Source organism: Seriola dumerili, unplaced genomic scaffold (genome assembly GCF_002260705.1).
Source record: "Seriola dumerili isolate Sdu_G_001 unplaced genomic scaffold, Sdu_1.0 BDQW01000219.1, whole genome shotgun sequence".
Taxonomy (NCBI): domain Eukaryota; kingdom Metazoa; phylum Chordata; class Actinopteri; order Carangiformes; family Carangidae; genus Seriola; species Seriola dumerili.
The window spans coordinates 220,038-292,126 of NW_019174474.1; the positions used below are offsets into that span (position 1 = coordinate 220,038).

General features: G+C 39.3%; 4 protein-coding genes across 4 annotated transcripts; 1 reads left to right on the forward strand and 3 right to left on the reverse strand.

The window, feature by feature from the left end:
- Positions 1–12,823: 12,823 nt before the first annotated feature.
- On the reverse strand, positions 12,824–13,937 carry cunh15orf61 (chromosome unknown C15orf61 homolog). The gene is made up of 2 exons (XM_022754689.1): positions 13,223–13,937; positions 12,824–13,122 (listed from the first exon to the last, which is right to left on the reverse strand). Exons 1-2 carry the CDS (start codon positions 13,563–13,565, stop codon positions 12,995–12,997), a joined length of 471 nt encoding a protein of 156 aa, XP_022610410.1. The 5' UTR covers positions 13,566–13,937; the 3' UTR covers positions 12,824–12,994.
- Positions 13,938–15,384: 1,447 nt separating this feature from the next.
- On the reverse strand, positions 15,385–37,079 carry iqch (IQ motif containing H). The gene is made up of 19 exons (XM_022754613.1): positions 36,960–37,079; positions 36,500–36,622; positions 36,298–36,399; positions 34,813–34,932; positions 32,631–32,769; positions 31,619–31,815; positions 30,991–31,536; positions 29,273–29,339; positions 28,270–28,353; positions 28,002–28,183; positions 26,785–27,057; positions 26,430–26,618; positions 21,699–21,819; positions 21,169–21,455; positions 17,934–18,092; positions 16,533–16,655; positions 16,317–16,378; positions 15,745–15,853; positions 15,385–15,521 (listed from the first exon to the last, which is right to left on the reverse strand). The coding sequence occupies exons 1-19, from the start codon at positions 37,008–37,010 to the stop codon at positions 15,438–15,440; spliced, it is 3,018 nt and encodes a 1,005-aa protein (XP_022610334.1). The 5' UTR covers positions 37,011–37,079; the 3' UTR covers positions 15,385–15,437.
- Positions 37,080–37,582: 503 nt separating this feature from the next.
- aagab (alpha and gamma adaptin binding protein) lies at positions 37,583–40,689 on the forward strand. Its single transcript, XM_022754293.1, has 10 exons — positions 37,583–37,742; positions 38,008–38,198; positions 38,290–38,386; positions 38,489–38,578; positions 38,676–38,759; positions 38,860–38,939; positions 39,126–39,222; positions 39,321–39,425; positions 39,612–39,661; positions 40,123–40,689. The coding sequence occupies exons 1-10, from the start codon at positions 37,649–37,651 to the stop codon at positions 40,198–40,200; spliced, it is 966 nt and encodes a 321-aa protein (XP_022610014.1). The 5' UTR covers positions 37,583–37,648; the 3' UTR covers positions 40,201–40,689.
- A 122-nt stretch (positions 40,690–40,811) lies between these two features.
- Positions 40,812–52,602, reverse strand: smad3 (SMAD family member 3). The gene is made up of 9 exons (XM_022754292.1): positions 52,178–52,602; positions 47,800–47,993; positions 47,552–47,686; positions 47,161–47,235; positions 47,013–47,063; positions 45,089–45,301; positions 44,831–44,968; positions 44,540–44,684; positions 40,812–42,758 (listed from the first exon to the last, which is right to left on the reverse strand). The coding sequence occupies exons 1-9, from the start codon at positions 52,378–52,380 to the stop codon at positions 42,635–42,637; spliced, it is 1,278 nt and encodes a 425-aa protein (XP_022610013.1). The 5' UTR covers positions 52,381–52,602; the 3' UTR covers positions 40,812–42,634.
- Between the last annotated feature and the right edge of the window lie 19,487 nt (positions 52,603–72,089).

Sequence of the window (72,089 nt, forward strand, 5' to 3'; positions counted from 1 at the left end):
TCAAAGAAAAGCAGGGGCGTATTTAGCGTTTATAACCCAATCCTGTAATTGTTTATAACCGGCAATGTAAGATGCTTTTTTCCGGCTGCACAAACCAGTTGTTATGTAATGGTACATGCAGTATTATTTTGTCTGTATATTTCACACAGTCCACACATTTTGAATTGTCATCATGTCTTCAAACAGGATAAATCAGCAGCCACACAATGCCACAGATGTTGTGCTAATTGGGCATGTGTAGCTAGGTGTCGAGGGTCGGATCGTATGCATTTGCAATAAGTATCACTATTGTTGTGATGGTCTGAACTTAAGACTATATTATATCCTGTAGAAATGAACTACAATGCTGGTAAAAATTAAAGGAAATTATTTCACTATAAAAAAGTCATCACATAAAGCTTTAAGTAAAATGTTGAATACAGGACTATTACATTAACTGGAGTAATAGTCCATTAAGGTATATATGTTTTTTCTGGTGTGTGAGTGTTTGAGGTGATGGTGTGACACGTGGACACGACTACAACATGATGGCCTCAGTAAAGCCATTTTGATTTTCTAGAGTGAGAGGCTATAAAATATAATTACAACATGTTTTACTATTAACTTCAAGACGGAGTCGCAACAGCCAAAGCAATTTCATGCTGCCTGTAAAAACAGTATTCAACAAGAGGGAAAGGCAGAGTCATGGTTGAGTGGCAGAGGAGCGTGAGCGAGGTGTTGATAGCCCTCTACGGGTTAACCATAGACCAAAACAGACACACGCACTGTATACCTTAACTAGACAAATCTATTTCAGACACATATTAGATAAATATTTATATACCATAAACTGTATCAATAAATCCCTTGGGGAGGGGAGGCTATTCCACAACATGTCAATAACTGATTTCAGCAGCAGATAATCATTTTTCTCTCAATGGTGGAGCTTGATATGACGTCGATACATGCTGTCAGAGTTCATTTTGGCTGTAGCAGTTAGAAAGAGTGTCACTGAGGGGATATGGCACCCCTCTATTCAGCCCTATTGATTGGGAGGCAGTGTGTTAGTGGGGGGAGAAGAACTGGCTGTCATGTCTTATGTCTTATGTTGTGCACTGTATTAAGCTGGAGGGAGACTATGGGCCATGTGGAACGTCTACAGCTCCATTTGACCGCAGTGTTACAGAGGACACAGGGGACTCGGGCCTTTTAATTGTCTCATTGAGACCTGGCTGCATACAAGTAGCCATGATACACAGGAGGGGGAGAGCAGAGGAGGGTTCATGGGTCTGAAATGGCAATTGCACAACAGTACTCTGATACGATGAACATATACAATCAGTCAGGATAAAGATCTCACCCTTGGCGGCGTGAAAGGGGGAAGTGAGCAGCGCTCAGGAAAAATCAATACGGAACCGCTCATTTTGGAGGGACATGTGTGTCACAGTCAATAGGAGTTAATAGGCTGGGTTGTTCAGTGAAGACAGGCGGCTTGGGAGAGCAGCCCACTCTGACAGCTTAATACATACTGAATGGCAAGCTGGTTGCATGTAACAGTCACTATGGACACATCAAGTGTGGAATGGAACCTGATGGGCGCAGGCAAAAGTTAATTATAGAATGGAGCTGAAGGTCTTACACACAGAAGCACAGAATTACCCATCCAGTAATCAGAACAGACGCATGCAGCTGACCCACAGTACAGACATACACACCACACACTTATTCTATATCATTGACTATGACTGTAATATGCACCATGGAGGAAAGTTTGTTTAAAGCTGCCATTATGATTGATGTTTCAAACCAGTCATTTGTTCATTTTTTAAAACTCTGTTTAGATTTTATTGTCATTTAGTCACAAAGGTTTTCCTGTGCATTTGTACTTAAAGGGACGATCATGGAGAGTCAAAAAACAAATACAATTAATTAGCCGAGTTTAAGAAAAAATAATCAACTGAGCATTTTTTGTGAAAAAAAGATACCAAACTCCATTAGTTATCATTATATCAAAATCACATTAAATTGACCAAATGTGTAAAAACTTCATAGAACATTTCACCTGATATTTTTCAATTTAAAGCTAAAATTGGCAAGAGAGATTCAAATGGCAAAACAAAAGCTATTAATGTGACTTCATTTAGATTTTTATTTAAAGCTTTGGAAATGCTTTATTAATTGGATTATTGCAATTTTAATCATCATACTTTATCATGATGTTTACTTTGAGATCTGCCATTCATAAAAGCTTTTGAATTAAAGTATTTACCTTTTCTAACCACTGTGATGAATTTATACTGTATTATGAGGCATTTCGGAAACAGTTGTAACACTTGCGGTTGTGATGACAGCTTGTCTTACATTGTATTTTTTATGAAGACCTATTTGATGGAAATATGGCAGCTATGAAATGGCCTACAACTACAAACAAATCTGATATTATTACCAGGACAAAAAACAAATAAAAAAAAATCTAAAATACCCACTGCATCTGTATTGTGACATTTCAGACATTTTTCTGTTTATCCAAGTAGCTTCTTCATTTCGAACCTGCATCATAAAGTCTGGATGACTGAGATGACTCCACATGAACAAGTCACTGTGTAGTAGGGACAAAGGCAAGAGATAACTGCTAAATACTAACGTGTGCTCACCTGAGGGCTTTTCCACATCATGTGTAGATCTCTTCCCTGCTCTAATTAATCAGCGTTGTACCAACAGGCTCGTCACAGGTTAATTGGCTCAGAGGACGGGTGAGGGACCTTGTGGCAAAACAAACAGAAACACATTTTCCAGAGTTTTGAAACATATTTCGCCCTTAGTTGAACAAGATCCAGATCAGCCAAACACAGGGAAATGGCTAATAATAACTTAATTAATTGGGGTCTGCAGGTCACACTGTTTGGTTCCATAAAGAAGGATCTTCCTCTTAATTAGTACCCATTAAGACCTAATTTGGATTATTATCATCTCTTAATTTTATCCATCTAATTAATAATTAATTACAATTTCAGTATACAGTGGAGTTCAAATTATCTTTACATTTTATTTTACAAATGACAGGAAAGCTGCATGTCATGGATTAATTCAGAGAAACATTCAGAAGCGAGTCCAAACTAGTACTATTCTGTTGAGCTCCTAGTAAATACTGGCTCTTAGAAGAGTCATTGCGAGAACACACAGGGTTTAGGATTAAAAATGCAGAAAAATCAAATTCAGTTTGACGCTTGTAGCAATGTTTAGGAGTCAGGGAAGGAAAGGTGAAGCAGGCAGACTGTACCGAGGAAGAGTGAGAAGAGAAGTAAAAGGGTCCTGGCTCCAATTGACATTTCAATAAGTGGAACAGAGCGTTAGCAATCCATTCCCAACTTTTCTGAAACAATTATTGAGATGGTACCTCCAGGCGATGTATGTTCCTGGTCCCCGGAGTCCTGCTGGCTGAAACAGTAATTGACTAAATTGTAGAACACATCGGGGCCATTTACAAATTTGCCAAAAATGAATCGTTTAAAATGAAATGAGGGTGACTCTCAAATTAGCAAGGAGTATGATTGAGATGTGGCTCTGGGAATTAAGAAACATGATTTAGAGCTCTGCAGAAAGGAGCATCTGTGAATAGTCCAGTGTTACTCACCACCCTGCTCTGACTCGTATTTAAATATCACTGTGGTTTAACAGATGTTCAGGAAAACGCTACAATTCATATTTAAATGTTCAATGTGTGATAGATAGATAGATAGATAGATAGATAGACAGATAGATAGATAGATAGATAGATGGCTGACTTCTTAAATGTATATATATTAATAAACTCAAACTTCTGTTTTTTCGTGCATATGTTTTACATATTTTCGAGTTTGTCGAGCTGCTACCAAAGTGTAATGTAGTCTTAAACTCACAACATCGAATGCATGATTGGCTGGACATTAAAGTGAAAAACAAAGCAAAACAAATAAAAACTGCTGAGCTGTAACACTAAACTAAAAAACTGAAAAAATGTTCAGTACACTGTTTTGTAAGAGGAGCTGACTTCAGGCTTGAGTGGAGTCATTTGAGCCCATGAAACAGTTCCTTAGCTAAAAATAATCATTTTTTCTAAGAGCAGTGTGATAAATCATACAACACAAATCTCATTGGTTTAAACATATTGTGCTGCAAAGTGTTTGGGAAAGTGATCTTAGCTACATTTTACAAGGTGTACTCATTTCAGAAAAACACCAGCAAATTACTCTGACTGTTAAGGGCCTGACAGTTTTGATTGATTGTTGTGCAGACACTGTGTTGATTGTTGCCTGTTGTGCCATTCCTGTGGCTCCCAGCAGCCACTGCTTTCATCTCACCCGGGCTAAACTCTTCCAACCAGTGATGAGTAATTACTAAGTTCATTAGCCACGCTAGTGGCCTAGAGATTTATTAAAACAAGATTTGCCATCAACCCTCTCCACTGCTTTTGAATATCTTAACTGACTTCATTTGGCACTTAAATGTGCAATTATTACCTTCTCTGTTAAGGACTTTACAGGTGAAACAGCCAAAATAACAAATTTGGCAAAATGGGCTCACAGTTAAGGTTAAATTGAAAATATTACAATACAATTACTAAATAAACTGTAAACTCTTTGGAAACTAGTTTTCACGCTTGTATTGTACTTCCCTGTGAAACATGAGCTGGCATTCAAATGTTCTGGTCAGCTCAGGATCTGATTGTAATATACAGTATATATATTTATATACTGTGATATAAATGTTATTATATTGTCTCAGGTAATTTACCCCCAGTTGTAACATGGACCTACTGATAATTTGTAGAGCTGCAACAAAATATTACTTTTATAATTGATTAATCTGTTGAACTGTTTGTTACCTCTGACAAGGAGGTGATGTTTACGCCTATGTCTGTTTGTTTGTTTTTTTATCAGCAGGATTATGCAAAATGTACTGTACTGATTTGCACCAAATTTGGTGGAAGGATGAAGCATGGGCCGGGGAAGAACCCATTCACTTTTGGTGTGGATCCAGCTGAAGGGGCAGATCCAGGAAATTTCTTGGATTTTTATCAAATTACGAGTTAAAGCAATTCAATTTTTTTTGTCAATTAGTCAGTAAATATTGATGTTAAAAAAATAGACATATTTATGGTGTTGAGATCTATGAGTTTGTACAATGTGGTGCAGATTCAGACAATCACGATCTGATAGAATAAAATGCTGAATCCGCATTTAGGAACACTTATATCAGAATTTCATTCAACCTGCAACAAATAAAATTACACAAAAACAATTCATACAGCTGTACATCTGTATGAATTGTATATTGCTGACATCTCAGACTAATTTCTTGTTCCTAATATTTTTCTACTATAAATGTCTGTGTCTGCTATACATGTATAGGATTGTTTGGCCTTGGCATGGGTATGCAATCATGTAGTCTATGAAAAGTACAACAAAAAGTTGAGAGAGCATAAAATCTTTAAATGTATAGAAAGTCAAGTACAATCAGATCAGAGAAGAAAGTTTTGTTAGGAATTTGGGTACAGTCAGTTTGACAGTAAAAACATTCATGAAGACCTTAACATATATGGACTACAGTCAGTCATGTACTGCTGACAAAACTGAAGATTTGTGGTTTCTCTGACTTCAGAACATTTGTGGAAAACACAAAATAAAACTGAGGAGAACAATATGGTTGTCAGGACATTTGTTTTGACATAAAATAAGTAAAAACTTCATTTCAACCCTAATTTGACTCCAAGTTCAGGTTTCTTTCTCCCAAAAAGATGGGGGAGGGGCGTCCAGGATCCCACCATCAGCACCACCTCTTTTCAAACCATGCATACCAAAAAAGAAAAAGAAAAAACAACAAAACAGAAGATTTGCTGAATACTAGAATGACTGAAAAGCAAATAACATCCCAGTAAAGACAAAATCGTCAAAGAGCCACAAGCTATCTTAGTGCAATGTCCAAGTAATTTTTCTTTAATAGGAAAATTGTTACTTATTGATCTGCAGTTTGTAAAGCCTTCCAGCAATGCTCCAATCACCACAGCTGTCAAAACCATGGAAATACACTCTGTTCCTCTGTGATTTGATGGCACAGTGATTCCCATTACTGGCACATTTCCAATGTTAATTACCGTCAACATAACATCATCTCCTTCAAAAGAGTCTCGCACAGGCCACTAGTGTCCCACCAGAGGACAGCGGGGGGCAAGAGTGATAGGGCAAGTGTGGAGATATCGTGCTTTGCCTGTCTAGAGCTTGTGTTGAATCTGTGCACCACTGAGTCTGGCCATTAGGCAGCATGATGGGCTTTTCTTTTCCAGACCATTTCCCTTGGTCAAAATAGCATAAAAACACCATTTTGGTTCAATAGCAAAGACTTCAACTGAATAATCACAAGGGTGAAACTGTAACTATTACAGAGGCACCTCTGGGATAACCATACATAACAGGGGTGTCAAAAACACTGTAGGTTTTCTGGAGGGCAAAGTGTTTAAAGTGTACGCTGTTGGCTCTTGCTCCAACATCTGCTTTTAATTACTCAATTAGCGCAATCATTTAGTCTCCTTGACATTCATCCAAATGGCAAATCATAGCCGGAAGTTGTTCAGTTTAAACAGAGCGTTAAGAAGAGTCATGAAAAATGCATACACAATAATGTATATGGATACTTAACTAATTGAACCAATTAAAGGGAGGGAAGTGGTTTGAGTGAGAACAGCGCCGACATCGCCCTCCGGGAAGAAGCTTTGACACCTCTGATCTACAGCCTCCCCTCTCCCTATTCACAGACCTGGGCCTGAGGTCATATTTCAGCAGACAAAAGGTTTTTGATTTCAGTCAAGCAGCAACAATGAACCGAAGATCTAAAAGCCTTGCAGATTGAAGGTGCATCAGATGAGCCTTTATAGTATTAAGTAATAGCATATCCAGATTCCTAAGAAGAATTACATGGTATTGAGAAAGCTGAATGTGACCTCAGACATGGTAGAAAAACACTTGCAGGATTTCTTAATGTACACTGAGTTAAATATCTGCCTTCATCTCTATGGGATCTGATTGCTACCACTGTGGTGAGATCCCAAAACTCATTACTTTGATTAAAGTATAAACCTTTGTTTGTTAGTACTTCCAGGACTTTTGTTTGTGCTTTAAGTAACAAAAAGCGACCTCTCTGAGATGTGAGTATTTGGATATTTCAGCAGAAACATACCAACAGATCAACCTCAGGGTTAAATGAATATCTGCTCGGTTTAAGACGAGCTAGCCTTCCTCCCTCCAAAGTTAAACCAATGCAATCCCCCCACCACAAAAAAGAATGATTGTACCCCTGCGGTGGTGATTTCCTGCATGCTATGGATGCATAAATAAACATAGGCATAAATACACAGAGGACACTGACTGAGACTAGCTGGCCAAGTGGGGCAGCTGTTATTAAAAGGGCTATTTATCACTGTCACCCCTCTCAGGTTCCATCCCTCTCTGCCCTCCAGCGATGTCACTAGGCCGCACAGGAACAATGTGGCTCATCCAACCAAACCTACCCCCTCTATCATATATACACAAACACATGCAAACACACACATGGTCACAGATACATGTACACAAACTAAATATGTACAGCTTTACCAGCTTGCATATGTATGTTTGCATGCAGAAACTGGAATTGACTCTTCCTTTGATGACTTGGCTGAAACAAACACAAAAACAAGAAGCTCGCTTCTTTCGATTTCTGTCAAATATCTACAACACAGCTAGACTGCACACACCGTTCATTTTCCGCTCTGTTACTTTATTGATTGTAGCCACAATTATCCACTTTTCTGAAACACTGCATTAAGTGAATTCCCCCTTTGTTGGACAATAAGTACAGAAGGTTGGCTAAGTCATGCTATTCCTCAGCCTAAGGGGACAGACTACTTCTCCTGTACCCTCATCATCATTAGCAAGCCCAGATAAAAACACACCTCAATTAGTCCACCTCTACTGGGGGAGGCACGTCAAGTAAGGCAGTCGCTTCCAAATGACCCGTGCCATAACTTCACTTACAGCAGGTAATGACATGTCCAAACAGAAGGCCAAAGATTACATTATCGAACACTCACCCACTGGTTAATGGATTCAGCATTCGAAGAGAGCCTTTAATTAAATTAAACCCCTAAATTTTCAGTCGGTGGCTTGTAGTAAAAGTTGGAAAATACAATGTGTACAAAAGTCTCTCAGGTAGACTTGGACATAGATATGCAGTGAGCGAGGGGGGTTAGGGGGGATGTTCTACAAGCATTTTACTTTCACACTGGCTAAAATGCATAATAATAATGATTAAGTTACATTAGAAAATAGATTGCGTCTTCAAATGTCCTGTTTTGTCCCACCAAACGTCCAAAACCAAAAGGTATTCTATGATGCTGCTGTTTGAGGAGCTGGAACCAGAGGGGTTGTAGCGTATTTTTACTATTTAGTGATAAATGGCTGAAATGATGAATCAATTTTAACATATATGCCGATATCGATTAACATATATTTGGGATTTCTCGTCTACATCTGCTGTGCACCAACCAGCTTTTGAATTCAGAACCTCCTTTTCTTTCATCCAAATACAAGCAGTCTTCACCATCTGTAAACCCCTTCACACACAGCAATCCAGTCACAATTAATGAAGTGCTTACTTAACCAATTTAAATCCTTAATTCCGATTAATTCAACATAATAGCCACCTTCTCTGCCTGAATTAACAACACTCTGGCAGAAACCTACAAATCTCTGCAGGCCAGAAAGAGTCAACCCAGCAAATTCCATATTCTTTGATAAATATGTAACAGTATGTATATCACTGTTAAAATGCATAACCCTCGTGTAAGACCCCTATCAAGTCTGCTTTACACCTGTATTACATTTCCCCCTCAATCAGCAGCTTTTCTGAGACACCGACCTCCCACGAGGAGCAGAAACCATTACAAGGGACTGCAGCTCATTTGCAGAAAGATTGGAGATCACACTGCATCAAAAAGTATGTGAGGCATTTCTGAGAACAAAATTGATTTATTCCATTTCTGTGTTTGTATGCAGCATCAGTATTAGTGTATTTAATGTAAATCTCCAGTCTAGTATTGAGTTGCTGTGTAGGCAGCTGCTCATTGTGCAAGTACGAAGCAAGGAAATCAAATAACACAAGGGGCCTGTTCTGGTGCAAAATTTGGGTACATGCAGTATTTTTTTATATATAAGATATTTTGCCATACAGTATATGCAATGTAACCAATTATATCAATCAAACAAAACCATGCATTATGCCCCGTTTCGGATCCACTGATGCTGCTTGTTTAAGCTAGAAAGACATTAGGCAGTTCTTTGGTGAAAGAAAAGGCATAAACAAATAAATAAATGTTTCTGAGTATTTCAATTTTGACTTAGGAAAAACAGATCAAGCAGTGCCTGTGGCTAGAGGAGCCTGACTGCATGCTGGTGGGGGGTAAAAGACAGCCTGGGGGGTGTGGAGGGCGTCTGTTTTTTAATGAGCTGAAACTTTAAATACTGCATAATATATAATAAAAATGGATAGTTCATTTAACTCTCCCGATAAGTCATGGAAAAACTATTAAAATCCATTACTCTCTTAATGTCAACAGAGTAAGCATTAAGTATGAATGAAGTGAACTTGATACCACATCATCAACGAGAAAGAAAAACAAAGCAATAATCAACTTGAACTGGAAGAAAAAAGGGATGTGGGCATGAAGTTAAGTGCACAAGCTTAAGGGCGTCAACTAAACACAGAATAAGCATTGACAATGATATATTCAACTATATAAATTTAGATCTACTCTGAGAATACAAAATTAGCATTTTTATCACGCTTTTAATGTGAAGTAAAGTATAAGAGACCTTGTCGAAATTGTCCAGCATTTCTACTCATTGCAACTTAGTCCTAATGTGAGTTGGGAGTGGTCTTGCCAGAAGAGATGACTGACAGACATTTCAGCCACCCACTGACAGTAGCTTTGGCAACATGATTGGCACAGCAGGCATACTCTTTCAATACTTCCCCTCCCCCTACATATATACAAGATGTCATTAAGATAAAGAAGGAAAAGGGGATGTAAAGAAATGAGTTACAATGCCCCTTGTCATCCCTTGGGTGAAGAAAAACACCCTAATAGATTTTTAATGGCCTCAGAACGTTATCTCCCACCAAAAGAAAAATATTTCAAGTGTCATTGACAAGAGGTCAGCAATTATCAACTACTGACAACATCTTCTAGCAATTACAAAACAAAATGTTTGATGCACCTCACACTGCTTCTTTAACTTATTTGAGTATTTGTTGAGTATTACTCTTTCGGAGCTGATCAAAGTGTGCATATGTCTGCAGCTGGAGATGTTTCTATATTCAAAAAGTAATGAGCTACATGTTTCAGATGTCACATTATAATTCAAAAAAAAAATGCCATTTCACAAAGATGGCTGTGACAATGTTGACATTGCTGACACCTTTGCATTAAGATGCAATTCCAGCGTGATCCTTAAAGTGATCTGACTGATGGCTCTCGTACCCCCGCTGCTCGCGGAGCAAGCACAGAGACGGCGCTGGTGGCCGATCCAGAGGCTTAATAACGATAACCTCACCAGCATTAGCTGCAGGGGTTGTTCACACAATAATTGTTTCTGCCAAGCCATATATCTATATGACAGAGAAAAAACTGGTGTGACTTTCCTGGTTAATAATTGATTTAACAATAGTCTGCATCGACTGTTTCAAGGATATCAACATGGTTTATACTATGTATACTAAGAAACTGAGAACTTATTAGCTAATTAGAAGATAATTACAAGTCTCTGCAAGTTGATTAGCAATTTCACTGTTGAACATTAACAATTTACAGCAACACTACACTCAATTTCAGCACTTGTTTTGCTTTACTTACCTAAATTCTTAACAGTACAAGTATTTAAAGATTTCACCTTGACAAAACTTATTACCAGCTCCAGCATGCAATTAAACTCGACAAACAGGCATTAATTCTTTGTTCATTACCACGTTAAATGTGTTGGGTAATTTACACCCTTCAATACAGGACTAGACTATCACACCTATTAAAAGGCATCAATCTCACATCAAATGCAGATATATTTAGGTGATTTACAGAAGTTTATTGCCGCCCAGATAACCCTAGACCTGCACTGGTGGTGAGAGAGGTTTGATGTGTAATGCTAAGCCTTTGCCCGGGCTGAAGGGGTGCCCTCCCCTGCAGTTTAGAGTGCCTCAAAGGTGAAGCCCTGAAAACAAATACAATGTACTCGCCCGCTCCACAGTTTAGATTTCACTGATTCGCATCATCCTGTAATAGCCACACACAAAGCTACAGTCAGCTGCAACCCCATGCAATTGTGTCTGGCTGTACGGTGGTATCAATGCATCTCGTGGGTCAAAGGGTCAATGAGTAATTAAGACATGGTTGCCTGAGCATTCCCCATGCACACTTTCAGTCCTGATGAAAGGTTGGAAATGAAAGGAGGAGGATTTAAGTGCAGCCTGATACTATGGATCAGATTTCCATAAGTGTGTCTAAATGTTCCTTGTTCAAAGCAATTAGTATGATTACGAGATAGTGTGGTGTCATCACACTGTTTAAGGGGATTTTGCGCATGAATTCTGCATGAGGTTTAGAAATTTTGAAGATACGCCAAAGGTTACATTGCTTACAATAAAAACATATGTAAGACTGTTCTTTTTGAAGGGCTGTGCAACTTACTGTACATGCGGGGACCTTTAATATGTGTTACATATCTGAATTGGGAATTAGAGACATTTTTGGATGGGGGGGTGTGAGGTGATGATGATAGTGTAAGTGTTAAGCCTACAAATATCCCATCTCCCATTTTAAGACTACAAGAACATTTAATAATTTTAGATAGTCTTTTATATTAAATTATCCATCCAAATTTAAATGTTCCTGCATAGGACGTGCAAATACGACTCATGAAGAAGCTGTATATCATGAACGGTATGTAGTCAGAGCTTTCAAGTGCAGAAAGGTCAAAAGGTGCATTGATTTACATGTACAACAAGAAATTATTCGTTCAGTTTCATTGTTGCTAAGAACCAAGAGGCCAAGGCCAGAAAATTGAGGTCGCTGATAAATGCTATTAGTAGGAGATGCTGAGGGGTGAAGAAATCAATATGGCAGTTTGTCAACCCGTCTCTCGGAGGGAGCAGGACTCTGCAGCAGAGGTAAGTGTGCCCTGTCAGCAAAGCACATTACCAGAAATCAAAGGCCAGAGAAGGCCTGAAGGAAGGGATGCAGATGTCTCTATACAAAGGCCACACTTTTGTAATTAAAACCTATTTTATCAGACCTGTCTTGTCACTGTTTTTTCCTCTAACACTATTGACTATCTGTTGCATGGAGAGTGATCACTAATTTACCTTTAAGTAAATGAGCTGTGGTTATTTAGATTCCTGTAATTGTTGCACAGAATGAAGCAAAAGACATAAATTATATATTATATTAAGCATTGGCATTGCAAGAAATAATGTCTGTTTTTCAAGAGTTGATCTTGACAATCTTAAGTTGAAGTGGCATAAAAACCAATGCAGTCTCCTGCACTGTCACTCTGCATACTATTTTATATTTGTTGCAAAAATGAACTTACAATTAACTGTGTAAAAACAGACTTTTACTGCAGGCTGTAAATGAAACAGAGGAAAAGACACTGTGTCAAACAGTCTATTCTTTGAGAAATCCTAAACTTTCCATTAAATTTTAATGGAAAGTTAGCTTTCTGAATAAACACTGCCAGTATTGTATGTCAGTGCAATAACAGGCATAAATGACTCCTCCATTGCAACTTTAAATCTTTAATAATTAAACACAAATGACCCTGTGCTGTCACACAATAGAAGCACTAGTGACACAGGATGGGACTTTTGTCAACAGAACATCACCTGGGGGACATGTTGTAAATACAGCAGCTACTTAGCTAATACTCTCTTGAAGATGCATTCAAAATAGTGTTTAATACTGTGCGCCTTCATCTTCTTTGTAGGCAAAATAGACTGTGACAGGTCCAACACTTGTCTGCACTGTTTCTGCAGCTCCCACAACCATCCAGCAACCAATGCCATAGGCCAAACAAGGGATGCCTGCAATACAAAGTACAGGGTGATTATGTAGTGTCTGCAGTGTTAAAATTTAATTATAATCAGTATCTCATAGGAGTGAGTATTAAATGTATTTACTGACCTAGATTAATCACTTTTAGCATGGTGAAAAACTTGTCCTCAAAGTCCAGGTTTTGTGGAGGTGCTTTGGTACAGTGATATTTTATAAAAGGGAAACAGCCTGTTCTCAATATTTGGTAGTTGGATCCCTGAACTCTCCAATTAAAGTTGGACAATCCAAACTGGTCATTGTGGACCGAGCTGTAGCGGACACAGTATGAGGTCCAAGGCGGGAGTTTACGCTGCAGCAGGTGACAGGTCAGCACCTCTGAGGCAGGTGGCCGCGGGCCAGTCCGGCCAAATGTGCTCGGAAACAGGGCGATCTTCAGAAAGATGCTGTGTATCTTCCTCAAAAACTCCTTCATGACTTGTGCACCAAAGCAGAGCGGTTCTTTGCTCCCTGTATTTTATCACCTGCTCTGCATGCAAATGCCTCTCCGGCAAGCCATAGATGAAATATACCGGAACCTTAAACCTGCTTATGTACAACACGCCATTAAAAGCAGTGAAAAGAGGAGCACGACGCTGCACACTAGACAAAGTACATAAACTAACGTGAGCTAAAGTTAGCAAACAGGACCGCCCTTCTTTGCGAGCTTAACACACATTTCTGAACACAAAGCTACACGTCCGGATACACATGTTGAATACACACGCACAATTCATCTTAACCAGCTAAGAGACCTGTGAAAGGAGTAGCTCTCCTCTGCAGTAGCTCTGTAGTGCTTCTTGCTCTGACCTGGTACTCCAGCTAAAGTCATCCGGTTGGAAACGCAGCGCTGCACACTTGTTCCTCCTTCAACAGAACTAACCACTACCACCAGCAACTATATGTACTCACCTGTTCACCGACCGGATATTCTTCCTGTGTCTCGTGGAGACTGTTCAAACTGTAGTATACTCAAGACCAGGCCATCCTATAAAACCACAATAAGTACAAATTAGCTTCCATCGTTAACATTTTTTAAGTTATTCACAAGTTAACTTTCTCACAAAAACATGTTGCTGATACAAATATTCTTCGTTTTCACGTTGCTGTGTGAAAATTCCCTCCGGTTTTGTCATTATTTAAAGACACATTAGATAAACTCCTTTATCAGACACTAACTCAAATTACTACAAATAATCCCTCTTTCAAAACTTTTCTCATGCACAGAACGCAGCTGTAATAAGTGTGAACACCTCCTCAACACATCCTCCTTTAAGTACAAAGTACTTAAGATGTGTAGATCACTGTCTTAAACATTTAGGTCAAATTGTGAATAAATGCAGAAACATATAAAATCAAAATCTATATACATACTTGGCGATGCAAAATAACAAATAACATTAAGTAATCACCGTGAGAAATGTCTCATTCAGGTTCATGTCCCTCTCTGGATGTAGGGTTGCAGGAAGAACCAGTGAAGCTTTTAGTTTTCCAAGCCAACTCAACTCTGCAAACCTCATCAGACCCTTGAAGTAAAATGTTGCAAATGTTATACTGGATGTGTACATTTATTATAAAATATTCATATGCAATATTTGCAGTAGTGACTAATATGTGCTACTATTTGTAATGCAAGTAATCAGACAACAATAAAAAATCACAATGACTTTTCACCAGGCTAAAACTCTAAAAAGTTAGCATTTGACTGCATTTTCAACAAATAGACCACTGCATTTCCAAAAACATTTTATTTTACATTTCCCACTACAAGCTATAATAGAGTAGTAAAGAAATAAATATAGTCAACTTACAAAAGAAGTCCTTCGAAAATCAGATTATAGCCAGCATCAATCACTTTCCCAACTGACCAAAGTAAGGTATGGCCACGGGTTTACAGCGGCAATGTATTATGGAACTTCTCAGCATGTCTAGTATCTATGTAGTATTTATCTATGCACAAAGTCAAGATACTCTACAGTGCAAAATGAAACAGCCTTTTATGCAGTTAAGCATGGACACTTGAACAGACAAGCTGACCCATTCCCTTGTGTGGAATAGTGAATAGTTTACTGTATTTGTTTTCCAGTATTAAGGGACAGTTTATTCAGACTGTTGAAACTAGAAACGAGAAAAAAAGAAAAAGATTCTGACGATGCTTTTCAGGTATTTATTTGGCAATCTGTGTTTGCTCAACATTGATTTATCTCCAGGGTTCACATATTCACAGCGTATTGTGACATTAAAGCTGACAAAGACACGGTGACTTAACTTGGCAAGAACAAGGCAAGCTTATCGGTGAAGCAGCTGTCTAAGCAGCAGGTTTATCCTTCACCGCTCGCAGCTTGTTCTGAACAGTCATCTGCAGTACATCGTCTATGTCCTTGATCAGCTCCTCCAAAAAACAAAAGAAAAAACAGGTGAATTTAAATAACTACTACTACTTTTAATACTACTACTCACAATTACTCCATGTGAGTACAATCTTTCATGCTATTATAATATATTTCTAAAAATTAACTGGTTACACTTTCTTTAGAAAAGGCATTGCTGCTTCACTGAACATGCAAGTTTCATGATATAGATGAGGAGAGATCATTAAGTCATTAACATGGTACCTTGAAATTGGTTTCTCCTTGCATTTTAGAGGATGATATTTCCTGATGAATGACTGACAGATTCCGAGCAAAGGTCACCAGAGCTCCCTGGAGATCCTCAGAGACTGTTCTATTAACAACAGCCCAAACAAACGAGTTTACTAATGATCCCCATGTTGCCAGCTAAGAAACAATCACCTTGTTCATCTGATGGTGGTGGTTAAATGAAACTTTCAGCAGACAACATCTTCAGTCTTTAGGGGGATGAGCACAGCTTGATTTAACTGTTACAGCACTGTGTAAGCTAAAGGATTTGTGTGATAAATATGTTAAATAAGCCTCTGCTTAACAACTTGCAGAGTTTGTAACAACATTTACAAAGACAGAGGTGGCATCTTAATCCTCTGAAAGAATTGTCTTTACTCTCAGTCCGGAGAAGTCTTTTATCCACCCAATCCTCTACTGTTTTCTCATGCGCTGGGTGTATTTGAACATAGAAAACAAACCTTAATGTGCTCAGAACTTTTTCTCCTGGAGATAAAGTTCATCAATAAGAGTATGTATATGAATTTGATGCAATACGAAATACTTACATCATTCCAATGTTGCATCGCTCACTGTTGTCGTAAAGAGCAAAGGTGGTGCCCTGCTTCCTCTGCAAATTAAGAGGCACAAACACACAGTCAAAAGAAGAATGCTCATCATCAAATAGTGTAAAAATAAATCAATGATTCAGTATACTGTTGCAAAAAAGGAACAAGATTTAAGAATGACAAAAACATGAACAGGTTAATTGTGACAGTTTTTACCTTCATGTTAAATCTTATGCCATGAGCCTTGCACATCTTAAAGAACACATTATGGTACAACATGGAAAGGTTAGAGTGAAACAAGCGGCTCCCAATAACTGCATAACGATTAACCACAGGAGGCTGTAAAAAGGTAAGAAAACAAGAAAGAGACACCATGCCATGAATCCGTCTGTTAATCTAAAATCGGACAAAATCCTTTTATGCTCTATTACATTTGGGGCTTAAGTATAAGAGATGGTGGTGTGTGTAAAATGAGTAGAGTAGAGATGGCTGAACCCCATACACATGTCCTTAGGGTCACTGTTGAGTTTGGGGAGTGAGTATGATTAGTGAACATGAGTGTGGGGCACATGTAGTAAACTGTTGAGCCTTTTTTTAATTAACTGCACGGAGGAACAATTAACAAAACACGCCAAAACACAAGATGTGCTCAATTATACAACACCAATCAAAGAAATGACAGTTTCTGAACTGCAAATGTTTGCATTATATTGTAGACAAAAGCAATACAGAATGCACAATAGGCTACTCAGCACACAATACATATCACCGTAATAGAGGGGTTCTGTGTATGTGAGTGTCATAAGTAACGCTAGAGAGGTTGATTACTTAAAAGTGGCAGGGCTCAAGAGGATAAAAATGTTCCTGGTTCTCTGGCACCTTTGGGAGACAAAATGCGCAGGCCTAAGCCCGTGAGCTCAGGAGATAGCCCATAACTCGCTGTGACGGCTGTGTGTTTGCAGTTGTCAAACACAGGACCCTCACACAACAATAAAAGTGTCCAACAGGGATTTAATTGTGTTTGTAATATGCAGGCCCCTAATGATGGCCACTGCTAAAGCCATTAACCACTGCAGTGGCTCAACTGCTGTACTGAAGCACCAGGCCACTAACTAAATGAATGTTTGATAAAATAATACAAGTCGCAGATTAACAAGCGTAAACTCAGGCATACTGCTAATAAAAGAAGCCTATTGTTTAAGGCCTGGCACCAGGTTGATGAGGTGTTCAAGCATGCATACACATGCATAATGAAAATGGTATGAATTATTAATGTGTTGATTATTTAGGCTCATCTATCAAAATGATAATGAATTCAGCACCTAAACACCAATTGAGCTCAGTGCATAATTACAGTATTTAGTTGTATTTAACAAAAATGAGGAGCAAAACTTGATCTAGCTCCAAGATTACATTGGTGCTATAATAATATTCTCTAAAGTATCAGCTTACTTTAGTGGTTTCCTTTTTGTTGACGACAGAAATTAACAACATAATTTCGAGAGAGAAAAAAACACTGCAAACAACTTCAAATATACTATTTAAAATCGAACGTCTGATCTTTAAGAAAAATTTTACATGATCAAAACATTCATCATAAGAAATATAAAATTGTACTTTGGCTGCAGTCTGGTGTTCACAGCATTTTTCTCTGCTTGGCATTGGCACTTCTAAACAGCCTGTGCGGCAATTCAGCGTTCCTTTAGTCATCATCAGAAGCATCTGGGTCATGGCCAGCTGGTCACTGTATGTGAGGTCCAGATCAATAGCCCACACCTGTAAACAAGACATCATGAACTCTGTGTCACAGCAGAGAAAAATAGACACTATAAACTTAATAATTGCAATTTAATCACAAAAATGGAACAAATGGAAAGTATTTCACCCACCAATCCTTATAAAGAGAAGGGTCAGTACCTTTTAATCCTTACAATGTTATCCATGTTGAGAGGCAGGGGAAAGGAAAACACGGTTAATGGTGTGTGCTCGACAGATTTAAGTAATTCAGTTGTGGAGTGACACGTGCACAAAGTAGATTCTTCTCTGCGTACTTGGATTCAGTCTGCCCTGGGCTAGTTTGTTTAGCTCAGGTCTGATGAGAAGCGAAGTTCAGATATGTATGGTAAATGGCGTCATTATAAGTATATTAAGGGGTCAGGTATGGTCGTAGCCTTCTGCTTAAACAGGGCTAATTTTCCCAATAATAACCTAATAGCTATGCCCTCTCTTCAAAAGTGGCAAATAAATCACTAGTGAAGGAGTTGTTAATAACTAAGTGGCAGTCGGCTGCCTCCTTTTGCTGTTCCTATTTGTCAAAGTAAACGCTCCTGCCACTGAATGCAAATCGCTGCCTGTCTCAACCCTGCAGTCTCTGTAACCTGAGCACTTTATCTCCACTAACACATGGACATCTGACTATAAACAGTAATTGTCTTTTATATTTTTTTTGTATTCAATTAAAATATATGGTGAAACATAGGTCATAGCCAAAAAATTATTCTGTTCATTATTGATTAATCTCATAATTATTTTCTCGATTAATCATTTTTTTAAGGAAATGTAAGAAAACACTGAAAAAGGACCCATCACATTTTCCAAAGTGATGAGTGAAGTCCAAAGATATTCAGTTTACAGAGATAAAAGACAAAAAATTGTTGCATATTGCAACATTTGTTTGAAAAATAATCAAAATGATGAATCATTCAGTCATAATTTTTCTTCATGATTAGTTTTTTGTCAATTGAATCATACATTAATAGCTCAAAAGCTCAGTTCAAAACATGTATGTATGTATGTATTTGTAATCTGGACCAGATTTGTAAATTGCAGGAGTAAATATTGTAATTTCAACATTTTTAATAAGCTTTAAAAATGCATACAAGCTACTGTATACAAGAATGCCATAAAAGAGAGTATAATCACATGAAATGTTATGAACTATACACATCAAGACAATCAAAACAACTGCAATCAGTGAACATTCATGATGAGCAACAGTTTAGCACTCAGTCTACTACACTCAGTCAGTAGCTACCACTGGATAGATGCAAGTCTCTATGCATCAGATACCTGGGCCTGAGTGATGGACACACTCCTCCGAGCCATTCACTAGACTCACTAAAAATCATACTCCGATGTCCTATTGTCGCTCTTAACAAAGCAGTGGGAAATGTAAGCCTGGATTGCACCTGTTTTCTATTGCCTTGAATTTTCATTAAAAACCCTGATGCTGCAGCTGGGGCCCCACCATTCCACAATGTGAGGAAAGACTGCAAGGGCAAACATATGTGACCCACTTCTTCCCATCAAATAAAGTAGGCAGCTTTTAGCAACAGGTTTGAATCTAAATTGATGTTTAAATCCAGACAGGTTTGCCCATGTGGCTCTCTTCTGTCTGAGCTGTGTGTGTGGGGAGATGGTTAAGAATCTGTCTTTAATGTTCCTGCCTCTATTGAAGCACACGCTGTTTATAGTCGATTCTTAATTATGCTGTCAGTGAATCACATTCAATTTCAGGTCAACATTGAGACTGAAAATTAATTTTAAGGCTGTCATTATATCATTCTAAACAGTCAAGGAAAAGGGTAGCTTCTGTCCCTATTATATATGTGAAATAGAACATTTTCTGATTTGAGTGTCACAGGTTTGTCCCTGGAAGGAAAATCTTATTCGACTAAATGAAATCCTCAAACGTAAATTTTTTATTTTATTTTTTTAATGTGAAACAAATGTAACACGGTGAACTACATAGTCCAAATGAAGACTGTTCTGCTAACAAGAATATATTTGGCTGGATTTAAAATCTTAAAGTAAACAAAAATGCCAATGTATTAAACAAAAAAAGTTAATTATAAAATATTTAAAGTTTTAAGACACAAATTGTATTGTCTGAACACTGCTTTGCTCTCACTGTGTTAACATCTAATCCATAAGATACTACCCTCTAGTGGCAAATGTGCCTTTAGCTACTGTCTACCTCTTTTTCTTTTATTGGGAATCCATTATGAATGCAAACATTAATAAAGCTTCAACAATGAAGAGGGAAAAAACAAATATTAGAGATTTATTGAAATGTCCTGAATAAAACAAATGGTTTAATTCTATTTGGTGGGCTTTTTATGAAAGAAAAAAATGTGAACACTTTTTGTGCCTTTTTTCATATCCTTTGTAAAACTGTAAAGTTGCTCCAGTGCTTTCTCCACTGTTTTATAGGATTAGTATTTTATTCACTATATTGTAAACAAAGCATTTCATTTTACAGCTCTGGATCAATAGGCAGTCAATGCAGCCACGTGTTAGGAGCCAAGCTTAAACCATCATAAACCAGTCCATTTCCAATATCATAAATCAAAAAGGTTTCAACAAAAAGTAATCCTGACAAATGAGATATGGCTTTGTTTTGCTATAACAACGAGACAAATTTCAGCAGAACACTGCAGGTAACCAGGCAGGGGTTAAACACTGACAGGGCATCCCTGTGAAGCTGCCAAATCACTTTAGAATGACCTATTGTCTGAAAGATAGGTGCCTCTGAATTTCTCGGCATTGTAAGGTTAAAGGGCAAACCTTAAATGGTGGAATCAGTGTATCGACACAATAAGACCTGACAGTTTATTAGATGGCCTTGTCACACATTTGGTCCCTGTGCCCACTGTTTGCCTTGCCTGTTTTCCAGATCCCTGGGGAGCAGTATGGGAGGCACCTATCTGCTTATATGGATCCCTGATCCAACCTAAAAATTGATCTCTTTCACCAATATGGTGAAATAGGGAGCTTTGACACCATGTATTGCAACAGCCCAGGTCATATTTCTCCTGAGCTAAGGCCTTGTTTTGCCCTAGCTGTGTCTCACCTTCTGCTCCATGGTGTTGTGGTTCAAAAAGGTAGCCAGGTCCACAGAGACATAACCTACGATCAGGCGCTGCAGACAGGCCTGGCCCACTCGCATGCCGATGGAGTGCAAGGTCTCTGGGTGTACAGAGGTCTGAGGAACAGTGGAGCCTACAGCTTCCAGCTGACAGGAGCTGTGAAGCTGGTCTCCACAGGACAGCATGGTCACCTCACCCCCAGGCTCCAGCAGCAGATCTATTGTCAGACAGGTGACACTGTCTGAAGGGGGGTAGGCCTCCACCACTCCACCTGGACATACATTGAGTGCAGAGGAACAGTACAAACCACAATATGCTACACATCATACAGCATCTGAAACTCTCCTAACAGCTGTTTATCAACTGACAAATGTAACATAAAAATTATTCAATTTGTCAATTCACATAGGCAACATCTGGGAACTAGGAAGGAAATAGGAAATGATTGTTAGCATATTCAAACAGCTATATTAGTAGGTGAACAGCATTCACTGCCTGACAATAGGTATCTGACCTTGCCTGAGGAAGGTCTTCAGGAAGCAGGCCCAGTTGGGATAGCAGGAGGTTTTAGCAGGCCGGGCGTAACGGGCCAGCCACTCTGGGATTTCATCTAAATATCTGAGCTGTACAGATTCCTGCAGAAAGAAAATGAAGTTGAATACATTGCAAATCTACTGAAAATGAGTTGGTGACAGATCTGAGGACATCATGAATGTTTGTTGATTCAAACACAAGTCAATAATGAATCCTGACTACTTTATTTTGTTCCATTATCAAAGCTTTCTAGGTGTTGACTACATTATTGGAAATGCCCTTGTGTTATGCGGATGACTCCAGTGACGGCTTGTTATCCTTGAGACCTTTGGTGGCTGCTTCAATTTCTGTGCGAGTGTCTGATGGATACTGCGGGAGGGTCTATCTGTGAGTGACAGCCTATTATCAGAAGGCCTCAGGAGTCTAATGGCTTTAACTTACAGCCACAGAGACAGCACCTGCCCTCAATAACAACTCTCTCCACTGGGCAGCTGATGAATACCTAAGCTAACCCCATCTATCTGGGGATCAATCAGGGCTTGACTGGGATCGATATTGCTCTCGTTTCTGTAACTAGGAAATGCCATAATGGTTTCACCACTTAATTACGCTGTTAATTTCAAACTTTTGTTTTAGGTGTCTCTTAAACAGTTTGGCAACTCAAGTACACTCTTTTCCTCTTTCCAATGCTTTTAGGTTTAGCTTTATTGATAGCTATCCAATATATTTTAAGGTACAACCTTTCAGATTTGGTCAGGAATAGAACAACACTGTCTTTGACTTATTTCCATCATTGTCCCTGGTGTTTTCAAGCTTTGAATATTTCAGTTAGCTGCTTATGTTGACTGTATGGTCCAAGTGCTGAGTTTTGTTTTAAACACAGGGTTCAGTATGTAATAATGTCTTTATGTGACTATTAGAGAGGAATTTCATTTGGACATATACAATAAAATATGTGAAAACGGTCTGAGAGTTGACTAAAGTCTGAATGGAAATAATATCTTTGTTCTTTCATGGTTCCATCCAGAGCCTTACTTTGTATGAGTATATGCTGTCTGGCTTCACTGGAGACAGGACTGGAGATTATGCTGTTGATATTCCAGTCATGTAACAGCCATCATCATATTCAAGTACTGAAAGAGGCGAGGTCAAATGCTACACAGTGATTCCCCCTATACAAACCATAAAGCACACAATGGTGCGGCAAAAAGTGTAAGGGAACGGTTGTCATTTTCAACGGCAGAGCAAGCTCACCCCAGGACTTTGCCTATGCAGTTCACAGAAACAGCAGGACAGGAAGAAAAGAAAGAGAGGTATTTTGCAATAAATTATTTGGACTTAAACTGCGTACAGTACCCTGTGATAGGATTCAAGCTTTACTTTGTGTCCACATAAAGCCAAGCAATCTGGTCATAAATAAAATAGATGTTGCCCTGCCTCTGTGATTGCCATTTCATCTCTCCATTACATAGTGAAACAACTGAGAAACTACAGTAAATCTTGAGAATAGAATGATATAATCTGACTAGTCATACGTTTTGTATGAAGATTCCTTTTCTGTGACACTGACCCACCAAAGATTCAACCTCAATTCTACTACAGTTCAAGCCTAATTACATGCATAATATTAAATAAAACATTAAGCTGTCACATTACTCTCATCCCTGGTTTAATTTAACATCTTAGAATAGAGGCAGCAGCATTTCTTCTCTTTAAAAACTGCACAAAAAGCATTTATGACCTTCAATAAAATGAAAGGAACCCCATAACAAACACACTAAAAAGTGCACAACAAAAAAGTGTGAAAACTCTTATGAAGCTAAATTCTGTTTAACTGTGTTAAGGTGTAACATTATATATTTAAACTCCTCCATGCACAGACTGCACAATATTTATACAGAAAACATCTGTATAAAATGTCCCTCTACCTCTTCAGTGGTAGTGATTATCAAATGACCCATTTCGTTGACAAACTTAACCTAAATAAGGTGTTGCTCAAGATTTGTTTGTACACAGCATGACAAAAAGAAATACTCCATCTGTTGACGCTATTAGGTGTAATTTTTACCCTCTTGTGCCTAATGATCCATATGCAAGCTGTGTGAGCGCTTAAGTGTGTGTATGGCCCCCTTCAGGCGTTGCATGGGTGCAGATCTACATGTCTTTAACCTCTCTCCGTGTAAATGCTAAAAGAGGCCTGGGGGCTGAAACATTGTGCTGGAGGCTGTGGGCCTCGCAATATTTAGAGAAGCACTGAGACCTCTGTGGAAGATCCTATAGTGTGGATGTGATCCTCCTTCTTTCACCCTTTTAGGCTTTCTTTTGCATCGCCAGAAGGGATCTGATTGTTGGTATTATTCTGAAAGACCACATGGTACTCTTGTGAGTCAGGCTTCTTCATGCTGAGTCCTTCAGAAGAAGCAATAATTCAAAAAATATGCACTCAGTCTGTGTAGGCTAAGGCCAAGTATATATATACTCTACTCCACTCTCAGGGTGTGGGATATCCCATTGAATTGTTAAACATATTTGTATAATATACACTTTAATCATCACTTATTTGTTATTTTTTGGTAAACAATAATCTTGGTGAATAACTATTAAATTATGAATTAATATTTAAAATGCTTCATTTGATAATTTGTACTTCATTAATAATTAATTAATTTGCTACTATTTCCATAAACATAGCTTTACACATCTATTAACCGAATGCTTAAATGCATGCAAATATTCAGCATTGTGAGTATCTATCCTATTCACTAGCTGTCATGGCTATTGCAATTAGGTCCACTTCTTTTCAGCAAGTGCTACATTAATGAGGGTTATATCTCAAAATATACTGCCATGTTTAAACATCCATCTACAGTTTCTGCTGTGAGGAGATGACAGCGAGGAGATACTCTGATATAAAATATTCATATGTTTGAATCTAATCACCAACATTGCCCTGTAATCTTTCAGCATATAGAGCCAAATTGCTATCTTCAATATAAACTAGTACAACAGCAGAAGGACAATGTAATACATTTAAAGGGTTAATTCATTTTAGGGGAAAACAATGTCATAACAAAAAATCATGCAATGAGGAGCACAGGATGTGGGCTTTGCTTTGATTAAAAGAGCAAGGTGTAGAATAAAGGCCAGTTAAAGTGTTGTGTCCATATGGCCCAGAAGCCCTGAGGCTGTCGGCCTACACTGGGGGCCTCGGCACTCTTCCCTCTCCATGGGACCCCAGCTGGTGAAACAAACCCCATTTACTTTCCTGTGCTGCCTCAGCCACCATTATGGACCTTGGCTGTGGCTCAGCCACTCTCTGCCATAATTAACAGCACCGATGCCACAACAATTACAGCCCCGCATCACACATACACTGTGAATCAAAGAACAAGCTAATAGGAACAAAACAGAGTGAGCCATAAGAAGCTTGAGATGACTGCTGTTCTTTCAAATGGAATAAAAAGTAAAATCGTTGTGCTCCAAGCCCACAATCATTAGCCTGTAATTAGTCTACACAAAGCTCCGAGTTAAATGGCAAAATACGGTAATTAACACATGACAGAAAATCAAAGGCTACTATGTAAGCATATGAGAAATACTAGCCAGGGGCTCAGAAGCTGTGTACAGATTGCATCTGTACTAAATGAGTGGTTTACCAACGATTAAGTACATTTTATTTGTTTTGAACTGGTTTAAGATTAAATCTGAATTTATTTTTTGAGGAAAAAGCAAATATTGATATTTTATAGAATAATTACAATGTAACATGTTTAACCCTACACACAGTATTTGGACAATTATGTTAAATTTACAAATAGCTTAGACCCATCCAGTGAGTGTTATGGACAAAGACAGACAGGTCAATGCTGTAATGCTAGAACAGCAGATCAAAGTATCAACTTCAGCTACAATTAAGTGTTTAGTGTCATTTGTAATATAATTGAAATCAGCTGTAAATCTGTCTGACATTAATCTGCAAAAAAGTTTTAGAAAAATATATACACAAGAAATGCTCTGTTGACCATGTCTGTAATGTGATTTAATTGTCAGTGCCAGGTGAGTTAGGGCATTATCACAATTGGACAGGCTTTGTTCCCCTCCAACACATCGACACTAGTTGATATGTGTCCCCCTGAGAATGGATAATGGCTGTGTGTATAAACAGATATTTTATGTATTGATTTAGTGTTCTGTGGCTCTGGGGACAATGCTCAAAATACTGTTCTTTCGAGACCAGCATTGTGACTATTACGTTAAGACATCCTACTCTAAGCTAAATGATTGCATCTGTCTGACCCCACTGTGACCCATGCTTTTGTTCATTCAGTGACAGAAGTGAATCTGACTCCTTTTTTTCAGCTATCTTAATATCTAGCTGTTACTGTAATGTTATCTGTTAAGTATCCAGTTGTTACCATGTTAACTTTAAATGGCCGTTTTATTATCACACTCATTGGTATGAGTGTGATAATAATAGCAATAAACTTTATTTGTATTGCACTTTTATAAAATGAGCGAGTCATAAAGACATAATAGTAAAAACCATCAATTATGGGAGATGTAATAAGGGAAATAAAAAATACAAACCTAAAATTTAAGCTAATTCAATGAAATATTGTATAAAAATAAGTTTATTAAATGTCCTTTAAGAAGTGGTCCTATAGTTTATGGCAGGGAGGGAATGACATCATTCACAACATCAAATCTTTACCTGAATCCATTTTGTTTTCCATAGCTCAGGACCACAACGATGGTATTCCTGCAGGGCCCAGTTATAGCAGCTAAGATGGCATACATCACAGTATGCTGTACCACGGCCACTGTGTTCAGAGTCTACCTTGAAGAACCAGCGCTGTACGTCAAAGTTTTGGGTCATAAGCTCAGCCAGTGTTTCATGAAGCTAAAACAAAAAAGAGACATTTGAATTACAAACTAAATAATATCATTAACTACAAATAAAAGTTAAGATGAAAATGAAAAAGGGTTCCTCCGTGTTATCATTTACTGATGAAGCACCTCAGGTTGTAATGGAATCTGTCTATGCATTTGTGTTTTTGATCTCTGACCTGATTTAGTGAGTAGATGTCTCCTTGACCAGGGGGTACGTCAACTTCTGCCCCAGTGAAGATCCTCCGTCCTCCAGACTTGGTGCTGTAGAGCTGTGCAATAGCAGGTTCTGGCCCTAGGATTGGCACTCCCAGCTCATCAGCTACTGCCAGGTCATCCACATGGGCCACTCCACCCACAATATAGGCTTGCTTCCCCTGGATCAGGTTCCTGATGCGCTTCAGGGTGTGTGGACTGTACTTTAGGAGGGTAGACAGGCACATGCTACGAGTCTGGAAGAAAAGAGGGGAGAAAGATTACTACTGGAGCTTAGAGTTCTCAGTGTCTCTTCCAAGGGTTGTTTTTTGACCTGATTTATCACTGTGTACACACAATAGATCTATTATTGTAATAGCTAGCAGGGTTTTGACCTCTCCTGTATTCCAGCAGGTTGAATTGATAAAAGCTGCCTGTGGGAAGCCTCCCCTATCCTTCACATCTTTAATGTGTGCTAGCAATGAGCTCCTTGGGAATACAACTAATTACTTCACATCTGTATTTATTTGATCCACATGGAATTATCCCTTCTGTCACTGGCAGAATGCGCTGCCAGCCGTGGGTAGCAGTGATTCATCTCAGCAACACGTCTGGCACAGTTTAACAACAAAACAGCAGGAAAATCAATAGAAAGAGATGAAGAAGACCATGTCATGTTGCACATTCAACCTAGTGCAAACAGATGTAAAAAGGTGAATAGAATGGTTGGATGTAAAACGAAAATATAACAACACCTTGATTTTATTGTATTGAGGTAATTAAAATAGTTCAGAATTTATAAAAATGCAGCAGTTACATGGAATGGGTGGTTAATTAAACCAACTAATATGGAATTTAATTATTTACTCAGCACTAGCTAGAGACCATGAAATAAATGTATTTTAATTAAGTATAACATAATGTAGCTCTAGTGTGTTTACTCTGAAACAACACAGATGTTTAATTTCAGAAGTAGTAAAAGGTAATGAAAAATATTAACAGAGTGTAACTCTCACAGGACAGGTCTATAGTAACAATCTCCTCTAGTACCCTCTAGAGGAGAATTCACAAACTACAGATCCTTGCAGCATCTCTACAGCACAATATAACTGATTTCTCTACAGAAATTTCCTGCTGAAAATATCCATTATCAGGCTTTTTCTTTAGAGTTGCACACAAAATGTGAATGTGATGACCTTACCGCGAAATGATGTACAGCCTCAGGTACAAGGATGACAAAGCGTCTGACACAGGATGAGACCTCAGTAGTTCCAGTCTCAGCCCCGTCTGTGGCTCCATCACACTTCAGGAGGCTGGTGTAATAGTGCAAGATTCCCTCCCCCAGATGCTGGGAGCATATGTAAATCACTTCCACATTTTCATCTGAAAATATACAAAGCGGACTTCACAAATTACATGTTTACAGTGAACCAAACGGAGACAGTGGTGAGGCTATGAAAAGCTCTTACCTCTAATATCACACAGCCTGTTTATTTGGATGTTCTGTAAGATATCGAATCCCCTCAAGTTCAGTCGCTGGCTCTCAGAGTATCCTGTAAGAACAAGGTCTTAAACACTTGCACAAGACATAGAAAGAGAGATTCATATCTTCTATAATTGGCTTGATTCAAAATTTGTAGCTCTGGACAAATACCCTCATATGTGTGTGCTACTAGATTTGGGGGTGGGGTAGTTAAGTCTAATCACAAAGTAGTGCAATTCGATGATTAATTTAGCTTAATAACTAGCAGGTGCAGTGTCTGTTGTGTGCTGGGAGTCCTGTTGCACCATGTCCAGCCACCGCTGAGCTACATCCAGTGATACCTCCAGGATTTTACTCTATGTCTGTCTGGATTTCTGCCTGAGAGAGAATCCTCAACTGAATCAAGGTAATTAAATGATTGGATTCATGCTAATTAACAACAATGGGGTTCAACTTTCTAATTATCCTTGCTCACACAGCACTCTCTGTAGCCACCCCAAGTGCAAATAAAGCATTCCATCTGCTAGTAATTAGGCTTAATAATTTTAGACAATCGCTCAATGATTTACAATGCACATGCCTGATTACAGTCTAAATGTGAATGCCATGGTGAAATTAGAACGAGAACGGATCATAGCTTGCACTCTGTGTCTTGTGCAAAAACATAGCAGCTTCTTCCGCTTTTGTGTGTGTGTGTGTTTTTGTTTTTGCCAAGCAGTAAAATAAGACCTTTGTGCCTCTTACAAATATTCAACATAATGGCTTTTCATTTGCTTAATCTGCAAATTAAATGGCGATTGAGACTAAATTGTTCAGTTCCCTGGCATGGGGACTGTCATCATCCTGTGAGTGCTTTCCTGCAGAGAGTCATTTGAACGAGACAGAGTGCCTCCACCAGGGCCACAGACTGGGGCAGTAGAGTGGCGAGACATGGGACAACTGCTGCTAGATCAGATGTGTGTGTGTGTGCAGCAGGCAGAGAAAGCTACCTAATGAAGGGATGTGGATAATGGTCCTCTTGGAGGACTGGATGTGTTTCCAGTTGGCTGCCAGATGCTGGGGATGGAGAAAAGGAGTGATCAGAGAGGGGACTGCCTGAGCGTGTACACACACATGCACACGCACACGCACACGCACACACACACACACACACACACACACACACACACAAATCATCACATCACTGCATAGCTAAAACGCATCAAGCCAATCTCTCTCTGGGCTAACAGAAGCAAACCAAGCATAAAATACCACCTTAATTAAATTAAGCGTTTACTTTAGAAACATCTTCTCACAATTAATTCAATAGGCAAGGTACATGATGCTACTGCCAGGGGAAGATTAGCAGGCTTAATTAACAGGGTATGAATGTTTATAGAGTGAGAACATACATTTAGTGCATGTATACACACACGGGGATGTTAAAACTAAATGAACTTGTAGACACTAATTAATATTGTGTCAGTGCTCTAAAACATGTTCAGCCCAGATGACAGCACAGACACGACATCTACACTGAATGAGACAAAATTTATAGAGCATTATTCACCTAGAAAAATGTGCTGTAATATTGCTCTCATAGAGCTCTGAGGAGCTAAGTAGAAACAAAATTCTATTCCTTGAAATTAAGATTTTTAAGGTTCTGCTATGGCGGGAAGACGTTAAAACTGTTTGGACATGTTAGGTATAGAAGTTGTGATATCCAGGAAAAAAAACAGTAATGTAGTAAATTTGCCTTCACTGTTTAACAAGGCATAAACCCCAAGAAAATGTCAAATCTAGAATTTAATTTTCTACGCCATTTAAAGCAACATCAAACTGAATTAAATGAACGATACGGTTTATATCTTATCAATACCCCACTAAAACCAACAGCTCCACATGCCCCACTGTACTACAATCTTTACATTATGCTGCTGTATTTACAATAATTGCAGTTGCAAAACAAGAATTTTCCTTTATAGTCAGTTTTCATTTTAAAATCTAATATCACCACAACACATTTTTAACATTAAATATTCAAACTAGCTATAATATTTATATATGTCATTATATACAGTATCAAGTTGCTGTTACATGTACTTTAATAGGCCACCACAATAAATTGGGTATCAGTTTTGACCTTGATCTCTAGCCCTCATAATCACTGTTTATACATTTGTCATCTTTTATTATCCATGTGGCTGCAGTTTTACTTTGTTCATCTGTCTCTCTCCATCTTTCTGCTACTCTGTTAATCTCAAACTGGAAATACTATATAAACACATTTTAGCTAAAGCTAAAGACAATGATTAATGACACAGCATGCATATTGACATGGCATTGCCACTCTTCTGTCCCTTTTTTTAAAGTCATAAAACAATGATGTTTGTGACTGAATGGGAAATATAACTTTACAGTAACAAGCTGAAATGTAGACACATAATAATTTTCTTTTTACCCTAAACTATATATTTTTTTTAACAATAAATAAAGAAAATAAAGATTATGCAGATGGCTTCATTTTGATTAAAAAAACATCTGATGGAATCTTGTACATCCAAATTTAGGATTTGTCATATGTAATTTAATTTAAAAGTCATGAATAAATCGCTGACTCTGAAATTGAGAAAAAGAGAAAGAAAGACAAGCTTTGAAAAGAAGAGGGAGCAATATTAAGTAAGAGAGAGATAGAGAGAAAGCAGCATTTGGATATAAGCAACATCACCTGGGCTCTGCTGCGGTAATTCTCCAGCTGTCTAAACCGCCGGGCCTGCAGGGCCTTCCTGACACGACGCATCTGAGTGTGCATCAACCATGATATGGTGATGGTCCCTGCCGCCCACTTGCGCCGGCAGTGGCGCAGGTAGGCTGTCCGGGCTACATAGCGCCTCCAGCAGGACTGGATGTGGATGGCAGCCGCCTCAATGCCTCCTTCTCCCTTGTAGCGCTGACCTGGGCGTAAGACCAGACCCTGTACCTCCTCCCAGTTTTCAAGCACTGAGAGGAGGTCGATCACTGGAAGTGCCTTTCTCCAACCATTTTCCCATCCATGAGCAAACTCCACTAGCCGTTCCCCACTCACTTTGGCTAGAGGCACCGCAAAATCCCTGAGCAGCTTTTCTAGGGCCTCCAGAGCATATACCACACTGCTCCAGCACAAGCTAAAGCTCTGCTTAAAGTGACAGAAATCAGCTGCCAATGGGTTGATCCTTCCCTTTGTGATGGTAAAGGCATATTTACTGGTGTTTACAGGAACTGGCACAGGTAGGTTCTATAGAACACAGTGAAACTAGTGAGATGCAACCGAGACTTTGAATAAACAGTTAAAAGAATTAAAATATCATTGTTTGTACCTGAGGCCTTTTAGGGATAAAATCGTTGGTGCCTTGCATCAAACTCCCGTGGTCCATGCTCTTGGAGGTTGTGGAGGGAGGCGGTGTCTTGGTGGTCCAGAGTGGTGTGCATTTGGTGCCTGTTTTTTTGCAGGTGGATCCAGGTTCTGTTTTCCATTTCAACTGCTTATGACACCTGGACTTCAAGCCTATCACACCTAAAGTCAAAAACAGACAGGCTCAACTATCAGTGCTCTATCAGTGATTAATCACTAGCAACGATCATCATATCAATAGCTGTCCCTGCTACAACACAGTCAATAAGAGGTTAAAACCAAAAGATAATCAAGACAATGAAAGAAAAGGCAAAAGAGCAAAACTGAAGAGAGATTGCATAATTGCTATTGTTTTAGCAATAAGCACTCGCAAAATACTGGATGTGTAGGTTCAACAGTGGCGGGACTTAAGTTATCAGGTTTCTAGCTTCCAAGTATTTCCAAGGGCAGAGCTTTTCTTCCTGTTTACCAAAACATTAAAGACCATGTCTGCCAGTCAACAATATCATATAAATTTTTCAGTTGAACACATTTTGAAATATTTATCCAAAATATATCCTAAGACATAAAATCAAGTAAAATGTATTATCTTCTATAAAGTCTTTGGAGAGGCACTCACCTATCTTAGAAGAATATGAATCCTCTCTGGGGTGAAGAGAAGCAGCCTTGTGCTGGATCGACAGATGAAGCAAACCTGTATCTGGCACTGAAGGACATAACATCTTCAAAAAAAAAACATCTTTCAAGACATTGTATGTGCCCTTGTTCATAAAAATTTCAGGATAGGTAAGCTAAAAACTTTTTTTTAATAAATCTAATGTAAAAAGATACATTACAATTTGTTTGCCATTGAATATAAAGTGGTGGTCTGATTAAAGTGATACAAACAACAAGCTACCACACACAATCACTGAGCATTTGTCTGGAGTGTGCCAGAGATCAGGGACTAGTGATGAGAAGGTGAAATGTTTGTTTACCTGTCCCTGTGTCTGTCCTCGTGTCTGTCCCCGTGTCTGTCCCTGTGTCCTCTTCAGGTATTGCCAGGCTGTGACGACCCTTTGGTCCAAAGGCTTGAAATCTCACAGTAGGGCCAGTGATAATTCTGTGACGTTTTGCCTGAATCAAACATGTTAACAAGATCAGAGGTTATCCATCTGATATACATAAAATCAGAGGCCTGATACATGATTACAAACAATATATTCCAAACAATATATTTTCTAAATTCATTAAGAATTATAAGAGCTGTTGTACAATGTCCTGTTAAACCACTTCCTGTAGCAATTATTCACAAAGTAGCCAAATCTAAAGACACATCTTAAAATATTACAACTCAGAGCAAATCTGTTCTGGTAACTTATACATTTTAATGCACACTAGTGTCATAATTTTAAAATTGAAAGTAGATTTAATGGCCTAATTTAAGATAACCAGGAAGATGCATTTGGAGTAAACTCAACTTTTCATGGCTATATTCAAATGTCTCATTACTCATAAAACACAAAGTTTGTGCTGTTGATCCTCCAGACTTGTCACCTAATGTCCTTTCCTTTGTTCTCCTCAGACCACTGAGCTCTCTGACAGACCACAGGTAGTAGCCAGGTGTTGGGAGAATCTCCCCTCAAAGGCACACATCTGTTTCACATCGTGTTGGGAAAAGGTCGCAACTTTTGTAAAATTGCTAAAATGCAGAAGCTTATTCCCTGGCACGGGTACGGAGTGGAGAAGAGCTGGCCTGAGTTGCAAGAGGAGGCAGCAGGCAGAGAGCCAGTGGTTAGCAGTTGGGGAAGCTACGGCTGTCTTATTGGCATGCTGGACCAGGTACCCACTTCTGTCCTGAGACAGCTGTAAACCAGTAGCCCATAGCACAGCAATCAGGCGCCTGTTTCTTTAGAAGAATGCTGATGTGCTGCAATCTGCTGCTTTCCGCTTTCTGCAGCCAGTTCTTCCATCTCTTCTATATCAGAGTGACAGTCTTGGCCTCAATTTCTCATGTCACGTATAGATTCCCAAAAACATATTGGAAAAGAAAGTGTGTAAAATATATCTAAAACTAATGCCGACCTTTGCAAAGATTAATTTGTTTTCTGTGACAAGTGTTGGCTGTCATCACTAATCCAAGTGACCTTTATGTCACCATTCCTCTGAGGATGAGACTTGAGGAATCTTTTGATGCAAACCTGTACCATCAGTCTTCACTCAGCATAAACTGTCTATTCTGGGGATTAAGGGAGACAGTATCAAGGAAAGGAACAATGATATCCAATTCATCTTAGCAGTAGCAGAACCTCATGTAATACTTAATCAAATCTTTCCTGAGGCATGTGCTTTATGTTAAAATTAATATCAACAAAGACTCAGGACACAGGAATCAATTTCTCACTGCACAAAGCAAATAACTGGAGGACATTATTCTGATTCTAGTTTAAGACTTCATGCACTGATTGGTGTCTTTTCCAGCAGTAAGACTTAAGTGTGATGAGAAAATCTGCTCCATAACTAAGAAAGCCAATACAACAGATGTAGCCTGTTTCCTCAACAAATAAGCTCAAATTCTCCTGGGTGTTTAGTTTGAGAAAGCCACAGTTAAATGATCTGTCATTCACTCCATGATTGTCATGCAGACTACTCAATCCGACAACAAATTGCAGTACATGATAATGGGAGAAAAAATCCACTTTAACTTCAGTTAAATGATTGGCTCGAGTCAAGTAGCATTTTTAAAGTTGGATTGCAGGACTTTAAAATATAAATGAACGTCCATTACATTCAAGCCCTTGCTGAATGAGTTCACACAATGCTGATTAAGCCAATCAGTGCCAGGTAAACCTATCTGTTTTCTGCAGTATCATGATACAGATGGCCCAAAACCCATGCTGTATTTTGGAAGTACTTTTATACATTTTATTTAATCCTTTATTTAAACAGGTAGTCTCACTGAGATCATGGTCTCTTTTTCAAGAGAGACCTGTGTAAAAGAATAAACATATAAAGCTTTACTATAGACAGACACACAGAAAATGAACTGCTATCTGCAATACTTAATCTAAGGTTGATGTAATTTCTATAGAAAGCATGAATGGCATAAAAAATGAATGCTCCCAATTTACAAGTTTTACAAAAACTAAATGAACCTACATTTCTGGTCAGATTACTCACTGCATTTGTGCTCCTCTTGTGGACATCAGGCAGTGATATTCCACATTTCTGGTACAAAATGGCTCTGTTATTTGGGTGAGCAGGATTACACAGCAAACGCATCACTACTGGTGACTTGTGCTGAATGAGACAGATCAACAAGATCAGTCATCAACAAGATGTACTGTAGAAACAGAATTGTATATAATCACCTAGTTGACAGATCATTAGGTATAACTTGCCTTGCTAAAATTAATACAGTCTATTACAACAGTCCTGCAGTGAAACCTACCTCCACAAAGGTTATAATGTTCAGTTTTTGATGTTGCTGATTGAACTGTATGATAATTTTGGAGGATGTAGTCTATGGTACTGTTGAACTATATTGCATTATACAGAGAAGTGGTACTGTTATTTAGTCCACCCTCATTGGTGTGAATGGAGTGGACAAAATAATAAAAGACCAGTTTGTATAACACAGTACAATTCAACAACATGACAAATTGCAGCATCCAAAATGATCAGAAAGTAGAACCAACACCTCTGTCAAATAGTTACAATAAAAACTGCTCATGGAGCTTCAAGTGTGCAGTTTTTATGATGTAGAATTTATTTAAGGACTGTTTGTTGTGCCTAATAAACTGACAACTGATACGTGTACCTAATAAAATGAGTGTATCTCTGCTAAGCAGTGTTAATGTGTTTTCATTTTTTTCGCGTGCTGCTCTATCACACCTTTTCTACTTTTGTTTGTCTTGTCTTATTTGTCTTCTTTGTGATTTTGTGTTTCTATGTGATCTGACCATTGTTAAGAGATCATTTTTCTTCATGAACATGATCAATACATTATCAAACACCACACACCAAGGAATTAACACTACATTAACTGTAGAATAAACATACTTTGTAGCTTAACCCTGAAATATAAAATAAAACAAACAAGTGTACTAAGAATAAAAATACAAATAAAAAAAAATTAAATTAAATAATCGTAAGAAAATAAAAAGGAGGTGACTAGAGTTCTGGCATTGAACAGATTAATGGTGATCACCTTTCAGCAAACCTGTCTGTTCTAAACTATAATCTGGCTGTAATTTTCTCCATGAAAAAGACCTTTCTTATGCTATCTCTCTTGCATTATTGTGAGGGGCTGTGGCTTCAACTAGTGTCTTGCCTGTTTTAACATGTTATACCACTGAATAGTCGAATTTCTTTTCTTACCTACCTACAGAGTATTCAATTCTGAAGATGAATAGTAAACTACCTTTTCCCTAGGTGAAGCCCCTGGAAGGTCTTCCCTTTGTGGACGCACATCTGGGAAACTCTCCAGAGCAGGTTTCCTGTGTAAAGTCTTTGTTTCAGGCTCACAATATCCATCACCAGACAGTATGCAGTTCTAAACATATTTCTACCATATTTCCACAAGTTCTACCTGTGAACCAGTTAAGGAAAGTTTCCCCACTGCAGGTGGTTATTCAGTAAAAACACATGTAAGCTTCTTCATACGTACCATTTGGGAATCTGCACAGTCTTTTTTTGTAAGTCTTCAATGTTTGGAAGAACCAGCAGCTGCTCAGTCACTGTTTTCAGATAATCCTCAGCATGTTTCTATTTACAATTTAAGAACATAGAAAGGGTCAGCCACCTCTGTCTGATGTCTATTTATTTTCATTGTTATCATTGCTTATTCTGCATCAAACATCCTTACCCTGATGTTGCTCTCTGTCTTGCAAATGGCGTTGCCCAGGGCTTGAATGTCCAGTGTTTTGCCCAGCTCACCGACAGCAATTGTCTCAAGACTACATTTGAGTTGTCTCAAATCCTCTTGAACCTGTAATATACAGTTCTGTGATGTACTGTGGATAACTCCTAAAATCAGCCAACAACCGTAACTTTTAGCTTAATATTTGTTCTGTATATTGGTAATTTAACTAAATTTTGCTAAATTTTGCTAAATTTCTAGAGTCTAGAGGCTTAAAAATAAAGAGAGATGTTAACAATTTATATAAAATTTAACCATTTTCTTTAATTAATTAAGCACTGTGGTCATAATTTACCGAACATCATCTTGAGCAAACAAAAAAAAAACTAGCTAGTCAGAATAATTAGCAAGCGTCAAGTATTATGTCGGAAAGTTAGAATTGTTGGCTGAAGTTAGACAACATTACCTTAACTAACACTTCTCCCAACTTATCTTCGTTTTTACGCGTGTCGGACATTTTCGCATATTGGGTTTAATAATATTACTTCAACATGTGCCAATACATCATGATAACGAATTACTGTTACCAAACCAGTTAGCTAGCTAGACATCAATGAAAACAGTACTGGTAATCATGACAACCAGAAGCCAAGCAAGTTATGTTGTTCTCCCCCGAGAACGCGTGTCAGGCAGCTCTCCCCACTTCCCCAACTTTCGCTACAATTGGCAGATAAAAATTCCGACCATCGCCCTACTTTAACCGTGTTTTACTCATTAACATAGACATACATTATTTATTTAGTGGAGCTTTTGGTGGAGACACTGCTTTGCCTGACAGACAAAAGTCAGGGCTTTAAATCCCATTGCCACATAAACACAAGAAGCACATTTAATGTCAACGTAAATATCGCCATTAACATAAATGTCATTAAGCATACATATTATATTCGTTTAAGCAATTCGCTAATAGACACTTATATAAGTGTGTGTTTAAAAAAAAAAAAGAAAAAAAAAAAGCTGTGAGTCCTGTTTCTTGAAATGTTGTAATGTTGCACCGGAAGTGACCGTGTGCTCAGTCAGAGTTGAAAGGTTGTCAGAGTTGGTTAACGTCGCGCTAAGCTAGCAGCTGGAGAGCTTTGCACTAAATATTATAAAATGTCAGCTACAGAAGAAACCACAGAGATGAATATTCCCTGTGTGCTCATCACTAGCTGTGACAGTGGTTTTAAAGAAGAAGAGCTGATAAAACGTAAGTTTAGCAAAGGTTAACTTGCATGATTTGGCAAACAGGCTAATGTTCAACAAAGCTAACTTACTCGTAGCCTACATGTCGCTAATACAGGTTAATAATACGTTTGTCTGAGCTTGTCAAGCTAGTTAAGTCATTTACTTTTGTGGGGCAGATATAAAGACGGCTATGCTAAGTCTCTTGAAGGACACAGCTGGCAGGCTGAGCAACGTAGCCTACTGTAATGTCTTATTTGTTGCTTTAAAACAAATGTGTTTTGCCTTAGAGATCCTCAGTACGAAGACTTTGCCCGAGCCCACCAAGCGAGAAGAAACGGTAGCCTGGTATCCCTGGACAATCAACAACAAGTATTATACAGCAGATGTCAGGCTATGTGTTGTACCAAGCACTTTTCAAATGTCGTCAGAAATTGCCCAGTCCATGCAGGCTTTCATCGCCTATTTTGACAGTAAAGTGGTACGTAACTTCAGAATTAAGTTTTTGTTTTTATTTTAATCTCAGAAGTATATCCACTGATACGTTTATCTTGTGTGCATGGTGTATGCAGAAGGATGGTCTGGAAAAACTACATCCTTGGATATCAGTGGTGGAAGATCTTGCTCCAGAGGTGCTCATTCTGGTGTGTGACAGAGTCTGTGAAAATGGTTAGTTCTCCAGCGCTGTGGTGACTGCTGTTTTGCAGAAAGCACCAGAATACAACTTTTGAGGGATATTATTTGACATCTGAAATTTTATTCATATTCTAGGGGTCACCAGACATGAAGCACAGCAGTGGTGTTTGGCTCATGCCTTTGAGCTGGTGGAGCTCAATCCACAGGAGTTGCCAGATGAAGATGGTGAGTTTTACAAGCAGTGGAAACTACAACACTGCATACTTTTATATCCATTGTTCGTGTTTTGCTAATTTTTGTGCACTCATGTTTCCTTTATCAGATGACTTTCCAGAATCCACAGGAGTAAAGAGAATTGTCCAGGCTCTCAATGCAAACGTGTGGTCCAGTGTGGAAATGAAGGATGGTGAGATGAAAACACATATACAATTACCTATTGCGTTCCCTCACTATTTAATATATCTCTGTAAGTATGTCATGTGACAGTTTGTATATCTGTCTGACAGGGTACAATCAGGGGTTTGGTCTGATGAGCAGTTTGGTGGCTTCCAGACACAACAATCCACGGACCTGCCAAGATCCCCCAGTCAGTAGCTTTTTTTTCATGTAACCATTTTAATTAGCTTTAACCGTAATTTCATTTACATTTGTTATTGTCTTTCTATATGTTCTTGCTTTCTTTGTTACATATATCAATCCATTTTCATTTAAATGGGATTTTAAATCTGTCAGTTTTTGAGGTATGCTAACCTTAGCTCCTTTCCTGTGGCAGTCTTCCAACTTGCCAGTAGAGGGCACACTTGATAATGAGGAGGCCAACCATACAGAAAGTAGTACCAATGCAGACACACAAGAGGACACAGTAGTTGGTAAGTGAGCAGCTTCTGATGGAATCTGTTTTTGAAATAAAAAATTATTTTCTTCCCCAACTTAGATTATTAACATTCATTTGTTTTGATTCTCTCAGATGCAATGACTGATTTGGACATTCAGGAGCTTGCTAATCTGACAGCTGGAGATGCAGATGTGGATAACTTTGAACGCCTCTTTACGAAATTAAAAGAGATGAAAGGTAATGAGGAAAAACAAATGAACAACTTTGTCAAAACAAAAATAGCCATAGCCTGTGTTTTGCCTTTTTAAAACTCATAGGATCTTTGGTCTGTTTGCAATTTGCTCTCATTGTTCATATTGAGGTCAAATCTTTGCAGAGCTGAGGTCATTTATGATGATTTGGTCTCTGATTTTAAATCTGCAGACAAAGCTTCTTCATTACCTCATGAGCAGAGAAAGGTTCATGCAGAGAAGGTAAGAAACTCTATTCACTGCAAGACACCAAACTTGAACCTGTTCACTTTCATAGTTTGTGATCATGGATGCATGCTTGAGTATGGTGATTGTATCAAAATTCTCAGTGGAGTAGGACATTACCATGGAATTGTTTTGAACATTGTATCACAAATTGTTAATAAACTAGTGTTTATTATCTAGACTAGATGATAGGCAATATTACTAGAGTAACCTCACACCATAGTCAAACTAGTAAGTCCATGCTTAAGTTAATGTTATGTTAGTCACATAAATTATTAACAATAGTAATGTTAATAATGTGACATAGAAATGTTAACCTTATAAACACATTGTTAGAGTGATGACAGACTTCCTTTATTTCATTTCAGTCCAAATCATTGATTGGCGCAGTCTGTTGTTTAAGTAAACATGCTCACACAAAATCTGGTTATTTACATTACACTAAATGTCATTTCCAGGTAGCAAAAGCGTTTTGGATGGCCATTGGTGGCGATGTAGATGAGATAGATGGGTTATCATCGGGTGAGGAAAGCTAAGAGTAGCTACCTGTGACTCCGTCTCCTTTCTCCTGATCCTCCTCCTTTCCTGGGGCTCCCACAAGATCCAGCGCCCTTTGACCTGCTTCTTGCACTTGGAATGTGGAGATGCTTACAGATGGCACTGTAGGCATAGTTGTGTTTAGAAACTTTTGATTATTAAAATGAAACGATTGCAATACTGGTGTATAGTGAGAAGCAGATGGAAATCCTTAATAGGGAGAGAAGAGAGCCCTTGTGTGGCCCTGACCCTCAATCTTCTCCCCTGGGTCCCTTCACTATGCTTAAAGCCCTCAGTGAACCTCAGCACATGATGGTGTTGCAGGTGGAAAAACATGAAATTAAATTGTGTGGGCTTTGATTTGTGTATTTGTCCTTTAGGTACAGTTGTCACATATATTTTCAAGTGACATAATGTGCCTTATCCTTAGAGTTGTAAGAGATGTAATGCACATTCTGTTGAATCAACATAAAGACTTGTGATTTTAATTTGTTCTGCTCTTTAGTGTGGCTTATTTACTGTGTAGACAAAACTGTCACATCTGTGAATATACAGCTAAACTCATTGTTATAAAGAAAAATATGCACAGCAAAATTAAATAATTTTTCCCAGTTGCAATTTATTAAATTTTCACAGATAACAAAACAATGGTCATTTGAGAACAAATATTGGGCTACATGAAATAAACATGTACATAAGACTTAGAATAGAAATCCACCAACTAAGAATATCAAGGAACACAAGTACTGATACAGATCTACCAACTACCTAATGCACTGTAGTAGACAGTATTTCAGTTTAGCACCATGTAACGTTTTAAATAGATAACATGGTAACTCAGTCTTATGTACTATACGTAAGTGCAGGATTAACATTGTGGCTTCATAGACAATGACCGAGGACAGCGAGCATATTACACATGCCTTATATTGTAGCAATGTACATGTAATATACAGTATTTTTTGGACAAGCAAATTACCACTAGAACTAAAGCGTTACACTGATCAACACATTAAACATGAAGTGCATCATTTACCCACAAGGAGCATAGTGTACTACTGGCTAACAGTTGGTAATATGTGAAAAGACCTGTATTTATGTTTTCACTCTACATCGTCATCGATGGATGAACCACAGTCACTGCTACTGAGTACCCTTCACACTGAATTCACACGGTGCATAAATTCAATCAGTCCACTATGATCACCCATACTGTATGTCATATGACTTGGAATAACGGTAATAGCTGGTGCAGTAATCCTATGTGTTACACTTAACAACCAGCTGACCCAGGTTAGAAAAGCCTGCATTACACAGGCCAAGTTTTGGGTCATTAAAGCAAAGTCTTTCTGTGAATCTACTCATGCCAGAGGTCAGTCAGGTCCACTGTTTCAAGCAATGCATGACTACAAGAAATCACAAGCTATAAATATTTATGTACAATCATATTGAGGCAATAATAAAAATATATTCCCATGCAGGACAGTATGCAAAAATAACTTATAAAATGTCTCTTTCACTGAGCAAAATAGTTTTCATACAAGGGTTCTTCTCAAGAAACAATGGTGCTAATGTCTATATTTTGTTTAAAATAGATAAAATACCAATTAAATGATCAATCAGATAATTGATGCTTTCATTAATATAGATAAATCAATATGGGCAAAGTACCTTGTACTTAAAATATTAATTAAATATATTCTATTTAATCACTACTCATAATGACATTTTTCATGTTAATTCATGGTTCAATTGATAAATAAGCCTCCCAATTCAGTGATTACAAAGAGTGGGTCTGGGACACTGACACACCAGTGATGTTAGCGTATTCATAATTTTAGCTAATTCATAGAATCAAAAATGTTTTGAAACATGTAGATGGTGACCAAGGTGAAACTGTGCCATAACTTCAACTTGGACAACAAACATCAAAAAAGAAAGAACACAAAGATATAATGTCTGGGGCGCCCCCAGTCCTCACCCCAGCAGCCCAGGGTTCAAGTCCGGCCTGGGTCCTATGTTGCATGTCATCCCCCCATTCTCTCGTCGACCCTCGTGTCTCCCTCTCACTACCGCTATCACAATAAAGGCAAAAATGCCCAAAAAATAACTTAAAAAAACAGACATGATGTCTTAATGAATAATGAAGAAAAAGGTGATTATTCTTTTGAAACCTACTGCAAATACCCTGTGGTTTCCTGTTGAACACATGAAAACAAATCAATGTACAAGTCCTAAAATAACCATCACATGGGGACACTAAATGGTACTATGGAAAGTGCTATGCATATGAGGTGAAATGTTAAGAGACAGCGAGGGAGGAGAGTGAACTGACGATTTGATGAATGGCGTCTCTTTCCTTATAACTGACAGAAGCTTGAGTTTTCCTATGTGGTTTGTGTTCAAGTGTGTGGATGGGACGGAGGGCTGCTCCTATGACACACTGGAGCAGTGGATGCTGGGAGAGCCCATCTGTGTGAGGACCTTGTCCAGCCACTGCAAAGGGCCATTGAGATGCAGCTCTATCCAACAGGGGGTGCTGGTCACTGTCTGACGTCTGCAGGGTACAGAGAAGGAGAGGGGAAACATACTTTGTCTTTACTGAGAGTTTTTTTATCATACATAATAGTACTACACAATTAAAATCCCTGTGAGACATCTCATTGTTAAAATAACTTCCATTATAGTCAATGCAGAGATACAGTTGCAAGTATTTTTAGTTGAATTAACACCGACAGTGAGCCCTACTCTACTGGCCATTTCTGAGATCATTTGGGTTTCTGCAAGGGATGTTTTTGTCCAAGGTGTTTGGTGCCAGAAACACAACACGCACCACTCGTAGTCCAGTGGGAATCCCCTTTGCAAAGCGTGTTTGAAATGGGTTCATCTCCCACTCCACATCCCCCACACCACTGCATGCCTGCTGCATTCTTCTTGTTACTCAAACTTCTCTTGCCGACTCACAGTTGCACCCTCACCCATCAACCTCTTTTTCCTTTATAAGTCTGCTACCGTCTGTGTGAAGCACCCCTTCATCTTTCTTTTTCATCCCCAAACTGAATTTAATTATCCTGACCATAAAAATCAAGCCATCATACCTTTTCTTCTTAATTTGGGTTCACAGCTTGATGGAACTTTTGTGTCCTGAACATGTGCAGTGCAACAGACTCAAGGAAAACAAAAGGGGTGATGAGCCCTTAAAACTTTGTTTACTGATAACATCAAACAGTCTGAGACAAATGCAGGAGCATATGGCCTATGTGTTTTGTTTTGTTTATTTTGTTTATTTATTTATCAATTTATTTTACGATGCAATTTAACATATTTATAGTTTATAGCTATTGCTAATTTTCAACTCTTGTGCCTAGTTGGGCTTTACATGTACAGTGTAATTAAAATAGTCAAAATACTATACTGAAAGGCATTGATTGGGATGTGCAAAAACAAAACAAACAGACAAATAAAACTCACAAGATCATACAATAACAGCAAAACAAAAGAGCAAAACAAGCAGACGAATAGTCAAACAAAACAATTAACAATACAATTAGCTAGAAATGGGTACAGCGTGCATTTAGCCAGCACTTAACCTTTGTTGTCAAAGAATTTATATCAGGAATCAATTTGATTTCAGTTGGGAATGTGTTCAAACGTTGACAGCCCTGTTAAAGCAGGAGCTTTATTCCACCGTAGAAGCTGAAATAAGACCAGCTAACAGACATAACTATGGAGTGTGTTTCTATACAAAAAACGAGCAGGTAAGGTGTGGCCATGAGAAAAGAAAGGTACACTGTGTGTCTGGTTCTGGCTGTAAATGGCTTTATGTGTTATTGTGCCTGCATAATGACATTTTCTCCCATAAGAACCCTTAGAGAGGGGCAGGTTCACAGAATGTCCATTTCGGACACCCTTAAACCCCCTGCCCCCCTCCCACATTCTGGGCATTACTCAGACCTTACAGCCTCCCTAAACATTCAATCTGTGTTTATCCAAGTAGTACTTATGACAGACAAAGGAGAAAAGCAAAGTGACAGTAGGAGACTGTAGTGACTTGCTGGGTCAGTTAAATGTTACTTTTTAAGTCTACTATCTGCTAGTCAAATTCTGAGTTGTCAATTTTGGAGATGGAGATGGAAATTACATCAATTCTATGCTGATATGACAATGACCTGGTTGACCTTTCCAGTGCCTTATACAGTAGCCTTTAGTAAGTAACATGTAAATATCAATCAAAAATAAATGTAATGCATTTATCAATTACTAGATATTATAAATATAGAATAATTATTATAGATATTCCGTTTTAAGCAGCTTAATTTGTTTAAAAAATGTATTTACCTGTACTCAGCTCCCCAACCCTTGACAAAGCTCATGCGAATTGTACACATCCTTGTGAGCTGGTAGACAGCCTCAAAGCCCTGATTGACTGACTGGGCAAGTAGAGCAGCAAACTCCTGATTGTTGAAGATCTTCAGGTTGCAACCTGACAAACAAAAGATTCACGATTAGGCTTACTGACACTGAGAACCATGTAGATGTTAGTGTCAGTAGGTCATTAGAACCCGGTTATGCTCTCGTCACTTTGTTTCCATTGGCTTAATGTGTTTGTTCATATGCTTTCATGCTAACCTGGAGGGATTTTGCAGACAGTGGCAGGATGCCAGCCGTAACGCTGGTTGCAGTTGGGACTCTGGACAAAGATGGCACTGTCACTGAGACACTCTGCAAACACCTCTCCCCCAATGTAGTACAACCTCACGCCCCGTCCTGGAAAGGAAGAGAAACAATTGTAGCTCAGTGCACAGTAACCTCCTGATTATGTCAAGTGCAAATATAAAACGCAATTAGATCAGAGCGTATGTGGTACCTGTAAAATAAAATGAGTACCTATGTGTCTGCGTGTGAGCTCTACTGCTGAATTGCGGTTGACGTTGGACAGCAAGCCCAGACAGAAACGCTCAGAATTGGAAGGGTCTGTGAATCCATCTACTGTGAGGGAGGGCTGGGAGGCGTGGAAGGTCTCTCCTACGCGTTGGTTCAGCTCATAGTAGGAGATGGAGCACCAGAAGGCAGATTCACAGTACGTCACAGGCTGTAAGTCTGCGAGAGCAAAGGGCTTCAGTTAGGGCCTTGAAAAAAGGATGAAGAAGTTCATAAGAACAGGTAAATTGCTTTGGGGTCAAACAACCATTGGACTGTGAAGATGCACAGTGCTGATTATGTTCCCTTTGATTTCTCTTCAAATACTTCTTTCCCACGACCCTCATGGCCCCAGCCGAGAATAGCCAAGACATTACGTGCGTATTTATTTATTTTTTTAACAATGACCTCCTGGTGGCTTTCCACATAGATAGAATAACCTGGCAACCGGATGTTATTATTATTGCATTACCTTGAGCTGTCTGTAGCTAGCCTTTCCACAGACAAGGACAGACCATAGACAAAGACCCTATTCATACCATACTTACTCTGTTACTGCCCTGAGGCTAAGCCTCCCAGACGTAGTTCACTGCTCCTGTATATTACTCATCTGTCTCTCACACACATGTTCACCCCTACAAAGATATTCTAATCTGACAGTCTGTGGACTTCATACAGTACGAACAGCACCTTGATTAAGAATTAAGCAGTTTTTGGTTTACTGACTTCTTCAGTAAACTGAACAACAAGAAAAAACAGATGATGAGTTGTAATGTCCATGACCAAAATCAGAAGAATATAATCCTACTGCAGATTAAATCCCACCTAATAAGGATAATTTCTTTGGTGGAGGCATTTTATAGAGAAATCATCTTGACAGGACAGGGCATGTACACTTTGGTACAGTCATCAGGTACAGTGGGGGTTGGGTCAATTGTTGCAGTATTGCAGACTCAGGTCTCTAGAACTGGTCCTACATGTGTGCTCTTACTGTCACATCTACAGCATACATGGTATACACTAAGTACTTTAGGCAACTGAGCTACAAGGAAGCCCTCAACATTACCCGATGCTGGTGACCACCAAAATCTAGTCCAAGTGAACCTTTGTGCCAAATCTTAAGGGATTCACTTGAGGATTTCCAAAGATATTGTGTTCACCTTTGACCACTGAAATCTAATCAGTTCGTTCTTGAGACCATGTGAATTGTTTTTGCCAAAATTGGAGAAATTCTCGCAAGTTGTATCAGACTAAAGCTAAAAACAAACCCACCAATAAGAATAGAGCTACAAACCAACTAACCAATCAGAATGGAGCTACTTAATTTATCCCCTAGGGGAAATTCAAGTGTATGGCTACAGACCAACCAACCATTCAGAATATGGCTACAAATTAACCAATCAGAATAAGGCCATCTAGAAACCTAGAAACCGACCAACCAACCAAACAACCAACCAACCAGAATAAGGCTACAGACCAACTAATCACAATAAACCTACCAGCCAACCAATTAGATCATACACAGCTACATATCAACCAGAGTGAGGTTACAAACTGTCACCATGACCTTGACCAAAATCTAATCCGTTCATCCTTCAGTCCAAATGAATGTTTGTGCCAAATTTGAAGAAATTCCCTCACAGCATTAATGAGATATCATGTTCACAAGAATGGGACAGACAGACAGACGGACAACCCGAAAACATATTGCCTCTGGCCCTGGCTGTCGCCAACGTGGAGGCATGAAGACACATTGACATTATTTTGCACTGCAATGAGGATGGCTACATGTGATCTCAATTGGACTTTAAGTCATGGCTACTAACCATATGGGTGCACATAATGAATCCTGTGCTCTGTAAGTAAAGCTAACCCCTTTGGTTTTGCTTACCAAGATTACTGTTTGCGGGTGACACAGGATTGGGCGACAGGCTGGGTGAACCTGAAATAGAGCAGCAATGCAGGACTCGGTCATGATCTCGATAAGGCATAATTAGAACAATATGTGCTTGAAATGTGTGTATATTTACGCGTCTCACCTGTGTCCATGCTGTGGTTAAGCTGGTGATCATTTGTCTCACCATCCTCACTCAGATACCCTGGTGGGGGAGTTTCTGTAAAACACACAGCACATGAGAAGATATTACACACATCCTTTCAGGTCAGACATATTTTACAGTTACTGAACTCAAATGTTTTTTGTGACTTGAAAATGCTGGACTTTTTCTGCTTAGAGACAAGAATTACAATACAACCAGCATTTACTGTTTCCACAATATCTAGTATTAATTGTAAACAATGAATTCAGGGATATAACCATTTTGGACAGTCCTCTCCAAATTAAGCATACACTAAACAATCAATGATGAGAATACAAGCTTACAGAGTTGTAAGTTCTGCCTTCAGAATGAGAGGCACTGATTGTCTCACCAGGAATATAGTTACTCTGGGGCTCAATGCCAGCAGGGAAGTTGGTGTTCTCAGGAATGGATGGACTGTAGTCATCCAGTGGTGGGAACACTGCAGGGATATCTGTATGTCGTGGTACTAGGACAGGAGGCAAAACTAGAGACACGCATATACATTCATTAAGGACATGTTGACTTCTGTATACTTTATGGCAAAAGCATTATTTTAAATACAGTAATTTGGATCATGTAGCAATTAACTGTACTCACTTGGCGTCTCCACCCTCTGGTAGTGGTAGGGGTTGACGCAGACTTCATCCTTCTTGGTATGGAAAGCAAATTCACAGTGGTCGACCGCTCTCAACTCATGGTGGGACTGCAGGTCTGGCCAGCGCCACAAGCGACAGTAGATCACGTGAGGAAGACCTTTTCTGTGGGAGACCTGGAGACGCCCATCTAAAGACCTGAAATATACCATCAAAGAGACTGTCATGCTACATGCAGACTAAATGTAATCACTCTGTGTTGTTTTTGCTCTATGGTCTGACTATTACTAAAATTATAAGATAAAACATTAATATGTTACCTAGTTCTGGATAGATCAACATTAACAGAGGGCAGAGCACCAGAGCATTTTTCAAACAATAGACCAGTTCATAATACATTTTTCCAACACTGTTTACATGATGTTTGCTTTTTCATTTACTGTATTGACATAACCACATCAGCTGTCTGAACCATCCTTAAATTCAAACACTTAATGACAAATAATCATTTGATAATACAAAAAAGCCTGAGCCTGGGCACAAAGTCTACAGAAACTGATATTAGTGATTTTCAAATGCAAAGATTGATGATGATGTCCTACTACGAAGTAGCTACAACTGCATTGACTGTATAAAAACACAGTTTTTGGCCTATGTGCAGAAAGTACTATAACCTGATATCAACAGTATTTATGTACCCGTGAAGAGTAGGGCCATATATATTGCCATGAAACTCAAATGACTAAAAAAGGAAGGGAAGTAAGGAAACCGATCCTTGATCTTTCTCCTCACATAGAGTCCAGTGTGGTTACAACTTTTTTCCAGTTGAGCTCAACAACAGTTCAGCTCATTGTTAATCTGTCTGACAAGAAACATATGGTTCTCATTGTGTACCATGGCTTGACCTCCCGTGAAGTATGTCAGAGAGGACTTGGGTCCAAGGAAAACAAGTTAAAGCTAGCTTTGCACTAGTTTTAAGGTGACCAACAAAACATCTTATTAATATTATTATTTTAAACCAAAATATTCTAATTTCCATTGAATAGTTTGAGTCGTTGATGACAAGATCAAACAGCTGACAAAAAACCAGACAACTTCAGACACCATTAGGATTTGCCTTATTTATACTATATTCGTTGAGGTAATTAAAGACATAGTGATCACCTTACATAGAAATGAATTTTTTTGTTTTTAAATAGAACTTTTTATGAACAGAAGGACAGTGTTCCTGTCATTGCTGTGTTATCTATCTAACATGAGCAATAGATTGCTGCACTGAATCAAATAACGTGTCTATCTTAACTATTATGGTAGGTGTATGTTTGCTGAAACGATCACTTACAGAAAGAAACATTTTATTAAAAGCACAGAAGCATTTTCTGTAATTCCATGCAACATGCCAGCCACATCAAGCAGCAGATAACCTCTGAATTTTTAACTAGTGTGTTTAAAATGAACAACATGCTTTGACACAGTCTTTACCAGTCATAAAAAAAATGCATGTCTCAGGTAAAAAGTTAAATCAGACTGAGACGGACACTGTTCCCATGAAGTTGGATACCTTAATAGTTGGCCACATCCTCCAAACACACACCACAGCCCACCACCTTTGCATGCTTAAACTAATCAGTTCAAGCGTTTACTACATCAGTACCCACTGTAAAGGAGATGGCTGCAGACTCATTTTCGAGCCCCCTCTCCTGCATAGAGGGTGGATTTGTTGGGTCAGCTGAGGTCATTCCCATGGCTCTGTGGAGATGGGTTTGGGCTGTGACTCTTCTCCCTGATTTGTCACTCGTCTGACATGGAGGCCACTCTGACACACAGCTGGACGGAGTAAACCCTCTCATCTGACAGACGAAATAACAACTGTACAGCTGCCAGCCAAAAACTCACAAGCATCCCAACACCTCTTATCCTAATAATATCCTCAATGGGAGAGAAACCACCCTCTGTCAAAGAGTTTTACTCCATAAGTAACACTTAACATAACAAGCACTTTTGATGATTCTACACAAACACATGAGTGTGTACTGCTCAGTACCCCCACATTTATAGACACATGAAGAATGGTAACAACACTGTTGTAAGGGGGCCTCTTGTGGCCTGACGATTAAGATGCATAATATCCATAGTGCTATGATTTCAACATTCCTAGTTTGATTCCAACCGGAGACCATGTTGCATATCATTCTTCATTTCTCCCTTGCTTCATTATCTGCTAGCTCTCTACTGTCTAGTTTCAAATAAAAGCAAAAAAAAAAAAAAACATCTGTTTTTAATCATCTGTGTTCTCTTTAATCAAAAAGCATATCACTTGCAGTACCAGTCGAAGGTTTGGACACACTTTCCCATCACTACAATTTTACACCACAGATAACTATAGGAAGTTATGAAAGATCTAAGCTAATTGCTCCATTTATTCTGTGGAAATAAACTGCAACACTCGTTAAAATGAAAGAATATGCATTTTTGCCTTACCAATCAAAATCACTAAGTTCATGGTAGTGTTATAAATCTCTCCACATACTGCAGAGGGCAGACACTTGATCTGCTCTAAGCTAACATGTTGCAGATGTATTAATACATAATATTTTCCTGCTGCCTGAGTCCACTGTAGGTGCAAGCATCTCAGGTCTGCATTTGACCACTTTTAAATGCTGACAACCCCTTTCTCCCTAAGCCACATTAGAGAAGATGATGAAAGTACAGCACAAAGTAGGCCTGCTATATACCAGTATCACAGAATCACTGTATACCCAAAAGATAGCAAGACAGCTGTTGTTCTGTAAACTTACAGTCCCTGAACCCACCAAGAGTGAACCGCAATCCAAACAGTGGCCCACACCCTCCCTAGAGCCTCGAGCACATTCCGAAGAACTGAGAAAAGGTTTTTAATGTAAGTTACCACCCATGTTCTGACTTCTATATACACCATTATAGAGGACGCCCAGTTTCATTAGCAATTAATCCTACAAGCTGCCTGATGAAATATTCCAAGAAAAAAAAAATGTAAGGATGATTAACAATTAAAGAAGTTACTGAAGGGTGTATTCATGCTCCTTATACTCTGCCTATTACCAGTAGGGCCAGGATGTCAACCTGCCTTATTTACTTTATGTAGGAATAATGGGACAAGAGACAAAGAAATCTATACTGTGCCAACACCAAAATTAGTTCACATTGTAGTAATGATGTAATGTATTTACAGTATACTGTGTGTTGTTATGTCTCTTTATGCCCCCCTGAGTTAACGTTGAAGCTTATGGTAAACAATTTTCACTTTATTTTAAAGTACATAACATTTGAAAATTAGGCCAGGACAACAGGTGGAAATAAGGATTCAAGGCTAACAGTGTCTCATTTACAGTGTTACTACTGAATGAAAACAGTGTCCAATGAGTAAACTAGTTGAACTGCATATACTATAACATTAACATAGCTACATTACAATAACACTTGCTGACTCACCCAGACCACTGACAATACAACTGTATGAATGCACGCGTCTTTCATCACACCCCAAAAATCTACCTCATATGTCAAACTATACTGGTTTTCGGACAGATGGTATCTTATAAGGGGAATCCCCCACCGAGCACTTATTCCAGCTTTCCCACAGTGCACACACTCCAGTCTAAACATCCTCCGTGAGTCAGAAGTCTACCTCGCCAAACCACCCCTTCTCCCGATCATCACACGTGTGAACTGTGGACACACTTGTTTATGTAGCACTAGATGTACCACAGGCTACCGTGTCAGCAGGTGAAACTTGCTTACACATATGAGAAACACAACTGTCCCTCACATTCCTTCACAATTGTGACATTTTAGTTGTAACTGGGAAGGTTACCGCTGGTCCACCGGTCCTGCCGGTCCTGCAAACTAACGCTGGAGTATGACATAACAGACTTAAATGTGTGGGGTTGCACTTCTTTGTGCAGCAACGTTAGCTGACATTCATAGCACCAACTCAACCACAGACGTTAACAGTTTGTCATGTATCGGTATTTCAGACGGACAAAATGCCAATTAGGTGTTAAGTGTTTACAAAACAAAATAAAAAGGTCTAGCAGAAAAAGCGGGTTAAGTTTGCATTTAACAGCTAATGTTAGCTCTAGCTACTACCTATGATTGTTTTTACAGTGGCGGCTAAAGCTAACTAACAATGCAATCAAAACCCACTGCAACAATCAGACTTTTTACCTGCGCATTAATTACTTTGGTACCTAACCTGTTTAAGTTAACGTTGATACGTTATCAAAGGAGACTGCTCAAGCTAACTAGCCAGCTAATCGGCTAATGTTAGCTGTCATGAGCAGTACTAGCTTGCTAGGTTAGCTAACTACGAGGAAGCTAGTTTGCGCTGTCTGTGTGGTTACCTGGGTATGGTTATGCATTTCGTGTTGACATTCTGTGTTGTGATGGCTTTTTCCAACTCGTCCAACTGTCCAGTCTTTTTCAACTTCTTCACAAGACTTTTCACAGCCTTTTCGCACCATTTCTCCTCTTGCCCGTTCTGCTCTCCTTTCTTCCAGCCAAGGAGCCTCTTCACGATTGGAGGAGTGAACGGTAATATAGACATTTTATATTGAAACTAAAACAACTAGTTACAGTACTGTGGTTTAATTCTGGCGCCCAGAATTGCAAACGGCACAGTTCGTTGTTCCTGTGATAACGACTTAGTCAGCTAGTTAGCTTAGCTCGCTAAACTCCCAGACAGACAAATGGCTTGGTCGCTGCCGGGGGCTCAGCAGCAGCGGCGGCGGCTTGCGTCGCAGGTTCACTCCGTTCAAGTTGGAGTGGAGCAGCTCCTCCACTAGCCAGGCTGTCTGTATGCCCCTCCTCCTCCCCCTCCTCCTCTTCCTCCCCCTGCTGCTGCTGCTGCTGCTGCTGCTGTTGTTGCTGTTGCTGCTGCTCCTCAGTCAGCTGGTCTGTCCTCCACCGGCTTCAAGCAAGGGTTTTCTCAACATATGCATCTTAACTCTAAAATTCCGCTCGTTACAGTATAAACGCTGAATTAAACATTGTTATATGGGGAAAAAATAAATCAAATCAGTTAATTTGCAAGTCCCTTTCCCTGCTTAGACTTTTAAATTCGATAAAACAATTAAACAACTGAACGAAATTGCTTTGATGAAATCATTCTCTCGATAAGCTCCTTTTGGTTAAATGCTATTAACAATTCAGATACTGTCTGGCATGTTTCCTTTATGCTTTCATGCGATTTACTTTATCCCTTTAAACCCTGATGTATGCATCTATTCAACATACATCTAAGTTGAGATGCAAGAAACTAAAACATGTTGTAATCAGAGATATGTCAACACTGAAAAGTGATCCAACTTTTGTATTTACCGTCTCCATGAATAGAAAACCCTTAGGAGTAATCCCTTTGATCCCCTCATATAAGTGATTTAATTTCACAGCAGATACATCTTCCCAGAAATGTCCCTGCATTCAATGGTATTTGGGGTTTTATGGTGGTATTCATAAGTGCACCCCTAGCTGCTGCCTCCAGTAAACAGCAGTGTGCCTGTGCTATAAATATCTCGTTCAGGACCAGCCTCTTTTCCTTCTCTCTATTTATATCCCCCATTAATGACTGCTGTCTATTTTTAAGGAAGTATTTGGCATGGCTTCTTACTTCCTTCTTCTTCAGTAAATATTATAGCTATCCTGGCAGTGGCACCTGAAAAATAATATTAAAAGACACTATGTGTTTCTTAAAATATGCCCTATTCATACTAATGATCATTGATAAACACTGACGGTGACAGTGACAAGATCCCCATCTTGTAAACCCTTCAGTGTTCATCAATTCAGTATTCATTTCATTATGGATTCATCTGGCAAATATTGTGTTGATTAAACTATTAATTATTTGGTGTATATAATGTCAGAAAATAGTCAAACTTGGGCATGACAATTTCCCGAAGCTGAAGACGATGTCCTCAAATGTCTTGTTTTGTCTGAATAACTGAGCGAAAGCCAAAAATATGCAGTTTACACAAAGTAAATCCTCACAATTTTGAAGTGGGAATTTTAAGGGAATTTCTTTTGGAACTTTTGAAAAATATAGATTATCAAAATAGTTCCATGGTATTTTTCAATTAATCAATTAATCCACTAATCATTTCAGGTCTACTTGTGCTTTGTTGACATAAAAATTGATAAATGATCTTGCTTAGAGTGTTTACACATACAGAATATTACAATGCTGTGTTTGTCAGTCTGTTGACAACTGTTGCATTCAGTACATGGTATCTAGACTTTCTACTGCACAGTCTGGACCAGCAGTTTGTGTGGACATTAGTGCATCCATCTTATTCTGTCATTACCCCTGATAAACTACAGGCTGAAGGGCGGTGACCACTTCTTTCATGTGTACTCTGATGGTTTGCTCCAGGGCCGGCACCTTTTACTGCCAGGGGACAGGAGCTGGACAGCTGGTGTGGAGAGCTTTTGTATGCATGTGTGTGTGTTAGAGAGAGAAATGGGGGGTTTGTGCAGTAGATGGGGGCAGATGGGCCGCAGCACGCAGGAGAAGGTCTTAGGGACAGACTGAAGAATGATTTTGGACAAAAGGCACGACGGCTGGCTGAATAAGTAATGACTGCAGACAGTCTGATGGATAACAATGGCATTGTGATGGACCACTCATGGGCTATGTGGGAAACAAGCAGGATGTGTTGGAAGGGGCCTGATCAGCCGGGCTGCTGTCGCCAGAATACTTAGACAAGGATGGAGTAGCAATTACAGTAAATATGCCTTTCGTGTGTCCATATGGACAAATTGTAGTGACATTTGTAGTGTTACTAATGAATTCTTTCAAATTATTCTAATTTTTAGGGCAACTATTCATCTGGTTGTGATCACAGTTGTGCTATAAAGACATACTCTCTGCTATGAGTATAGCTTTCCAGTGTCTTCATTGTATGATTTAAAAAAAAAAAGAAAATCAGAGTAGCTCGCATTTACCCTCCACAAACCTGTAATTGTCTCAGCAGCTAATTGCAGTGTGTTAGAATCAGACGTGGCTGTTCAGCACAGCCCCAGAAGGGTGAGGTCCGCTACTCCCTACAATCTCTCCCTCTTTTTTTAATCTCCCTTCACACTGCAAGCTGTTATCTGTTGCTTGCAGCCATCAATCTCTCCCCAGACAGTGGCACCTCCAAATCTGGGGCAGTAGTGACCTCGCTCCTCCCGCCTTCCCTCTGGCCTGAACCAAAGCACCTTCAAATCCTCTTCCTCTGGCTTCAGACCAGTTGAGGTGATACATCATCACATCGCCTCCTCACTGCATTTCTCTCCACTCTGTATATTTCTTTCCTTTTGTGTTTGTCTGACATGCAGATGTAAGTTTGCAGTGGCACTGTCTAATAAAGTACACTTTATAAAGGGCTTGTAACTGATGTTTTTTTTTCAGTGGTTAATAAATCATCCAGCAATGTTTTATATATCAATCAAGCCCTTGATTAGAACAATTACAGGGTTGCCAGGTTTGTGTTTATCCTCTTCCAGTATGACACACCAAACCAAAACTGTCAGACCACTTACCTTCAGGGAAACATTTACAGAGCATCTAGATCAAAAACCTTTTATTTACAACATAACAGTAGCATTTACAAATGCCAGCGTGAGAACTTACTACAAACCCATCAGCATCTATTAATGGATCACCAATATTTGTAAGTGTATTATTATATTACCAGATAGAAAAGGTCAACATCAGCAAAAGGCATTTTTCACAGCATGGCAACCCAAATCTTTTTCTCATAATTGGCCACTAATGGATCTATAAAGCATTGGTAAATTATTTATTAACCGATAATAACGCCATTAGTTGTGACTTATAAACCCTCTATAGGGAGCGCCTTATTAGAAAATTGAATATTTTTTGCTTTACCATTAACACATAAAATCTAAGAAGAATATGAGCTACAATCCTATGAGTTGTGAATTATGGTATTGCACTTATTTTACAGTATTATTTTTCAATATTATTCTGATGCAACCAAATCTTTGGCATATACTGTAGGTTAGATTAACACATGAATCCATAATAGTCACAAGCTAAACTGGAACATTTGCTGAAATACAAGTAGCAACAATACATATAATGTATCGCCACCTACTGGCTTCCTTTTATCACTACAAGAGTTAATGTAATGTACTCATATGCCATGACACAAAGATCAGCTGATTTTTTGGAAAATATGCAAAAAAAAAATGTTTTATTGTATCACCATTCTGAATTTTCTGAAGAAAAGGAAAAATTTCTTCTATAGTTTTTTTTTTCTCCACTGAAGACATTTTGACGTGTTACAGTAGGAAGGCAGATGTAAATTTAGTTCAGTCCTGGTATCGTTCATGCTGGTTCACTATCACACTGTCAGGACTTACTGGCTTAGGAATAACAGATCCACTGTTAATGCTATCAGTAACATGCTTTTCAAAATATCTGCTGTGAAATAAACCTATTGGTAAAAATGTGTTTTCTTGGTAGTGATTTATATACAATAGGCCGTACCCTGTGTGTGTGTGTGTGTGTGTGTGTGTGTGTGTGTGGGTGGGGGGGTGGGGGGGTGTTTTTGTTTTTGTTTTTGCATTTTTTGGTTATGCACAAATATGGTTGGGACTCACTGTGATTATGATTTATTTGTGAATCAGTGCCATTGATTTATATGCTATTCCATAAACACAATTTACATGTTTATTGTGAACAATGGTCCATAACAGCATTAAGTTGATTCAGAGGCTTTGCAGAATATCTCCTCATCTTACATATGGATGGAATGCAGCACTTGGCCATGATTCATTAACTTCACCTCCAGGCTAAAATGGCTTTCTGTTGGGCCTGCACCTCAAGCCCCTCGCCCTGTATTTACAAAGGACCTCTCCCTCTTTGACTCTTAAATATCTATTTTATGGGTGCAGATTGATATCATCAGTGATAGACAAGAAGTAATTATGATTATTTATCATATATACTGTGTCCTTTTTGTGTTTGGAAAGGAAAAGTTTGGAAACCAAAGCAAATTTCCTTTAACCCACAGCAGTGCAGCCACTGCACAGTTTCTCTTGAAAACACAGAGCTTCAAATCGATCAGACTTTCATCTGTACAACTTCCTCCACAAAGCTGGTGGAACTTGTCATTTTCTGAAATCTGGTAAATACACTCTGTCACTCACACCACCACCAAAACTAATGATTGTGAAATTAGTTTCAGAGCAATCAGGAGCTCCCCTGCTAAGACCCACTGTATCCATATGCATGAAATTGCTTGTGTTAATACATGCTATGAATCGTGGGTAATGCAGTGAATAATTCTGACTGCACGCAATAATGCTATCTTCTATTAGATTGGGGACTGTTGTGAAACTGGAGCCCTGTGGCAATATGCTTGTAAATGTCCATGTATGGATAATTAAGCATTACTCTTGAACATTAAAACTTGCTTATTTCAGAGAGCTGCAGGCAGTGGAGTGCTCTTATTGGACTCATCACTGTTTTTGGTGTTTCCCTATAATGTGTTCTCATTAGTATTAGTATGCAAGCAATTGTAAAGTATTTCATCTCTCTTACTGTATCCTGAAAATGGCTTTTCATTAGTGTGAGCATATTAACAATTGTAATCTTTGCGAAATGATTTTAAACATACATTTCCCATCTGTACATCAAGATATACATATCTAAGTCATTTGAAATCTCACTAAAATGACTAAAATGATACTAAAATGATGAACTGAGATGTGACATTAAGGTTTGGATGAGAAGCAGCAACTTAGTCGATGTAATTGTTCCTTTGTCTTTACTTCCTGTGTCAAATGTGTTTTTTGGACTAAGAAGCAGATGCATACTGGGGCCACAGATGTGGGGGGATAAAAGGGGATTAAGTCTGAAGGAAGGGGGGGGGGGGCAGATTAGGACCAAACTGCCTTAATTATGTGTCAAATAAAATAGTGTCTGTAAAAAACTCCCACAACCAAATCACCTCTGCTCCTTTAATTCAGTGGTTGAAGTAAAGAATGTCTGCGACACTGAGAAGCTTCCAGTAAAATTTTTTTATCAGAGGACAAACAACACTTAGGTCCATTGACCTTAACCAGGTTCATTAAATGATTTTCATCCTTCCTCTGTTTGGGTACACAATTAAGTTTCAAGAAGCTGTGTTGACAAATCAAGTTATCATGCAAATTTTATAAGAAAGTGTTAACAACTGACTTCCAGTTATTTTTTGTGCGTGTGCAGTAATAATACAATAATATAGTAATATCACAATACAGCTACAGGCAGATGTTCACAGTGATATACTGCAGTGTCAACTAGAGTCTGCTATTGATTTTATGCTGTAAAGAAATTAATGGAAATGATGGATCCCTGTGAAAAAAAAATACATTGAAACATCTAAAACACAGCAAGTTTTAATAGAATGGATGGCTGTGATGTAAAGTACATGCAACTTGCAATAAATGGGCTAAAACATGCAAAATCAATGCAATGTCCTTTGATATAATGAATGTATTTTTGATTTTAGGATATTACCAAACCCATTGGTTTCCTAGCACCAAGTATCCCCATTTCAAACCACCTAACTGTTATAGGGTAATCTTGATTTTCATAGTGTTTCTCCCTTTCGTTTGCTATATTTTATGTGTAGATGAAGCAGCTGAATGAGCCTGAAACATCTATAATGTCTATGGGTTTTCTTCCAGGTACTACCTATCACTCATTAAAACTACAACCCTATTATCCTTGTAATGGGAATAGAGTTTAATGTGGTTTAGGAGATGATTTAATGTGGCTTCAGGAAAAGAAAGCAATCAGGCTTGTTGTAGTCCTCAGCAATCGTCTACATTTATCTATTATGCATTGGCACATATAGCCTCTGGTCAACCCATACGTTCACTGATTTTAGGCAGCAGATTAGCCACAGAGCGATACAAAATAGATCTCAAATTATTTGTTTTAGTGCCGGTAGCCTTCAGGAAAGTGAGATATTGTTAAACTAAGTTAGATACAGTCTAGTTGTTGGTACAGGGACCCAGTATTGAGAGGGGTCGAAAAGAAAGGAACAATAAAGTGCCAGAGCACAAGCTCAGTGATACTTTTCTTTGATGCAAGCCTCTTCAAAGTGTATTACCATTCTATCAAATTAAATAACCTAAATTTTCATAACAAATAAATGGGTATTAAAGTGTTAATTAAAGGAATAACTTGATAAGATTTAAGCTAAAACAGAAGTGAGTATGAAAGAGCAGCAGCAGTGGAGAGACATGTGCTCCAGGATTACTTTGCTTCATTAAATACACAACATAGCTGTGATGCCTGTGCTCTTTCAAATCCATATGTAAACCATTTCCTCCCTCCTCTTCTCCCTCTCTTAAAACCTCCGGCTCATTAGTGTTGCCTTTATGACATGGCTTTACCTGAATGCCGTGGATTTTTCCATTCCCTTTCTGGCTCTTTCTCAGGCAGCTCAGTCTCTGCTCGGTAGCTGAAACAGAGACAGGGAAGACATCTCCCTGTTTGCAGTGATTGCTTCTTAATAAGCAGAAATACTTGGTTTTAATCATTGTAATGTAGTTACAGTAACTGGTGAATTTACACCACATTGACTGGAAGTGATGGAGGCTAATTTGTTTAAGGCAGTCGCCCATAGACCTTTGATCTTTGTTGAATATGATCCTCACTGGCTGCACAGTGTCACGCAATGCCAAAAAGTCAAATTCAGTCATTCTGATACATGTTTAATGTGCTTTGCCTTGACAGCAGATTTTCTGAAAGATTGTGCATACAATGTAGTGACAAACAGCTTCCAGGTTCTTCTGCCACAGCAGAACTAAAGAATCAGCTCTCACATTTTCAGTGAAGGAAAGTCCATTTGAGTGCAATTTGTGCAGTTTTGAGTTACTAGAACTTTGTTCCATTTTCTTCTACTTTTTCTACTTCATAACAACATTTCACATGAAAATATTGAACCTTGTATTCCACAACTTTAACAACACACTGTTAAAGACGGAATCAGTGGCTCCCGACATTTTAGGCTTGTCACCTCTTACAAAACTAAGTGTCAATTTAAACCTTGCACTCGGTTTCATTTCAATGACCGAGGCCTAAAGAGGTGAAATAACACATTATTTTAGAAAAAAAGGAAAGATTAAAGAAAACCCCACAAAACAAACCAACCAAACAAAACAAAGAAAAACTTGTAAATCATAAATTTGTTTTTCTGTCTTTCCTAAACCATTAATCTTCTCACAACCCCCAAGAATGGATGGAGCATGACCCTTACATTGTGAGCCATTGGACTAAACTATCAAAAACACATAAAGTAGTTAAAAACTGGCTCCACCTCCACCTAGCTACTGATCGAGCTACTTACATATTGATGCATTAGTTTTAACATATTGGAGAAAAAAATACTTTTACTTTATTTATGGGATTTTGAATGATGGACTTTTACTTGAAGTGGGGTTTTTTTACATAGTTGTTCTGGTACTTCATCTACCAGTGCACATTGTAGACACAGAGTGCACATTGCTTCAGCGCATGTTCGTACGCTTTGAGTGTTTTGTTTTGAAAATGGTTCATTCTCAAAGCGCAAACTAAAACATTACTGCATATCTGTGCCTCTCACGACAATACAGCCCACAAGGTGGCAGTGTTTGAGTGCTGTACGAAAAAGTGAATTGAAAGTGTACATAAATTCCTTAAGTGGTTGCCTTTACCATTGTCATATATCAATGTTGTTATGATGAGATATTTTCAATCAGCAAAGAGCTCGAATCTGTGAGGGCAGTCTGAGATTAAATTGCATCTTTATAAATTATTTACTAGTGTGTGATCATCTGTGATTGCGGATGACGTACCAAAATCCCAACATTTCATGTCTCTGATGGTATAATTTGCAGTTAAACATATACAGGATTAGTCAGACAGAGACAGAGACAGAGGGTAGGAGAAGCACAGGCTAAAAGCTGAGGCGGCAATGACTGAAGGCTATGCCAGGAGGGGAGTGAATGATCCAGTTTTCCAACTGGCTCCTGTATTTTACAGAGAGTGGTTTAGAGTGAGAAGTTTTTTCCTGTTTATCCATTCAGTGGAAAATAATATCCTGTAAAAAGCCAATAAGTTTCTGTCTTTGAACTCACTGAGAGTTTTTCTTCCCCACTGGCTCGGGCTCTTTGGGAGAAATGAGGGTGAGCCGCTTGACGAAGGACTTCCCATCAGCCGCCTCCAACCCTCCACACATGTTTCTGATAGACCTCCACAAGCCCCAGTAATCCGAGGGCAGCTCATTCAGAGAGAGAGGGAGTGATAAAAAACAGGAGTGGGTGAGAAGGAAAGGAAGGAGATGTAGGAGGGAAGGATGGACTAGAGAGCAGAGTGGGAGCAGACCAAAGGGGAGGGAGGATAAAAGGAAACATTTTAGAGCATGTAGCTGTTATTTGCTTCTCTGGAGACTGCCCTGTAGACTTCTCAATTTAAAATGGCAGTTTGTTTGTTCCTCTTGGCCAAATCCTCTGTGTGTAGTTCATACAGTATATACAGTATTTTACTCGAGAACAGATATGATCAGTCTCCTGTATTGTTTCATAAAGTCGCCTCAGCTCTTTTGACACTGACAAACTGAGAGAAAATTAAGGGCAAGGGAGTACAAGAGGTAAAAAACTTTTAACATCACCAAATCCATACATTCATTTTTGCTTCTTCTTGTAATTAATTAGACACATCCTAATTTTTTTCCCAAATAAAATAAAACATCCCCCTTCCTATAAGATTGAGACCTCTGACCTCACAGATATCTTGGGTAAAGTGCACTTCAGTGCTTTTTGCCACTTCCTTTAATTAAAGTTACGAAATAAAACGTCACTCTGTTTATGTAAGTGTGGATCTCAGTTTGTATACTGTTAATGGTTCATAATTGTTCAAGCTGCCTATCAGAGAACTCACATTTGCAGGCCAGCGGCCTCTTACAGCGAACACCACACACACTGTGCAGGCCTCAAACACAATGTAATCCGTCATGCTTAATTTCCTTTCGTCTTTCATAAATCACCCTGCAACCTGTGTGGACAGACAAGCGAGCGTAAACACCTGTTGTGGTGCGTGTTGCTATTTTAACAGGTGAGAGTGAATGTGAGTGAGTATCATAGGGGTGGTAATGGAGGAGTGTGGGGTGGGGGTGGGGTGGGGGATCCCATTCTGAGATGCTAGCTGGGGTAGGGGTGGGGGTGGGGGCGGTGGAACTGTGAAATTAAAAACAGCCGCAGCAGGCTACAAAGAAGCCTCAGCTGGAATAACTCACTCACAAAAGTTACTCTGCTTTCCTGAGTGCAGGCTGATTGGCGCATCCCCAAACACAGGAGACCAGATCCATCCAGCAGCTGTCCTCTCCTCTCTGTCTATACCTTCAGACACTAAGGAGAGAATATGTGAGTAGGTGAGTCAGTCATTACAAACTCATGCTGCAAGACATTGCTCAAACCGTCACAAAATATCCCACAACATCTAGAATATATCCATTAGACAGAATAGTGCAGCCATAAAAGCACTGGAGTCCTAGTCTAAATATTTCATTCAGTGTAAACATCATAATATGAAAGTGGAGCTGGGACCGCTGTATGGCAATATTTTATGTGGTTTTTCTATGTTATTTTGCATCTATGTGATAAAGAACCTTCATTTGTGCTGAGTTTGCTAAAACTACTTTATCAATAAACAGTTTCTTAATTGATTTTGGAGAAAATTTACTACATCATGGTATATATCAATATTGCAATATAACACGATGCATACCATGAGAGAGGCTGTCTAGTCCTACAGTATGTTAATGTAGATGAAGTCTGCATGTCTTCCCCTAAATACTTTGGATCAATTGAGAAAAACTGGCCAACAGTGGATCTACAGTCTGAGTGTTTTTACATATTGTTCTTGCATATATCAAACTGATATACAATTGGAAAAAAAGAAAAGTTAATGCAATACAATGAGACAATTTTCTAAATAATGGGTTTGAAAGATATTGATAAAAGTGTTTGTGGTGTTGTACTGGATCGCATCAGTGGTGGAAGTATAAGTATAGATCTTAAGTATAGGTATCAACAAATGTGAAAATCTCTAACAAGTAAAAGTACTGCATTCAAAATCTTTCTTAAGTAAAGGTACAAGATATGTACTCATATTAAAAGTAAATGTACTTATTATTATCACTGATGCAATGCTGTATAAGCAGCATTCAGCTGGTTAGCTAAATCTATGACAGCCCATAATAGTTTACAGGCTGATTGTGTTTTGTATGAAAAAATCTGAAACTGCAAAATAACTGGTAACTACAGCTGTCAGGTAAATATAGTGGAGTAAAAAGTGCAATGCCTCACACTGAAATGTTGTGATCCAGTGTTACAGTGTATGTGTAATAATGTATAGTGATGCTCTAATTAAAATGCTATGGTGTGCAAAGTATGAGGATGTTGGCACAGTAAGCAGGTCAAATGGCCAATCAATGGTCAATCTCCCCCGAGCTCGAGGAGAAGAGTGAAGTCATCGACTGCAGGACAGAGTGACACTGCAAACACAGACATAGACAACACAAACAAGGGACTGACACTGTTGCCTGAGATAGGAAATAAAGTAAGTTATCTTGAGTGTGTTCACATGTGCACGTGTGTACGAGGATGGAAGCGTACGTGTGCACATGGCTGTGTTTAGGGCCTAGAAGCTTGTTTAGCTGACCTCAGTGAAAGCAAACCTCATGACAGAAGGTCTGGCATTGTCTGTGTGCCCGGGCTGCTCTGGAGCCAGACGGTCTGCCGGCCGCCAGCTTTGCTTGCTTATAACGGCTGAGAACATCCGATCCCCTTGGGAGGACAGGAGGGGAGGGGAAGGGGAGGAGGGGTGGGATGGGGTTGGGAAGGGGGGGTCTGCTGCACCACTCGCCACTTTCCTCTCTGTTTTTATCTCTGCTCTTTAGACAAGGAACAAGCATTAGCCAGGTCATCAACTAATTTGTTTATTGTGTATGTGCGTGTGTGCGTGTGTGCGTGTGTGTGTGTGTGTCAGAGAGAAGGAAACAACAAGGGGGTAGATATGGGGAGGGGGGGGGGTACAAGGGACTTAAAATACAAATGGAAAATTCAGTCCATGAGAACACAGAACACACACAGGGAAGAAAAACGGAAGCGATTTTTCTTAGATTCGATCTGGCCGATGGTTGAAAAACATTCTCCAAATCACCAAACATCTCAGTGTCAAAGTATTTCATTGATGAGTATGTCCCCTTTTATCCTTCTATCCAGTTCACTTCCACTAATTCATCTATCACGCACAGAGAAGGCTGGAGCTTTGTGCTCTGACAGAAACAAATGGTCTCTAATCACCACCAGACGCCAATGTTCAACCATGACAGAACACTTCCACTCCCTCCCAAAGCTGTGTGTTTGCTGTGTCCATCCAACAAACCCTTCATGGACTCCACACGTGGCCCTTGAGGAGTGTTTGCCATTCTTGAAAAGCCCATGAAAGAAATATGGAACATTTTTTTTATGTTTATAAATTGCATAACTGCTGGGTGGAGTATTTTCCCCCCTCAAGTGTCTCAAAATAGTAAGGTTTCATTCCCTGTGCGTAGTGTAAGGTGGAAAGCAAACGAGCTGGTGGGAAGGTAGATGAGTGTTACCTCTGCTGCTTCAGGTCTCTGTTCACAAGTCAGTGTGGGAACAGACGGCCATCTCCATGACTGAATGGAAAAAGGGATAACCGAGGCAAGACGAGGACAAACTCTCCCAGAGCACAGACTCGTGTGCTGGAAGCCGGAAAAGGGAAAACCTGAAAATAGTGAAAGAGGAGATACATAGAACAAGAAGGCGTTTGGCTTAGGGTCATAGTCACAATATTACAGATATACACCCACAATCAGTGTTGAAGCCGGGGGCACATTACAACAAGTCAGAAAATGAAGAACAGCTGCAAAGGAATGAGAAAATTAGAGATCGATTGCTTTTTGCTGACAAAGGAACCAAAGGAAAGTACATTGAGCATGGATGAGTCTGATTAACCACAGCAGTTTAGTGCAAAGTGTATGCAAGTACAGGCAGTGGCCACTTGGCTTAACTGAGTATCAAGTATATTTAAAGCTGCACTTACCTGTATCTCAAAACAAAGTCACTCATAGTGAGAAACCAACAGGGAACTGCCATCACCTCCGCAGTTCTCCTCAGCTCTACAAAGCTTCTCCTTCTGGTTTTCTGGTTGGTAACTTTACTTTTTTGGTTCACTCGTAACTCTCACAAAGCAGGGAGCTGTTTTCATCGAAAAACAGCTCCAATAAACCCACTGGGTGTTACATGCTCAGCACCAAACAGGAGATGGTTAAAGTTGATAACCAACTGGTGAATATAGTGGAGCTAAAGAACCAGATATTTCCCTCAGGGGTTGGTAGAGATCAAAACCAGAGCTAAAAGGAGAGTGAATGTTGGACTTACATTCACCACAGAGACAGAGACAGAGACATGACTCAAACAAACACTTATCAGCTTAATATGGTAATAATATTTTTACGGCTTGTAGAAATTGTGGGGTAAATGATCATGGTCATGGTATGATGACAATTCTGTACACCACAGCTGACTATCTAATCTGATCATTGTATTTTACTGAAGCAAACAACCATGTTCAACATGAAGACACAGAAAGGCCATTGAAAATGCCATAAGATATTGGATTTACCAAATGAATTTGTTTCAGTTTGACATTATTAATGGACTGTTACTCATTTCAAAATTAAAGCAGCTCATTTTTCCACTTCATCACTCAACTGTATTTTTTTACACTGCATCTCTTTCTTTCACTAACCAATGATTTCTTTTTCTTAATGTTTTCATTCTGTAAATCCTTAATAGCCTACAGTTTATCTTGCACGCTGTGAACAGTGAGCCGTCATCTGCTGCCCAGATCCCTCAGTGTGTGTCCGGTAGCTGGCTCCTCACTACACTTACAACACAGGACAAGGCCCAAACAACCCTGCACATCTGGGGCCTCAGCTGGCCACCAGCCACAAGCACTCCCTTCTCCCTCTCCCTGGTGTACATTACAGCTCACTGTAAACATACATTTTCATACCTACAGCCTGAACCGCAACTCATAGGGACGCTCTTTGTGGACATAGGTCAAATAAAGTTTACACATAGCATGGGAAGAACATCTTGCCTCCGTGCAAACCCTGGTTTTTTTTGAAGATGTTTCATGAAAGAATAGCACTAATATCCAACACATCTCGATTGTCACAGGTACCATGTCGCTAACATCGACAGATACTTCACAGAGATTGAACTCAGTGCATTCTGGCGTGGTGACATGGCAGTGGTGACCTTTGGCAGGTCAATTATCAGGTAGAGTGTAATTTAAAAGAATGCACAAATGCAACATGAATTTCTAATCCTCAAGATCAAATGATCACCCCCTCAGCCGTGACTTCCTCCTTGACCTTTACAACTGTGGGAACAAACTTATTATCAGCCCTCAAATCAGCATGGCAATCTTCGAAGACCAGCACATCAAAGCCACTACAAGGATGTTCACAAACAGAAGCATAGAAATACTGTGGAATGTCACAAGAGCTGAGGCCATTTCACTTTTCCCATCGTAAGAGCAAATCTTTAGAAGATGTCTTCAAGATAATTCATAACATTTATGAGTGGAGTGGCTTCGCCATTCTAATTTTTCTGACTTAAATTCATATTCTTCACTAAAGTAAAAGTGTAATCATGTAAAAATACTGATACAAGTAACAGTCCTGCAATCAAAACTCTACTTGAGTAAACTACAAGTATCGCCAGGAAAATGTACTTAAGGTGTCAAAAGTAAAATACTCATCATATTAAATGGCCAGACATTCAAAATCCCCAGACAATGTATCCTTCTGACTTTGGATATCCTCGGACTTTCCCTCCATGGGTTGACATTTGTGGCTTTGACTGAAATATCACAGCAACTACTGGAGGGGTTGCAAGGAAATTTGGTGCAGACATTCATGTTCCCCTGAGGATGAATTGTAATCACTTTGTTGATTCCCTGAATTCACATCTGGTCCAATCTGCCGTCATCAGTGCAGGAAGTAAAGTAACCAACAGACACACAAGGTAAGTAATTTCAAAATAAAACATGAAATAACAAAAAAGTCCAGATGGGAAGAGGGCGGATCATGACAATTACAATCCCCACAGTTATTTTAATTTCCTTTTCACACCATGACAGGACAAGATTGTAATGAACTAGCTTGAAAAACGTATTGTAAATGCAAGCCTCCATTTGAGAAGAGCATCTCTGTGCAAGTAAGTTTGTCTTTGGTCATAAAATCCAAAGAAATCCACAGGAAATGAGGCTGTGGCAAACCAAAAAGGCTGTTCCGGTTTTTACTACATAAACAGTAGGCTTAAACTACTTCCCTTCACCAGCTGTAGGCTGCGTGCACACTGATGTGGGCACTTGTGCACCTTTTTGAACTTGTAAGCATCTATTTATTAGGACCATGTGCTCATTTGGTTTGAAAGTGCCAATATCTGAGTGTAATTTATGGGCTGTGAGACATTAACAATAAGGTGATCAGCCACTGTTGTTACAGTGCCATGTAGCCGTTTCCAGATTATGATGCTTCAAGGTTGTGGAGGTTAGGTTTGAGAAATGGAGAGGTGGTGCAATGAAGTCAGAGGCTAAATGCTATTTCCTGCATTTAAAAACATTTATAGGTCATTGCTGAAAGGCAGAACACGGGGCCAAACAAGTCAGCAAATCACTTGTTTCCTTTCAAAATGCTTAACTGTTGTGAGCAAGCAATAATAAATGAAAACAAGTCAGATGAGGGCATCAGCACTTTGATCAACAGAGGACACTATTCTACACTAAATAAGTTTTTAATGAGTAAAACAAGCTGAACTTTTGAAAAAGAAGGTTTTTTTTTTTACTCTGCAGCAGTGACCAGACCAGATGCATCCAATCAGAAAGCTTTCAATTGTATATCCTGAGGATGCAGGGGTCAGTTGCCGGAGGTATAGAAGAGGTGTTGTTGTGTCTTTCACCATTTTATCCGAGTGGACAGTCCACATCAGGCTTTCTGTGAGGTGTACACCGAGGAACCTGAAGCTGCTCACAGTCTCAACGGTCTGGTTGATGGTGATAGGGGTGTGACCTCCTCTCTGCTTCCTAAACTGCACAGTAGCTTGCGACATGGCCGCCATGCACATACATTTTAACATTTACATTGAGTCATTTGGCAGACACTTTTATCCAAAGTGACTTACAAGTGAGGGACATGACTAAAGCTTCAGTGCAGTAGGAGGCGGTGTAAGTACTAAGTACTACATCTATTTACTACATCTATCTAAGTGCCGAGAGATAAGGTAAAGAAGTGCACAGTAAGTGCTAGTTAGGGTGTTAGAGGTGTTAGGAGAGCAGGTGCTCTCGGAAGAGATGAGTCTTCAAGGGATTCTTGTAGACAGAGAGGGACTCCCTGCTCTGATAGCATTCGGTAGCTTGTTCCACCATCAGGGAACCGCAGACGAGAGCAGTCTGGACTGAGATTGCCTTGTGTGCAGGGATGGCAATGCGAGACAACGCCATCTTGATACATTTCATGTTGTGCACAGATCATTTATTTTTCAAGTATGCAGATTCTGTCCTGTTAGTTTTGTGCGTGATCAACTACAAGTTTATCGTTCTTTTTAGTACACACCGTGAATGAAAACACGTGTGGGTATGCAGGGTCTTTAATCCATAATAATGCATCATATTCGATAGGTTGATCATATGTTTTGTATGTGAAATCTGAAATGTAGTGGAGCAGAAGTATGAAGTAGCATAAATTGGAAATACTCAGGTTAGTACGTACTAAGTACCTCAAAATTGTACTTAAGTGCAGTATTTGAGTGAAGGTACTTAGTTACTTTCCACCACCGCTGGATATTCATATATAGTGACATTAGTGTAAATTCCAGGCAAACTGTAAGTGTATTAAGTTCTCCCTGGCTGTGGTTGTCATTCTGTTTTCTGGCAATGACACAACAGTCTTCCCTCTTTCCCACAGACGCAGACACAGATTGTGTCCTTATTGTACGTGATGATATTAAATATATGGGGAATCTGAAAAATGAATAGTGTTTTCATATCCACAGTGTGTCTGCTGCTTAATAAGCCGAAATTAAGTTATTCAGTTTCATACCCACTGCCAGACACCTAAATAATCTCTTTTGTACGTTGTGTAAGAGCCAATTCTGTCCCGACCCTTTTTCCCCTCTCTTCATCTTCCTTTCTAACTGAACAAGGGTTGACAAGTTCTTGTCGTTCCTGGCCGGTTGGAGGGAGACCCAACAAAAGAGCCCTTGTTTGAGACTTACCCCTGTCAGACAGCGCACTTTGATATTAAAAACTCTGCTGAGGGGGGGTGGGGTTAGAGTAGGGAGGGGAGAGGGGGAGCAGTGAGGGAAAGATGAAAAGGATGAAAACAAACTCCTACTGTCTCCTAAGCCCATGTCTGTAGGTGTAACCTCATAATGGACTCGCAAATATTTGTCCAGTCAAAACAAAATAAAACAGCTCTTTGACTCCTCATGTAGTAAGTCTGATCAGCCTCCACCAGTGTGTCTCTAGCTTGTCCTGCTGTAACAACCACCTGCCTATTCTCTTGTATTCCCAAACAGTGATCACATTGACACAGGGGGCCTCTCTTCAGACGTGAACAGGCCTCTTAGGCTGGACTGGAGCCATCGCCAGAGGGAAGAAATCCCCTGATACTGTACCTCTCCGACTGAGGCCGTGCCAGAGACCTGAAATACTAGCAGATGCCGGGTTGTGCCCAAAAATGTGCGCGTGCCAGCAAAAATAAACCAACACTGAGGACCAAATTTACCTTGCCCTCAGTTTAAACCTATGTCCGAGAGTGAGAGCTTGGCATGAGAGTTCAAGACTGCAGCTTGGACTCCTGGAGAAGAACTAAACCTTCACACCGGAGCGCCACGGGACATAAAACACATTACAGAAAATATGAATCTTATTACATCCCTCACAAACACATAATTCAACCAGATTCAGGCTTCCTCCTTCAATTTGCAGCCTGTTCTGGAGCGCAGGAGGAATGAACGGCAGCAACACAGATAAGTCTGTACACTTTCCAAGCAGATGTGACAAGCTGCGGCATGTTGGCCATTCAGAAAGAATGTAGAAGCAAGTGTAATGAGGATTTTCTTTTTTCTTTCTGCTTGCAAGGCGCCTGCTATTATCCTGATTTTGAGTAGCCCTGACGGCAGTTATTACAGCATTTATATTAATTCCCCTGGATTGCTTCATTTTGTTCGTACAGGCCAAAGAAAAAAAAAGATTCAAGCAATTAGAGGAATGCCAGTGAAGAGAGGAGATGTGCTCACAGACATCGCATTGATCTACGTGCCGCTTTAAGTTGGGGCAACGTTGTCCCCCTAACGACGATAACATCCCTGGCTGCACTGTACTGAAGCTGACCTGGCTCCTGTAGCTGGGGGCTCATTCCTATTAGCAATTGTTTGCCATGTTAATGGCTGTAAGAACATCATCAGGCTTGTCAGCTCTGACAGGCTGCCGCCACTCATACCTGCAGCCACAGGCGAGGGGATGGGCGTTCACATAAATCTGCAGAGGAATCTGTGAGAACCACGCCATCATGCTCAGCAACAGGCTGACAAGAGCAGCAGAGATAACCCCCCCCCCCACACACACACACACACACGCAGGTACGAGCCAGAGAGATGGCGGCATAGAGGCTGGAGTTATCAGGAAATGAACGCATGTCATGCGCTCAGGTTTTTGATCTATATGATGAGCTACAGCCAGAGGAACATAAGTGTCCATATAGGGGAGGTGGAGGTGCAGACGAATGACGCACTGACTGGAGAGAAAGATGAAGATGTTTGCATCCATCGAGGCCAAGCTCACAGACAGTATGCTTCTTTCACTCCCACCTGTATTTTCTTTTTCTTTTTTTCTACAGAACACGAGCACAGCAAATGCAAAAGTAACTAAGTACAGGTACTTGCACTTAACTAGTGTATTTCTTTTACATTTTAGGTTTGTTTATGTTTATCTGACAGCTATACTTATTAGTTACATCACAGATTTGAATTTTACATGAAAAAAAACAAATAATCATCTTGCAAAATACAATGCATTTTTTTTTTTTTTTTTTATAGATTAAACGATTCATTTTGACTTGTGGCCCCTTCAGATATCTGCTCTAAACTCCTCAGGTGACTTCACTGCAGTAGCTCCGAAGGTCCAAAGAGGTAACATGATCCAATTTTTCTGAGAAAAACAGAGAAAAGTCCAAAACAATTGAATTACATTTGTGTAGAAGAAGAGTTTTGTCTTTTCTCCTAACCCATTAATCATTTCATAACAGATTTAACTTGTGACCATTTGGAGGGGCCTGAACCCTTGGTTGTTAACCACTGGACTGCTGAACTTTGTATAAAGTAGTTAAAACTTGCTGATAATAGTAAAATGCTTCTTAGGAATTGATGCATCAGTATTAGAGTCTGATAATGTAATAATATATCACTGACAGGGGCCTCTTTCTGCAGAATGAGTACTTTTACTTTTGATGCTTTTGTACATTTTGCTGCTCATACTTGAGTCTGCTTTTCTGAATCTTCCATTCTCAGTCTCTCTCCTGTCTGCTCCTCTCCCTCTCTCCACCTCTCCCCTGCTCTCTTACAGCGAGGTGCTGACAGAAGTTAGCATTCACAATCTTTCTGTTAAGGCTTTAACAGGAGCCAGATGAAAGACGGCAGCAGATTAAGATGTTAAACAGCCTCATATGGGATGGCACGGGACGAGTGAAGCAGTTGGGGCTGGAGACAAACAAAAGCCCAGGAATGTCAGATGGAGATCATGTTGCACAGCCCTTGAGGAATAAGACATGTTATTAACACTGGCTGCTCTCGTTGGCTGGGAAACCCTCAGGGGAAGCTTATGTTCTCAAGGGACCCCACAAAAGCACCGAGCCTGGGGACTGAACACCCGTCCTCTGGGCCAAATTACTGTCTTTTGATGAAGTTTGATGCAATGTAATTTGTTGTTTGATAACCCTCAACTTGGACAAATGCAAAATTGATTTAAAAAGCGAACTGCATTACAAAATTTTCAGTTTATTGTTACCATGAATCAACTGATAAATTACTGCTGGGAGGTATTGTGTTCCTGATCCATAGTATTGAGCAGATGAGCCAACAGTTCCTGGCCAGAGGCCGCCTCGTCTATTGCGA

What these genes read in the sequence shown, in the direction of transcription:
- cunh15orf61 (XM_022754689.1), bottom strand. Translation starts at nt 13,565, where the DNA reads ATGAAGGAGTTTTTGAGGAAGATACACAGCATCTTTCTGAAGATCGCC. An exon ending in GCTAAAAGTGATTAATCTAG is followed by an intron (nt 13,123 to 13,222) that starts GTCAGTAAATAC and finishes TTTGTATTGCAG; the next exon opens with GCATCCCTTGTTTGGCCTAT.
- iqch (XM_022754613.1), bottom strand. Translation starts at nt 37,010, where the DNA reads ATGTCCGACACGCGTAAAAACGAAGATAAGTTGGGAGAAGTGTTAGTT. An exon ending in TGGGAGAAGTGTTAGTTAAG is followed by an intron (nt 36,623 to 36,959) that starts GTAATGTTGTCT and finishes TGTATATTACAG; the next exon opens with GTTCAAGAGGATTTGAGACA. An exon ending in ACATCTACTCACTAAATCAG is followed by an intron (nt 26,619 to 26,784) that starts GTCAGAGATCAA and finishes TTTTTGTTTTAG; the next exon opens with CTTCATGAAACACTGGCTGA.
- aagab (XM_022754293.1), top strand. Translation starts at nt 37,649, where the DNA reads ATGTCAGCTACAGAAGAAACCACAGAGATGAATATTCCCTGTGTGCTC. An exon ending in GGAGTTGCCAGATGAAGATG is followed by an intron (nt 38,579 to 38,675) that starts GTGAGTTTTACA and finishes TTCCTTTATCAG; the next exon opens with ATGACTTTCCAGAATCCACA. An exon ending in GGACCTGCCAAGATCCCCCA is followed by an intron (nt 38,940 to 39,125) that starts GTCAGTAGCTTT and finishes TTCCTGTGGCAG; the next exon opens with TCTTCCAACTTGCCAGTAGA.
- smad3 (XM_022754292.1), bottom strand. Translation starts at nt 52,380, where the DNA reads ATGTCTATATTACCGTTCACTCCTCCAATCGTGAAGAGGCTCCTTGGC. An exon ending in CCAGAGTAACTATATTCCTG is followed by an intron (nt 47,236 to 47,551) that starts GTGAGACAATCA and finishes TGTGTTTTACAG; the next exon opens with AAACTCCCCCACCAGGGTAT. An exon ending in GGTTGGGGAGCTGAGTACAG is followed by an intron (nt 42,759 to 44,539) that starts GTAAATACATTT and finishes TGTACCCTGCAG; the next exon opens with ACGTCAGACAGTGACCAGCA.